Raw genomic sequence first — 72,089 nt, 5'->3', positions numbered from 1 at the left:
TGCAGTCGTTTGCTACGGCAGAGGGAGAGCGTGATCTCAGCCTGATGTCCGCCCTCACCAGCATCTGTGATGAAGAGCACGGCTGGGGATCCGCAAGTTTTGTGTTGCCTTGTGGGTTCAGTATTGGTCTTTGCTCCTCAGCTATGATAGTGCGGCACATTCTCGTCGCTTGAATTGTAGCCGTAAGAGCATCGAGTTTGTCACAAATTTTCCTCCCATATTCCTCCAATAGGTCCCTAATGCTGGAATATAGTTCATGAGTCTCCATGTCGGCCACAATACACCTTCCCCCAAAATGGCGCTTCAGTCTGCGACCGGGAGCTTCACTCCAGTTTTTCAGTTCTGCAGCATGCCCAGAACCACCGATGCTCCATCCACCCATCCCAGGGTTCCTCCAGCGTTATTGCCACTTAAGTGCTAGCAAAATAGGGTAAATTTACCAATTATTAATCACATTCTAAATAGTTGGAGTCAGGAGCTCCTGAGCAGTGCGTCTTGCAGCTTTTAGCGGTTAGCTCCGCCCCCCCTCTTTTTTATTTTTGATTATATTGTTTGTTATTTTTCGTAATTTAGTGTTTGTTTTTTTTGTAATTTAGTTATTTGTTTTTTTGTATTTAGATACTTTTTGTAAATTTTAGAGTAGTGTTAGGATTTTTAAACATGTAGTTTAGTTTTATTTAATTGGTAGTTAGTTTAATTTTAGTTTAATAATTATAATAGTTTAATTGTTAGTTTAAAATTAATTTTTTAAATTTGACAGGTGAGTTTTAATTTATTTTAAGATAGGGAAATTGTAATTTTAATATAAAGTTAGGGGGTCGTTAGGTTTAGGGGTTAATAGTTTATTTTAGTTTATTCTGATGTGGGGGCTTTCGGTTTAGGGGTTAAAAGATTATTTTAATTTATTTCATTGTGGGGGGCTTGTGGTTTAGGGGTTAATAGGTTTATTATAGTGGCGGTGTGGGTTGATGGCAGATTAGGGGTTAATAACATTTAAATAGTGTTTGCAATGTGGGAGGGCGGCAGTTTAGGGATTATTAGGTTTATTATAGTGGCGACGATGTCAGGGAGCGGTGGAATAGGGGTTTATACATTTTAATAGTGGCGGCTATGTCGGGAGCGGCAGATTAGGGGATAATGAGTTTATTATAGTGTTTGCAATGCGGAAAGGCCTCGGTTTAGGGGTTAATAGGTAGTTTATGGGTGTTAGTGTACTTTGTAACACTTTAGTTATGAGTTTTATGTTACAGCTTTGTAGCGTAAAACTCATAACTACTGACTTTAGATGGCGTTACGGATCTTATCGTTATAGGGTGTAACGCTCACTTTTTAGCCTCACCGCAAAACTTGTAATACCCGCTCTATGGGAGTCCCATGAAAAAATATAATTGTTACGTGTGCGGTACTGACGTTGCATTACAGGCTAAAAGGTGTGCGGTACACCTGTACCGACAAGACTTGTAATGGCTGCGGTGCTGTTTTAATGCTGAAAATGCCATCTTTTCAGCGTTACGAGCCGCAACGCAAAACTCGTAATCTAGGTGTTTGTCTTTGTATAGGTTGAACTTAATGGACTCCTGTCTTCTTTCAACTATCTACTATGTTACTATGTTACTATGTTTAACATATTCCTTTAAATCCCTTTTATAAATGTATTTCAGTAATAAACAAACATTTTACATTTACTATGTATGTGTGTGTGTATATATATATATATATATATATATATATATATATATATATATATGTATATATATATATTAGCACTGTTATGTGTTTGCTCAAGCGCAACACATAACTTTCAACTTGTAATATGAGTGATGTTTAACATGGCTGCGCTATTCACTTAAAGTATAGGGTGTGCTAAATAAAATCACAGCTCTTAAAGGGACACTGAACCCAATTTTTTTCTTTTGTGATTCAGATAGAGCATGCAATTTTAAGCAACTTTCTAATTTACTCCTTTTATCAAATGTTCTTCATTCTCTTGGTATATTTATTTGAAAAGCAAGAATGTCAGTTTAGATGCTGGCCCATTTTTGGTGAACAACCTGGGTTGTCCTTGCTGATTGGACAGCACCAATAATCAAGTGCTGTCTATGGTTCTGAACCAAAAAAAATGCTGGCTCCTTAGCTTAGATGCCTTCTTTTTCAAATAAAGATAGAAAGAGAATGAAGAAAACTTGATAATAGGAGTAAATTAGAAAGTTGCTTAAAATTGCATGTTTTATCTGAATTAGGAAAGAAAAATTTGGGTTCAGTGTCCCTTTAACATTCTCTGGTTATTCAGTTTTACCATGGACTTGTAATATTAGAGTTTTGGGGTCAATTTATTAAACCCCGGGCGGACATGATTTGCTATAGCAAATCATGTCCACCCTGCATTGCTAAATACCAACAGCATACGGCATTTAACATTGCACAAGCATTTCACAAGAAATTCTTATGCAATGCCTCCCCCTGTACATTCATGGCCAATCGGCCGCTAGCAGGGGGTGTTAATCATCCCGATCGTATCTGATCAGTATGATTACAGTCCGTCTAAAACTTTGGGCGGATTATGCATCATCCCTTGGTGCGGTCCTGCAATATTGATAGCGCACCCTGCACTATAAATAATGCTCCCCTTTTAATCTGGGCATAAATCTGTATTTATTTTGGAAATATGATACAATAATCTTTTGTGGCGTGACAATTTTATTGTTTATATAGCGTCAATACGTTTGTTATATCAACCTTAATAAAAACTTTCTAAAAAGAAGAGGATTAATTAACAGTCAGATTCTCTGTTAAGACCTTGATTGGTACGTCGATTGCTGTAATGAAACTTAAAGTTAAGTATATGGTGTTTTTTCATCATCCAACACTATTAGAAAATTGTTGAGAATGTTGCTTAATGTTCTGAAAACAAAAACCTGCCTAAAGGACTTTCCTCAGGATTTTACTACGAGACAAGAGACTCATATTTTGCATTATTTTCCTTTACTGCTCTCAACACAGCCTTTAAAAGTAATAAGATGTAGCAGAAAATTATAGAAAATTATAGGAAATATTTAAATCAGAGATTCACAAAGAGTGAAGAAAAACATAACCATCAAGTCGATTTCTTTCAGAAGTAGACAAAAGGGACCAATCACTGAAGAGATAATAACCACAAACTATAGTTCCCCATCTTTCTTTTTCCGCTCGCTTAAAGTTAAGTATAATGTTTGCCTGTTATTTTAAGTGATTTAGTGCCTCTGAGCTTTAGTGTATAATACTGCACATGTAAGTTTTATGGATATGCAATTTCTTTTTTCATTTACTGTTTTCTTTTTACATTTTGAAGCCTGGCGTTTTTTACTTTGTGCAGCCTATTTATTTATCTAACCTTTTTATGTTTATATGTTTTATGTTTTTATAAACTTCATAAATTTCATTTCAAATAATAAATCTTTGGAGTCTTGAGCTATAAACCTGTCACAGATTTCCTTTATTTCACATTCATGTCTTTCAGCTAAACAGCCCATCTTTATGTATTAACTTTACCTTTAACCCCAAGTGTTTCAGTTTATTCCCTTTTAGCTCTTTCTGTCTGACTGTTGCTGCTGCATTTCTCTGCCATTTAAAGGGTCATTAAACTGCTGTTTTTCTTCTTGTGTCTGCATCTCTCTTCCTTTTTTGTCTAATTTTAACCCTTTTCAAGTGCTGGTCGCATCATCTTCACACTGAGTGCCGCCATCTTGTAGTTGAAGTGGGACAGAAGCAGTGCACGTACACAGATCAGTATTATTGTTGCCTATATGACAAGTTCTTTCCAGCCTTGTGTTTAAGAGCCTTTCTGGGAAGCTCCCACCCTACCTGAGCAGAATGCTCTCCCCGTCTATTCCCACCTCCTATAACCTCCGATCCAGTACCAGCACATTATTTAGCGTGCCTCAATACAAAAAGAAAGCAGCTCGATCCTCCTTTTCCTACAGAGCACCACAGTTATGGAACAACCTCCCGCACAGCATGCAAAGCTTTACATTTTTTATTCTGTGATATGCTGAAATAAGTGACTGGCTTTAATGAGCATGGTGAGTTGTAACCGACCTATTGTAGTTGTTCTCTGCAATTTACTGTCCCTTTTAAATGATCCACCTACTCATTAATGCACATGAAGCGGCCATTTTATTTACCTCAGAGCATTTTCTACCCTCACTGTTCATCCTGCTTTCAGAGTAATATTTTTCCTTACTTATGGTTTAGTTTTTATACGGTTTGCTTACAAATATTTGATTTAAACTTTAGAGTTTGCTACCTGCATTTTTCTTCTATCAGGCAGCTTGTTTTATTAGACGACCATATTGCGTTACTTACATTTGAGGTGATTTTGATTGGCTGTCTGCCATTGTTCCTACTGCTGAACAGTTTCATTGTTTGCAATTTATTTTACATTTTTGTTAATCCGATTTCTGCTGTTTTATTCTATAATCTTATATCCATTTGCAGTCATTTGTTTAAAATTGGCACTGTTATATTAACTCCTTTATGCTAAGTAGGATTTAACAAAATGTATTTCAGATGCTATTATTACAATTCCTGTCACAACAATATGACAATCACATCTTGCAACCTTTTCTGGAGACATCTGTTAATCAGATGATTGAGTCCCCCATGGCTTATCTTATCAGCGCCAAGTATCAACAGACGGATGAATGAGGTGGTGAAGAAGCAGCGGTTGTAACTGGCGGAAAGCAGGCTCAGATGAGCAAACCTGCACAATAGCCGCTCCACAGCAGCTTCTGCTGATTAATAAATAGAGCCCTATAGATTAAAGGGATATGAAACCTAAAATGTTCTTTTGGGATTCAGACAAAGCATACAATCTTAAAGGGACACTGAACCCAAAATATTTTCTTTCATGATTCAGATAGAGCATGCAAATTTAAGCAACTTTCTAATTTACTCCTATTATTAATTTTTCTTCGTTCTCTTGCTTTCTTTATTTAAAAAAGAAGGCATCTAAGCTATTTTTGGTTCAGACCATGGAAAGCACTTGTTTATTGGTGGGTGAATTTATCCACCAATCAGCAAGAACAACACAGTGTGTTCACCAAAAATGGGCCGGCATCTAAACTTACATTCTTGCATTTCAAATAAAGATACCAAGAGAATGAAGAAACATTTATAATAGGAGTAAATTAGAAAGTTGCTTAAAATTGCATGCTCTATATGAATCACAAAAGAAAAAAATTGGGTTCAGTGTCCCTTTAACAAAGTTTCCAATTAGCTTCTATTATTAAATGTGCTTCTTTTCTGTAATATTCTGTGTTGAAGAGATACCTAGGTAGGCACCTGGAGCACTACATGACAGGAAATAATGCTGCCATCTAGTGCTCTTGCAAATAGTGCTGCCATCTAGTGCTCTTGCAAATGGATCTAGTGCTCTTGCAAATAGTGCTGCCATCTAGTGCTCTTGCAAATGGATCTAGTGCTCTTGCAAATAGTGCTGCCATCTAGTGCTCTTGCAAATGGATCTAGTGCTCTTGCAAATAGTGCTGCCATCTAGTGCTCTTGCAAATGGATCTAGTGCTCTTGCAAATGGATCTAGTGCTCTTGCAAATAGTGCTGCCATCTAGTGCTCTTGCAAATGGATCTTGTGCTCTTGTAAATAGTGCTGCCATCTAGTGCTCTTGCAAATGGATCTATTGCTCTTGCAAATAGTGCTGCCATCTAGTGCTCTTGCAAATGGATCTAGTGCTCTTGCAAATAGTGCTGCCATCTAGTGCTCTTCCAAATTGATCTAGTGCTCTTGCAAATAGTACTGCCATCTAGTGCTCTTGCAAATAGTGCTGCCATCTAGTGCTCTTGCAAATAGTGCTGCCATCTAGTGCTCTTCCAAATGGATCTAGTGCTCTTGCAAATAGTGCTGCCATCTAGTGCTCTTCCAAATGGATCTAGTGCTCTTGCAAATAGTGCTGCCATCTAGTGCTCTTCCAAATTGATCTAGTGCTCTTGCAAATAGTACTGCCATCTAGTGCTCTTGCAAATTGATCTAGTGCTCTTGCAAATAGTGCTGCCATCTAGTGCTCTTGCAAATGGATCTAGTGCTCTTGCAAATAGTGCTGCCATCTAGTGCTCTTGCAAATTGATCTAGTGCTCTTGCAAATAGTGCTGCCATCTAGTGCTCTTGCAAATGGATCTAGTGCTCTTGCAAATAGTGCTGCCATCTAGTGCTCTTGCAAATTGATCTAGTGCTCTTGCAAATAGTGCTGCCATCTAGTGCTCTTGCAAATGGATCTAGTGCTCTTGCAAATAGTGCTGCCATCTAGTGCTCTTGCAAATAGTGCTGCCATCTAGTGCTCTTGCAAATGGATCTAGTGCTCTTGCAAATAGTGCTGCCATCTAGTGCTCTTCCAAATTGATCTAGTGCTCTTGCAAATAGTGCTGCCATCTAGTGCTCTTCCAAATTGATCTAGTGCTCTTGCAAATAGTGCTGCCATCTAGTGCTCTTGCAAATGGATCTAGTGCTCTTGCAAATAGTGCTGCCATCTAGTGCTCTTGCAAATGGATCTAGTGCTCTTGCAAATAGTGCTGCCATCTAGTGCTCTTGCAAATGGATCTAGTGCTCTTGCAAATAGTGCTGCCATCTAGTGCTCTTGCAAATGGATCTAGTGCTCTTGCAAATAGTGCTGCCATCTAGTGCTCTTGCAAATGGATCTAGTGCTCTTGCAAATAGTGCTGCCATCTAGTGCTCTTGCAAATGGATCTAGTGCTCTTGCAAATAGTGCTGCCATCTAGTGCTCTTGCAAATGGATCTAGTGCTCTTGCAAATAGTGCTGCCATCTAGTGCTATTGCAAATGGATAATATTCTTGCACAACTGCTGCAATATAGTGCTTCAGAAAAGGGCTGGCTCCTAAGCATACATCCCTGCTTTTCAACAAAAGATACAAAGAGAATGAAGAAAAATGATAGTAGAAGTAAATTAGTTATTTAAAATAGTTGCTCTATCTGAATCATAAAATAAAAATGTTGGGTTTCATATCTCTTTAAGGAAATAAATATGTTTTATCCATTATTCAGAGCTATAGATTTTGGTGGTGTTTTACAAAAATATTATAACACTAATAACAATCAGACTCCTTCCTTAGGGAACTTCCAACTGTTAAACCTTAAAAATGTACCCAAGAACAAAACAAAAACATGTTGTATCTTCTAAGGGAACTGAACCTGTTCCTCTACACCACATATCCGCTGAGACTTAGGGGCCTATTTATCAAGCTCCGTATGGAGCTTGATGCCTCGTGTTTCCGGAGAGCCTTCAAGCTCGCCAGATACACAAGTTATGAAGCAGCGATCTAAAGACCGCTGCTCCATAACGTGTCCGCCTGCTCTGAGGCGGCGGACAGACATCGGTGAAAATCAGGCCCGGACTGGCCATCGGGCATACCGGGCATTTGCCCGGTAGGCCGCAATGTATTTTAGCCCCGCCCACAGCTCCGCCCACTGCGACCTCAGTCAGTCACGCCACAAAAAAAAAAATTGACAACTTTTTTTTTTTTTATATTTATTTAATAAATCTAATCTTTGAAATTGTAATTATGTTTGTTTGTTTCTCTGAATCTCTTCAGTTTCACTCACTAGTACTACTGACTAGTAGTCTACTACTGCCATGGCATGGCCCATGGAGCCTGGAGCTGAAGGTGGCGGTGCGCATGCGGCCGTCGTACAGTAGGCCCGGCCCCGGCCCACAACCAACTAGTCTCTCTCTGCTCTGCTGGGCCTGGCTGTGAAATTGCAAATTGTTATCATGATTGATGATCATCATCAGCCAGGCCCAGGCAGCCAGCCCATCCTGACTGTCAGTGTCAGGGCGGCCGCACCATCTACATTTCCGATTCCGCCTCGCCTCCCCCTTTTCTGATTGGCCGGCCCGGCCGCACGACAGTCATGCGCACTGCTTCCGGCGCCGGCCCCTTTGAGTGACGTCAGACTCTGAGTCCGACGTCAGTGCGTCACTCACAGGGGCCGGGCCGGAAGCAGTGCGCATGTGCGGCCGGGCAAATTAGAATGGGGAGGAGGGCGAGGGCGAGGCCCATGCCATGGAATCTGCCTGGAGACAGTGTCTGGAAGTTACAGGGGCCGGGCCGGAAGCAGTGCGCATGTGCGGCCGGGCGGGCCAATTAGAATGGGGAGGAGGGCGGGGGCCGAGGCCATTGGAATCTGCCTGAAGACTGAATATTTGGCATGCAAAGTGTGATAGACACACGCCCTGCACGCGGCTGCACACATGCCGCATTGCCAATGCCTCGTGCCGGGTCCACCACCACCACCACCACATGACTTGTCTTGTCTCATGTAGGGCGCCAAGGGCGGAGAAGACACTAGCTGCTGGAGGCCTCACCTCAGGCTTGGCTGGAGCAGGCAGCGAGGCCGGAAATATGTTGCCCTGGCTGGCTGGGCCCGGGCCGGGTCCTGAGTCTGACTCTCATGATGGAGGAGGAGGAGGTCAGGAGGAGGACGTCGTCGTCAGGGCTGAGGAGGCTGCCTGCGACTCAGCAGGTGGCTGGCAGCAGCAGCAGGGCAGCAGGTAAGGTGACCGCACTGACCGGCGGTTTTATATATAACATGACATGTCATATAATATAACAGTTAAACAGTATGTTGTAAACAGTTGACTAACTTGATTGATGATGACTACTAGTACTAGTAACCTAAACTATTTGACTGTAGACAGTTTACACAGCTTGCTTCTTAGCCTAGTAAGTTAATACTAGCTAGGCTAAGAAGCAAGCTTTGTAAACTGTCTACACTGCAGTCAATCATAGTTTAGGTTACTAGTACTAGTAAGTGATGATGAATGATCTATTGATTCTATTTCTAAATCTAGACTAATAGTAAGACAGACTAGTCAGCAGCAGACAGCAGTACAGTTACAGTACTAACTTAACTAGGCCTGGCTGGCTGGACCGGCAGTGTGAGACTGAGACTGAGTGAGTGTCACACTGTCACATCATGGAGAATCTTTAAAAATAATAATAATAATAATAATAAAAAAATTTTACTTAATTTTTTTTTTTTTGGGGGGGGGGGGGGGGGGGCTCTTTGGCCCTAATATGCCCGGGCCTCTTTTTGGTCCCAGTCCGGCCCTGGTGAAAATCAACCCAATACGATCAGGTTGATTGACACCCCCTGCTGCCGGCTGATTTGCCACGAATCTGCAGGGGATGGCGTTGCACCAGTAGCTCACAAGATCTGCTGGTGCAATGATAAATGCCGACAGCGCATGCTCGCACATTAATAAATAGGCCCCTTTGACCTCAATTTCTACAGAAACAAATTACCACAGCTCTAGGGTCGTCTATAGAAGTGTTTCTGGAGCAAATTTACAATGTACCTTAACAAGACAGAGGTTCAGATTCCAAACCTCAATCCAAATCACCTACTGATACCTTTCTGAACTTTTTTTTTTTCATCTTCACCAGAGCTCACACATTTCCTCTTATTATTAACATACATCCCAACTCTCCTTGAAGTTCAGGGAGTCTCCCTCATTGTAAAAGTGGCTGCCTGATGCCAGCAAATGAAATGCAATCTCCCTGAAACTACAAGTACCATGATCTAACGTGGCCCAAATCCGGAAACAGTGTTTCTTTAAGGAATGCCTTTAGTTGCAGGGACGTCATCGAGCAAGAAGGCGTTGTTACAGCTAGTCTGTCTTTACTTTCAGCGTATTGCGTGTCTGCCACCCTCCCTCCTGCTGTTTGGAGGCAGCGATAAGGCTCTTGGGGGAGGAGGAGAATCAGCAGCAGGCAACATTGGCTGCAGCATAGGCTGAGTGAGAACGTATAAAGAGGGCAAAGAGAGTGCACCCCTGTGAGGGAGGAGATAGACATCCCTGCTGTCAGGTCCTTATAAAAATTGACTCTACTGTGAGAACAAAACATAATTACAAATAGCCTCTGAAACTCAAAATCCCACATGCTCCCAGACACAAAATCCGAAAGTCGTACAAGGACAACTATACTGAGTACTTCCCAAGCTGGGACGATATGGAACCCTCAAAACATGCATCAGGAATCAAAAAGCCCCCACTGATTTTAATATAATAAAAAACAAACACTAACTTATTAACTGCACGTAACATATTCTAAAATATTTGAGCATTCAGTAAGCATACGATCACTGGAAAATAGGTTTGTTGTATGTGGTTGTGCAATAAAGCTACTTTTTTAATGTGAGTTTAGTGGGAAGCTACTTTAATGATGTCTCTATCTTATTTAGGGTTTCCAGGTGTCCAATATATAACCGGGGGTGGGGGGGGCAGCGCACAGCACGCAGCGTAGTAGCCGGTGAAGCCGGTTGGGATGTCTGTATTAACCATTCAAACATTCCCAGTAAGTAAGAAAGAGTCACCTAGATTATGAGTTTTGCGTTAACAGGGGTGCGGTGCTAACGAGCGGTTTATGCTCACCGCTCACTTGCAGACAGCGTTGGTATTACGGGTTTTTAGAAACCTGGCGTTAACCGCAAAAAAGTGAGTGAAGAGCAAAATTTAGCTCCACATCTCACCTCAATACCAACGCTGCTTATGGTAGCGGTGAGCAGGTAAAACGTGCTCGTGCACGATTTCCCCATAGGAATCAATGGGGGCGAGCTGGCTGAAAAAAAACCTAACACCTGCAAAAAAGCAGCGTTCAGCTCCTAACGCAGCCCCATTGATTCCTATGGGGAAATACTTTTTATGTCTACACCTAACACCCTAACATGAACCCAGAGTCTAAACACCCCTAATCTTACACTTATTAACCCCTAATCTGCCGCCCCCAACATCGCTGACACCAGCATTATATTATTAACCCCTAATCTGCCGCTCCGGACACCGCCGCCACCTACATTTTAGTTATGAACCCCTAATCTGCTGCCCCCAATATCGCCAAACTCTACATTATATTTATTAACCCCTAATCTGCCGCCCCCAATGTTGCCGCATCCTAACTACATTTATTAACCCCTAATTTGCCGCCCCCAACGTCGCCACCACTATAATAAAGTTATTAACCCTTAAATCTAAGTCTAACCCTAACCCCCCCTAACTTAAATTTAATTTAAATAAATCTAAATAAAATTAATATAATTCACTAAATTATTCCTATTTAAAACTAAATATTTACCTATAAAATAAACCCTAAGATAGCTACAATATAACTAATAGTTACATTGTAGCTATCTTACGGCTAGATTTAGAGTTCTGCGGCCAAAGGGGTGCATTAGCTACGCATGCTTTTTTTCCCCCGCACCTTTTAAATACCGCTGGTATTTAGAGTTCACAGAATGGCTGCGTTAGGCTCTAAAAAGGGAGCGTATAGCATATTTTACCGCCACTGCAACTCTCGATACCAGCGGTGCTTACGGACGCGGCCAGCTTCAAAAACGTGCTCGTGCACGATATCCCCATAGGAAACAATGGGGCAGTTTGAGCTGAAAAAAAACCTAACACCTGCAAAAAAGCAGCGTTCAGCTCCTAACGCAGCCCCATTGTTTCCTATGGGGAAACACTTCCTAAGTCTGCACCTAACACCCTAACATGAACCCCGAGTCTAAACACCCCTAGCCTTACACTTATTAACCCCTAATCTGCTGCCCCCGCTATCGCTGACACCTGCATATTTTTTTTAACCCCTAATCTGCCGCTCCGTACACCGCCGCAACCTACATTATACCTATGTACCCCTAATCTGCTGCCCCTAACACCGCCGACCTCTATATTATATGTATTAACCCCTAATATGCCACCCCCAACGTCGCCTCCACCTACCTACAATAATTAACCCCTAATCTGCCGACCGGACCTCACCGCTACTATAATAAATGTATTAACCCCTAAAGCTAACTCTAACCCGAACCCTAACACCCCCCTAAATTAAATATAATTTAAATCTAATGAAATAAATTAACTCTTATTAAATAAATTATTCCTTTATATTTAAGTATTTAAAGCTAAATACCTGTAAAATAAACCCTAATATAGCTACAATATAAATTATAATTATATTGTAGCTATTTTAGGATTAATATTTATTTTACAGGCAACTTTGTAATTATTTTAACCAGGTACAATAGCTATTAAATAGTTAATAACTATTTAATAGTTACCTAGTTAAAATAATTACAAAATTACCTGTAAAATAAATCCTAACCTAAGTTACAATTAAACCTAACACTACACTATCAATAAATTAATTAAATAAAATACCTACAATTACCTACAATTAAACCTAACACTACACTATCAATACATTAATTAAATACAATACCTACAAATAAATACAATGAAATAAACTAACTAAAGTACAAAAAAATAAAAAAGAACTGTTACAAAAAATAAAAAAATATTTACAAACATTAGAAAAATATTACAACAATTTTAAACTAATTACACCTACTCTAAGCCCCCTAATAAAATAACAAAGACCCCCAAAATAAAAAAATGCTCTACCCTATTCTAAAATTAAAATAGAAAAGCTCTTTTACCTTACCAGCCCTGAAAAGGGCCCTTTGCGGGGCATGTCCCAAAGAATTCAGCTCTTTTGCCTGTAGGATTCTATCAGCCAATCGGAATTAAGGTAGGAAAATTCTGATTGGCTGATGGAATCAGCCAATCAGATTCAAGTTCAATCCGATTGGCTGATTCGATCAGCCAATCAGATTGAGCTCGCATTCTATTGGCTGTTCCGATCAGCCAATAGAATGCGAGCTCAATCTGATTGGCTGATCGGATCAGCCAATCGGATTGAACTTGATTCTGATTGGCTGATTCCATCAGCCAATCAGAATTTTCCTACCTTAATTCCGATTGGCTGATAGAATCCTATCAACCAATCGGAATTCGAGGGACGCCATCTTGGATGACGTCCCTTAAAGGAACCTTTATTCGTCGTCTAGTCGTCGGAAGAAGAGGATGGATCCGCGCTGGAGGTCTTCAAGATGGAGCCGGTCATGATCGGATGGAAGAACATAGAAGATGTGGCTTGGATGAAGATGTTTGCCGGTCCGGATCGACTCTTCTGCCCGCTTGGATCAAGACTTCAGCCGGAGGATGGATGTCTTCAGCCCCCCGCTTGGGCTTGGATCAAGACATTGGAGCCTGGACGGATCGCTGATACCTGGTGTGGTGAAGATAAGGTAGGAAGATCTTCAGGGGCTTAGTGTTAGGTTTATTTAAGGGGGGTTTGGGTTAGATTAGGGGTATGTGGGTGGTGGGTTGTAATGTTGGGGGGGGGGGTATTGTATGTTTTTTTTCCAGGCAAAAGAGCTGAATTCTTTGGGGCATGCCCCGCAAATGGCCCTTTTAAGGGCTGGTAAGGTAAAAGAGTATTTCTATTTTAATTTTAGAATAGGGTAGGGCATTTTTTTATTTTGGGGGGCTTTGTTATTTTTTTTTTATTTAACATTTTTTATTGAAGTTTCACATAGAAATAAAATACAAACACAAGCATTGCCCATTTACAGAATTGACATCAGGATATTATATACAATATTGTTACTGATATATTATGTAGGGACCATCTATAACATCTACGGAAGCTCAGGTTATGTCAGCAGGTCTGTCAGATGGAGATTTGGGCTAGCTAAAATAGAACTTCATTTTATATATTAATGATTATAATGACCACAGATGGGTCACAGAAAGTGGAGAAGAGAAGGTGTTGCAGTGGGCAAGAGCCACTCGTGTTATGGGGAAAGAGGAAGGGGATAGGGTAAAAAATAGATGGAGGGCGGAGCTGATTATAAAAGGGCTATATCTTGATCTTACAGGTAGTGGTATGTGAGCCATAGATATAGGCATGACAGAGGTTGAACTAGGTAGTCAGTGAAAACGAATCCTCTCTGAGCCAGGTCTCTAATGAATGCATAATATGGGGGATTACAGAGGAACCCATGTCCCGTAGTGAAGATAGAGGGGGGCTACCTAGTGAGGGGAGGAAATATTAGAATGACTAGCAGCCCTAAAATTAGAGCTACGTTAAAAGGACCTGTCACCAAAGTCTTGTATCACATTGAGTAGAAACTAAATGGGCCTCTAAAATTAATTTAAGTATTATACAGCCTGAAACTAGCTAGTTAGGGCTCACTCAGCACGTAGAAATGTGACATGGATCAACCTATGTATATACCCATTTAATGTAGGTCTTAAAGTGACCTACTAGAGCTGCCACAATATACTCACTAGATATGGTTATATAAGTACACTCCCCTCGGAGCTACAATGTTGAGTGCTTAGTAATGAGATATGCAATAACCATAATAGGGGTCTAGTCTTGTAAGGGTAGGGTATATACCTTGAACCATGTCTGTAAATGTTGAGCAGCATAATATAGAGAATAAGCAGAAAGAACCAGCGTGCTTATGAACCTAAATGTGTAGTGTGAATAATGTAGATCTTATCAGGGTGACAAAGTGTGAACAGTACATTCCATATAATGTAACCAATATCAGTAGCTAAGCACAAGGGGGGATGGTGAGAGGAAGGTCATTATGAGCAAGATATTACTTTACAGGTTCTATATACAACAGAGTAGTTAAACTGCCTAATGTCCAGCTTACATATTTCAAACAATAATAAACTGTTATATTGTTAGATAAACTAGAGTGAAACATTAAGAAAACTGCAAAACCTAATAGATAAATTGAAGTGGTTGGGGGGCAATATAGGATTAAGCTGTCCTATATATAGGAATGAGGTGAAATATTCCGGTCTTTCACCCTATGCCAGAAACTATGGATTTAGAGTCATGTTCCAGCTCTGTCTCCACTCTGGCTTCTTTTGCGATAGCATGGTATGGAAGAGAGCCAGAGTCTGCAGACCAGAGAAGAGTGCAGCAGAAAATTAGAAAGTACCGTTCAGGCCACAACTTTGATGCACTTCGAAAAGGCCTGATGTTAGCGCTGGCAACTTGCATTTCCAAAGGGGAGGCATGGATGGCGTGAGGCTGGACCTGCTGTGAGCGATCTGGCTGTAGTGACGCGAATATCAACTGTCCAGCAGTCACAGGTATCTCCTTCTTTTCGGATGTGAGAGGTCGGATCATGGGCATACACTTCCTCCAACCCATGGTGCAATCAATCTCCTTCTCCTTGGCTCTCGGCTTCGCAGGGGTAAAGTTCTTACAGCTGATCAGCAAGGGGTCTTCCTGCTTCCGATACGGACTTCATCAGTATTATAGAGTGTTAACGGCTTAGCTGGTGGTGCCGGGGACAGCGAGTTGTATCCTGGTAACCATAACTGTCATCATGCGTATCAGTATCTGCCGTGTGAGCTTGGTAAAATGATCATCCATTTTGTCGCTCAGGACCCTTCAGAAGGGAAAAGGAAGGTGGCCTCCATGCTTCGCTTACAAGATCCTATAGTAATTAACTAAAGAGGGGGAGGTGGGTAGTGCTGTAGAGGGTTTATGTATACAGAAATTGCTTGTTTACAAAGATCAACTCCTTGTGGTCCCTTGCTGGTAGGCTGTGTAGGCCTGAGCATCAAAGTCCGTTTCTGAGATGATTACGTCCCCAACCTCACTGTCTCCCCTCTATATATTATCCATAGGCTTATGCAGTATTGGTTGAAAAATTTTAGGACATCCAGCTCCAATGTTTCTGTACCCTTTCTAAATATTTATGACGGAGCTCTAATAGTTTGCGGCCATACTTGTCTGCGGCTAGCTCCGCCCCCCGGCTTTGTTATTTTATTAGGGGGCTTAGAGTAGGTGTAATTAGTTTAAAATTGTTGTAATATTTTTCTAATGTTTGTAAATATTTTTTTTATTTTTGTAACTTAGTTCTTTTTTATTTTTTTGTACTTTAGGTTAGTTTATTTAATTGTATTTAATTGTAGGTATTTTATTTAATTAAATTTATTGATAGTGTAGTGTTAGGTTTAATTGTAGATAATTGTAGGTATTTTATTTAATTAATTTATTGCTAGTGTAGTGTTAGGTTTAATTGTAACTTAGATTAGGATTTATTTTACAGGAAATTTTGTAATTTATTATAACTAGGTAGCTATTAAATAGTTATTAAACTATTTAATAGCTATTGTACCTGGTTTAAAATGATTACAAAGTTGCCTGTAAAATAATATTTAATCCCTAAAATAGCTACAATATAATTATAATTTATATTGTAGCTATATTCGGGTTTATTTTACAGATAAGTATTTAGCTTTAAATAGGAATAATTTATTTAATAAGAGTTAATTTATTTCGTTAGATTTAAATTATATTTAACTTAGGGGGTTGTTAGTGTTAGGGTTAGACTAGCCTTTAGGGGGTTATACATATAATTTAGTAGCGGTGAGGTCTGCGGTCGGCAGATTAGGGGTTAATACTTGAAGTTAGGTGTTGCAGTGTTAGGGAGGCAGATCTAGGGGTTAATACTATTTGTTATAGGGTTATTGAGGCGGGAGATGGGAGGCGGATTAGGGGTTAATAACTTTATTCTAGTAGCGGCGAGGTTCCGGTCTGCAGATTAGGAGGTTAATAAATGTAGGTAGGTAGCGGCGACGTTTGAGGGGGTGTAAGGTTGTAAATGTAGCTGGACAAGGAAACCAGAATGTTATTCTGTAACAACTGGTAAAAAACTGTGCCAGCAAGTTAATAAGACATAATGGATAGCAGACAAGATATAGTTCAATATCACAATCTGTGCCTTTAGAAATCTCATGAACTAGTAACAGGAGTTGATAGGTTAACAGTCACAGGTAATGAAATTTTCACCCTTGGTCAATAAAGAGAGTCTCATAATTGATTACTGAGTCAGTGGATTAATATGCAGCTTAAGCAAACAGAGGTTTTATAACAGCTTGTTATGCCTGTAAAGGTGGAGGATATGGCAATAAATAGTTACTGATGTTTGTACCTTAGTTGCAGATGAAGAAAGGACTGGATCCAGTTTTCAGAGCAGTGAACAATGTTTTAGATAACAATCTACTTACAACTTGGTAGAAGAGGTTGCTGGGAGGAACAGATGAGAGCTTTGCAGACAGTGTGCAGCAGGTGAGCAAAAATGAGGAAGTGATCCTTGCAGCCGGGACTTGATGCAGTGTAGGAATCAAAAGGAAAAGATCCAGTATGCTGAGCTGCTTGAAGCAGGGAAGCAGGTTCCAAAGTAAGAATCCTTCACAGTTGAAAAAGTAGCAAGGAAACACAGCAGTAAATAACTATAGAGATTGCTTAAATAAAATAAGCACTTGCATTAGAGGGTCAGGACTTGAAAGTGGCTGCTGTGGACAAGTTGAACACAACAGGCCCTAAGCACAAAATAATCAAGCAATGATGTGAAGAAAGGGGACTGTGGTTTTATAGGCAGGAGGAATTGAGTGGAATGTCTTAAAGGGACATTACAGGGGGGCAGATTAGGGGCTAATAAATATAATATAGTTGTCGGCGGTGTTAGGGGCAGCAGATTAGGGGTACATAAGTATAACGTAGGTGGCGGCGGTGTCGCGGTCGGCAGATTAGGGTTAAAAAATTTAATCGTAGTGGCGGCGATGTGGGGGGGGCCTCGGTTTAGGGGTATATAGGTAGTTTATGGGTGTTAGCTGTACTTTAGAGCAAAGTAGTAAGAGCTTTTTGAACCGGCGTTAGCCCAAAAAGCTCTTAACTCCTGATTTTTTTCTGCGGCTGGAGTTTTGTCGTTAGATTTCTAACGCTCACTTCAGCCAAGACTCTAAATACCGGCGTTAGAAAGATCCCATTGAAAGATAGGATACTCAATTGGCGTAGGGGGATCTGCGGTATGGAAAAGTCACGGCTGCAAAAGTGAGCAATAGACCCTTTCCTGACTGACTCAAATACCAGCGGGCAGTAAAAACCAGCGTTAGGAGCCTCTAACGCTGGTTTTGACGGCTACCGCCAAACTCTAACTTTAGCCGTATGGGTTTATTTTATTATTACCAGGCAAACTTTGTATTTTTTTTTAACTAGGTACAATTGTTATTAAATAGTTATTAACCATTTAATAACTTCCTAGTTAAAATAAAGACAAATTTACCTGTAAAATAAAAGCTAACCTAAGTTACAATTACACCTAACACTACTACTATAATTAAATACATTCCCTAAACTAAATACAATTAATTACAATTAAAAAAAAATCTAAAGTACAAAAAAAATAAACACTAAATTACAGAAAATAATTTCACAGATTTTTAAACTAATTACACCTAATCTAATCCCCTAACAAAATAAAAAAGCCCCCAAAATAAAAAAAGCCCCACCCGACACTAAATTACAAATGACCTTAAAAGGGCCCTTTTGCGGGGCATTGCCCCAAAAGTAATCAGCTCTTTTTACTGTAAAAAATTTTTACAAATACCCCCCACATTAAAACCCCACCACCCACACAACCAAGCCTAATCTAAAACCCACCCAATCCCCCCCCCCCCCCACCCCCCCTTAAATAAACCTAACACTAACCACTTGAAGATCACCCTACGTGAGACATCTTCACCCAAAGGAGAAGTGGTCCTCCAGACGGGCAGAAGTCTTCATCCAAGCGGGCAGCAGAAGAGTCCTCCAGACGGGCAGAAGTCTTTATCCAGACGACATCTTTCTATCTTCATCCATCCCTGCGCAGAGCAGGTCCATCTTCAAGACATCCGACGCAGAGCATCCTCTTCTTTCTTCGTCCGAACGACTGAATGAATGTTCCTTTAAATGACGTCATCCAAGATGGTGTCCCTTCAATTCAATTGGCTGATAGAATTCTATCAGCCAATTGGAATTAAGGTAGAAAAAATCCTATTGGCTGATGCCAATCAGCCAGTAGGATTGAGCTTTGCATTCTATCCTATTGGCTGATTTTTTTTTAAATTGTAATTAATTGTATTTAGTTTAGGTAATGAACTTAATTATAGTGTAGTTTTAGGTGTAATTGTAACTTAGGTAAGGTTTTATTTTACAGGTAAATTTGTCTTTATTTTAACTAGGTAGTTATTAAATAGTTAATAACTATTTAATAACTATTGTACCTAGTTAAAATAAAATACAAACTTGCCTTGTAAAATAAAAATAAACCCTAAGATAGCTACAATGTAACTATTAGTTATATTGTAGCTAGCTTAGGGTTTATTTTATCGGTAAGTATTTAGTTATAATAGGGAATCATTTAGCTAATTATAGTAATTTTATCTAGATTTATTTAAATTATATTTAAGTTAGGGGGTGTTAGGGTTAGACTTAGATTTAGGGGTTAATATATTTAATATAGTGGCAGGCAACATTAGGGTCGGCAGATTAGGAGTTAATAAATGTAGGTAGGTGTCGGCGATGTTTAGGCAGGCAGATTAGGGGTTAATAATATTTAACTAGTGTTTGCGATGCGGGAGTGTGGCGGGTTTAGGGGTTAATATATTTATTATAGTGGCGGCGTTGTCTGGTTCGGCAGATTAGGGGTTAAAATTTTTATTTTAGTGTTTGCGATGTCGGGTGGGGGGCTCGGGTTTAGGGGTTAATAGGTAGCTTTATGGGTGTTAGTGTACTTTTTAGCACTTTAGTTAAGAGTTTTATGCTACGGCGTTGTAGTGTAAAACTCTTAACTACTGACTTTAAAATGCGGTACCAGTCTTGACAGGAGAGGGTCTACCGCTCACTTTTGGTTAGACTCGTAATACCGGCGTTATGCAAGTCCCCTTTGAAAATATAGGATACACAATTGACGTAAGTGGATTTGCGGTATTTCCGAGTCTGGCCAAAAAAAGTGAGCGGTGAGCCTGTACCTGCAAGACTCGTAATACCAGCGGGCGTTAAAAAGCAGCGTTTGGACCTCTCAACGCTGCTTTTTAACCCTAACGCACAACTCGTAATCTAGCCGAGTGTTTGGGGATTGTATTACTTTATATGGGAACTATAAGTTCAGTAATTAATTATTTTTCTATAGTTCCGAAAAAGTCACACTCTCATTGGCTGTTTTTTTCTTCACTCTTCCTCTCATAATTACATTTTTTTTAAACATTATTTTCACGTATTGCTTTTAAAGGCTGCATAGAGAGCAGTACGAAAAAAATAATGCAAAATATTTGCCTCTGTATCTTTGAAAAAAATCCAATTTTCTTTTGTCACAAAGATGGGATGGTCGCAATGATAATGATTTCAGATGTACCGAAGCTTGAAGCATTTGTTGTAGATTAACATTTTATAACTGGTTAAACTCTTTATTCTACTTTTTTATACTTTTATGAATTATTCCAGATTTTAGATTTAAAATGGAACTTATTACCTTAATAAAAAATTCTGCAGTCAGTCGATAGTGAAAGGTCCCGTTTCTTGTCAGAACATAATCTGAGCGACATTTATCACCTGTCGCACAGGTTTGATTAATATTTCTCACTGTAGACCTTACTTTTAGCGCCGTTATGTTACAAGTGTAGCGTGGAGCAGATGGCCGCTTGGTGAATATACCATAAACCCAAATGCCACATGCAATTACTGCTTTATTATCAATTTTCTGTTTTCCTGTGATGCGCAGGAAATATACTCCTAAATCACTTTACTGCACCTGGCATTTTATTACCACACTCTGTTCTCTGTACTTTGTGATGTATAAATGTGCCATGAAATATTTCTTGCTATGAAAAGATTAACAATTTCTTTCTCTCTTATCAGAAAAGAACAGGATCCAGAGAAACAGCGTATATCAGTGTTGTGTCAGGGAATAATACTATTTAATAGCCGATTACACATGTAAATTCTCTAATCCTCTATAGGTTAATCTCCTTTAAATGCCATCATTAAAACGTTGCATTATCGCCTGTCATCCGGCATATTCTCTAGAATAACACACAGGGGCCACTTAATAATCAGTAAACTATACAGCCAGTTAATATATCAATGCTGAACTTCAAACACATTAATAATTATATTCTATGTATTTATAGAGACTGCAATCCTTCTTAAAGGGACATACACAAGTTAAAGCGACATTAAAACACAAATAAACATCTGGGCACAGTTACAACAACTTGGCTAATACTATGCGGCATACTATTGTTTTTTTCCTCCTGGGGTTTCATCTGTCTTCAAAGCATTTCTCTTTTTTTTTAACCCTTACAGGTGCTGGCTGGGGAAGCTCCATATTGTTACGCTGGACACCGGCATCTTGGATCACATGTATTCTTGCACACTGTAACAGCAGCAGCACGCAATCAGACATATGACCTTACACGCTTTTTGACAGTTTTTACCTTTGATTTATGTTTAGCTCGTACCACAGAAGGGGGAAGATTTGCAGTTATGTTTTACACAGTTACAAAGTTATATAACAAATATAAAAAGCCTCTATTACAAAAAAAAAACAAAAAAAAAATATGAAAAAGAAATATTTTAACGTAATGCAATCAGATCAGAAACATACAGCCCCTGCTCTGTATTGTCAGAAAAAGACAACAATGTCACTGATCAGTCAATGGGTGGGAGAATACCTAAAATTGCGGCACCCAAGTACCCAATATGAGCATGTGCAAATTCAAACTACTTCACATTGCACACATACACATCTTCACAACAGCACACCTGGACCTCGTTTACTTTGCAAACCGGTACATCATTAAGCATTTTTATAGGGTATATAAGCACACTCTGAACATGGCTTCCTTGACTGAATTGCTTTTTCGAGACAGGTCAAGGCGGTGGAGGTTAGAAATAGTGAGAGAGAGATAGTGAGAGAGAGATAGAGAGAGAGAGAGAGATAGTGAGAGAGAGATAGTGAGAGAGGGATAGTGAGAGAGAGACAGTGAGAGAGAGATAGTGAGAGAGAGATAGTGAGAGAGAGATAGTGAGAGAGAGATAGTGAGATAGAGATAGTGAGAGAGAGATAGTTAGAGAGATATAGTGAGAGAGAGATAGTGAGAGAGAGAGAGATAGTGAGAGAGATATAGTGAGAGAGATATAGTGAGAGAGAGAGATAGTGAGAGAGATAGTGAGAGAGAGATAGTGAGAGAGATATAGTGAGAGAGAGATAGTGAGAGAGATAGTGAGAGAGAGATAGTGAGAGAGAGTTAGGGCTCGATCCGATAAAAATCATCGCCCGCAAAAGCTGGCGACGCCAATATTTGCGCTGGTTTGGTATCACATATACGGCGTAACATAGAAGTTACGCGCATATATTTCTGCCGTCGCCCGTATTTTTTTGGGCCATAGGCAGGTATACCAAACCAGCGCAGTTTGGTATCCAATATACAGCGTAAGTACTTACGTGGCGAAAATGGAGAAATCTTACTCCATTTTCACCTCGCCACAAAAAGCAGCCGTAAGAAGCCTTACGCTGACTATTGGAGCCCCGTAACTCTCTAAACTAGCTGCTAAATAAACCTAACACCTAACACATGCGCAATGTCTATCTACCTGTCAACCGCGATCTGCTAAATAAAACCTAACACCTAACGCATGCGCAATGTCTATCTACCTGTCAACCGCAATCCCTAATAAAGTATTTAACCCCTAAACCACCGCCATATACATAAACTAACCCCCTACTGTGAGTCCCTAAAACCGCCACCATCTAACTGATCTATCCCCTAATGTGAACCCCTAAAACCGCCGCCATCTACCTGATCTATCCCCTAATGTGAACCCCTTACACCGCCGCCATCTACCTTATCTATCCCCTAATCTGACCCCTTACACCGCCGCCACCTATATAAAAATTATTAACCCCTAATCTAATCCCCCTATACCGCCGCCAGCTATATTAATATTATTAACCCCTAATCTAATCCCCCTAAAATAATTATCTCTATTACCAGTCCTTAAAAGGGCCTTTTGCGGGGCTTTGCCCCAAAGTAAACAGCTCTTTTGCCCTATAACCTGCCCTCCCTACACCGCTGCCACCTATATTAATAGTATTAACCCCTAATGTAAGCCCCTTACACCGCCGCCATCTATATTAAAATTATTATTATCAGATTGAGCTCACATTCTATTGGCTGATCGGAACAGCCAATAGAATGTGAGCTCAATCTGATTGGCTGATTGGTTCAGCCAATCAGATTGAACTTGAATCTGATTGGCTGATTCAATCAGCCAATCAGATTTTTCTACCTTAATTCCGATTGGCTGATAGAATCCTATCAGCCAATCGGAATTCGACGGACGCCATCTTGGATGACGTCATTTAAAGGTTCCTCATTCGTCGTTCAGTCGTCGGCCGGGATGGATGCTCCGTGTCGGAGGAGCGAAGAATGAAGATTGAAGATGCCGCTTGATGGAAGATGCTGCCGGGTGGAAGAAGACTTTGCTGCCGCTTGGGTAAAGACATCGCCGGGATGAAGACTTCTTCTTTGCTGCTTGGATAAAGACATCACCCGGATCGGATAAAGGAGTTCGGCCCGGTGTGGTGAAGACAAGGTAGGGAGATCTTCAGGGGGGTAGTGTTAGGTTTATTTAAGGGGGGTTTGGGTTAGATTAGGGGTATGTGGGTGGTGGGTTGTAATGTTGGGGGGTGGTATTGTGTTTTTTTTCAGGCAAAAGAGCAGTTTTCTTTGGGGCATGCCCCACAAAATGCCCTTTTAAGGGCTGGTAAGGTAAAAGAGCTTTGATTTTTTTTTAATTTAGAATAGGGTAGGGAATTTTTTTTATTTTGGGGGGCTTTATTATTTTATTAGGGGGCTTAGAATAGGTGTAATTAGCTTAAAAATCTTGTAATCTTTTTTTTATTTTTTGTAATTTAGTGTTTTTTTTTGTAATTTAGTTTAGTTTATTTAATTGTATTTTTAGATAGATATTTGTAGTTTATTTAATTTATTGATAGTGTAGGTGTATTTGTAACTTAGGTTAGGATTTATTTTACAGGTAATTGGGTAATTATTTTAACTAGGTAGCTATTAAATAGTTAATAACTATTTAATATCTATTATACCTAGTTAAAATAATTAACAATTTACCTGAAAAATAAATATAAACCCTAACATAGCTACAATGTAATTATTAATTATATTGTAGCTATCTTAGGGTTTATTTTATAGGTAAGTATTTAGATTTAAATAGGAATATTTTAATTAATAATATTAATATTAGATTTATTTTAATAAGAGTTTAGTTAGGGATGTTAGAGTTAGGGTTATTATACTTAATATATATATATATTGTAATAACGATATTAACTATATTAATATAATAATGGTTAATATAGTTAATATATATAATATAATAATTATATTAGCTATATTAACCCTAATATAATTAGGGTTAATATAGTTAATATAGCTGGCGGCGGTGTAGGGGGATTAGATTAGGGGTTAATACATTTATTATAGGTGGCAGCGGTGTAGGGGGATTTAGATTGTAGGCAAAAGAGCTGATTACTTTGTGACAAAGCCCCGCCAAAAGACCTTTTAAGGGCTGGCAAAAGAGCAGTTTACTTTGGGGTAATGCCACGCAAAAAATGTGTCGGTCTATGTTAGGGAGGCATGTTAGACAGTGCGGGTGATTTCATACTTTAGTCAGGTTTTATAGGCGCCGGCAGTTTCTAACGTGGCGTAAGTCACTGGCGACGCCAGAAATTTGTACTTGCGCAGATTTCTGGACATCGCTGGTTTATCCGACTTACGGCACGTTAGCAACTGACGGCGCCGTATATTGGATAGCTCGAGATGCGAGCTGAAACTGCGGGCGACGCGGGTTCCCTCGCTTGCGCCGCAAACTACGCCGTATATCGGATTGTGCCCTTAGTGAGAGAGAGATAGTGAGAGAGAGATAGTGAGAGAGGTATAGTGAGAGAGGGATAGTGAGGGATAGTGAGAGATAGTTAGAGAGAGATAGTTAGAGAGAGATAGTGAGAGAGGGATAGTGAGAGAGAGATAGTGAGAGAGAGATAGTGAGAGAGAGATAGTGAGAGAGAGATAGTGAGAGAGATAGTGAGAGAGAGATAGTGAGAGAGAGATAGTGAGAGAGATAGAGATAGTGAGAGAGAGATAGTGAGAGAGAGATAGTGAGAGAGAGATAGTGAAAGAGAGTTTGTGTACAAATCTGTCTGGGTGAGTGTGCAAGTGCTGCTTTGTTTGTCATTCCTTACACATAGTTAAACATATTTACTTTAATTTACATGCAAACACATTTAATACATACACATAGCAGTAACACTTCATACACACACACATACACTCCATACCCCATTCCCTTTAAACCTATAACCATCCCATAGTTATATTTTGTTCTTTTTAGACCAACTTATTGTTTACACACCCTCATTTAGTCCTTTTTTATACGTTTGTCTGTTTCTTACTACCCCTTACCCTATTTTCTAAAACCCATTCACACTTTGAGCCCTTTTTACTTTTATTTCATTATTTTGACCCCCTTTCATGTGTGCACTTTCACCTTCTGAAAAGGTATGGCGGGAAGGAGGAGTAGGGAAGAAATTAGGGACGAGATTAGGGACGACATAAAGCATCAGATTAGGGATGTGATGAGGCAGGAGATTGAGGAGATTAGGGAGGAGAGTGAGAGAGGAAGGGGGAGAAGAGGAGAGGAATTAGAGAGGAAAGGGAAGAGGAAGGGGGAGAGGTCAGGATGGATGGGCCAAGCCACATTGTTGAAGACAAACAAGTGGCTGGGCCCAGTTGGACAAGGCAGAAGTGCATAGAGGGTGCAATACAGTCCGGAGAACAGAGGCTCACATCACAGGGGAAGCCCAGGCAGAGGGAGGAGAGGTATACCAGGGAGGAGAAGGAGACCCTTATAATGGCCTATATGGAGAGGCTCGGAGGCTGCAGGCACCGAAGGCCACCCCTGCAAAGAAGAAACAATTGTGGGAGTAGATCAGGATGGATGGGCAAGTTGGGGCACACACAGGTGGGGAATGTGGGGCCTGAGCAGGCGGGGAAGGTGTGGCCTGCTCAGTTGGGGCATGCACAGGTGGGGAATGTGGGGCCTGTGCAGGTGGGGCATGACGGAAAAGATGGGGAGGCCACGGGGGGCAGGGGGGACATTTAGAAGGGGCAGGATAGGAATGATGGGAAGAATGGGGAGGGGGGGGCAGGGGGGGAGGTTCAGAAGATATGGCAGGGTGATGCCAATAAGTGGATGGTCCATCTGACATATATTGTTTCAATACAAATATTATATAAAAATATATTTTTTACATTTAAAATTAATATTCATCATCATTTGAAATATTTAATTATTTATTTTGCTCACAAATTAGACAAAGTCACAATAATGAATATGTTTAAAGGTCTTAATTGATTTGAAAAAAGTCTAATTTCGAATCTTTTAAAATTGATCCTTGAAACTCTGTTTGCTCACTGGTGCTTATTCTTGAACGTTTGATCCATACATTAAAAAGCATATGCTGCAAAGTCCCCATTATGTGTTAATCTTTATGATTTAACAATATTACATTTCTCTTTTTAATAATATATATCAGTACACATGTATGCATTTGATATTGAAAAGCCATAGAGGTCCGTCTCTTATGTGATGTACTTGTCATTGGATCACATGTAGAGTGCATTATTAAATGTGAACAACATAGAGTACTTTAGACAGATGCCCGTGGATTTATTTATGAGAGTCCACTAATTGGATAATATGGAAGTGTTTCATATGAGCAAATATTAATGGCCACTCCACATAGGCTTCGAAACAAGGTAATCACTGATGACAAAATATATTAAGATGATTGTCTTGGTAATTTTTTTTTTTAACCTTGATGGTTCAATCAATTACTATTCTAAACATTTACACAGTAGACAGTACCTTCCCTATTAACTATTAAGAATCTGACATTACATTTTCATAGTATGTTTTAAGAATATATCTTTTACATTAGGATTATATTTATGTCATCCCAATATTAATAGACACATTCAGAATCAGATTAGAACATTTTAGGTTAGAGAAATATTAATGTTTGTCTTAGTGAAATGGACAAAGAAATTTATACTGCTGCAGACACCTGATGCTTGTAAAAGGAAATGGTCTAAGCCAGGTAGAGGTAGCTTGGAGCAGGCTTAGCAAAGGCGGAGGACGGACCGCACATCTGTTAACAAGAAAAAATAAATCCGCTATTGAGCAACAGTATAAAGAAGAAAAACCTTTATTCCAAATGTAAAAATCGACACATTTATCAAAAACGAGAGAGGGTGGAGCTCTCTCGTTTTTGATAAGTGTTTTGATTATTACATTTGGAATAAAGTTTTTTCTTCTTTATACTGGAATAAAGGTTTTTCTTCAGTATATACTGTTTATACTGTTGCTCTGTAGCGGCTTTATTTTTTCTTGTTAGTGAAATGGACACTCTACACATAAATCATGTTAAAATCAAAGCTTAGATGAATATGCAAACATATTCGTGCACCCTTTACCGATCATGCATCATGTAATTAAATCAAGGAATTTCAACATGAATATGTTTTATGTATACTTAGAAATGGCTGAGAAGCTTAGAACACTGATGACATAACAAGCTGGTCTGCACCTAGGCACTCAGATGAATAGCAATGACAGTCTATACAATTGTAAGATGATTATTGTGGGATTGGATGTAATATGCATGTGACATCATGATGGCATTCATGTCAATTTATACCTAACTAAAATACAAATTCTTAATTTCTATGTTCCTGGTGCATGATATAGAAAGGGGGACGGTAGTGTATTTGAAACTTAATGTGATATTAATTTTTAACAGGACCATGGTGTAGACTTTATTTTTATCCACATATATAATTTCTACAAAATACACATTATATACATGTTGTTATATATATTTTACGTACCATCAGACACCAAGGGAACAACATTTTCCTCCATCACACATATAACATCTATATCTGTAAAACATAATATGTTGTGTACACGTTAAAATCTATTATTTCAAACGTGTTACTGGTGATCAAGTACACACATCAATGTTGCATTAAAGAGATACTGAACAAAATTAATGTTTTTCATTATTTAGATGGAGCATGCAATTTTAAGTAAATATATAATTTTCTAGGTTTATTATTTAAATGTACTTATCTGTATTTTGTGAATCAGGAACAAAAGCATAGTACATGGAACATTTCATGCTTTTCATGTGTGTATCGCTTGATGATTGTTGTCTAAATTTATACAAAAATCAACATGTGCAATCCATGTTCTGAAGCACAAAAGTGTAGACTAAGAAGAGATTTTAATATTAAACTACTAAAATAACTATATATAATTAGAGGAGTGCATTATAATGTTTATTCAAATTAAATGCTCTATCATAATCATGATCATAAAATCTGTGTGTAATATACCTTTAATGATGTATGAATGAGTAAATGGACTTACCATCATCCTGCTCATGCAGGGCTGAAATGGTGCCGGATCCCTCAGGGATTGTCAAAGTAACTTCAACTATTAAAGGGATAGTAAACACCCAAAATGGTATTGTTTAAAAAGATAGCTAATCCCTGTATTTACCATTCCCCAGTTTTGCATAACCAACACTGTTATAGAAATATACTTTTACCTCTGTAACTACCTTGTATCTAAGCTTCTGCTGACTGCCTCCTTATCTCAGATCTTTTGACAGACTTGTATTTCAGGCAATTAGTGCTGACTCTTAAATAACTTCACGTGCATGAGCAAAATGTGATCTATATGAAACACATGAACTAACACCCTCTAGCTGTGAAAAACTGTCAAATGCAGAGACAGCCTTCAAGGGCTTAGAAATTAGCATAAGAGCCTACCTAGGTTTTGCTTTCAACTAAGAATACCAAGAGAACAAAGCAAATTTAATGATAAAAGTAAATGAGAAAGTTGTTTAAAATGACATGCCCTATCTGAATCATGAAAGTTTAAATTGGACTTTAATATCCCTTTAATGATATAAATATAAATTATGTAACACAATTTGTACATATGCTTTAAAAATACATATTTTGCATGAATAAAAACTTATTATAAAAAAGTCAAAATAATATATATCAAAATGTGAAGACTAGACCACTAATATGAAAATTAAATGTATTACTTCATTAAGGTGAGTGAAAAGAAAATGATGTCTTTAACAGATGTACTATTTGTTCAAATATTAGACATCCAATTCTTACCATATTCATCTATTGAACATTTAAAATATAGATTTGTCCGGTTTCAAAATCAATCCAGACAGAGAATTAACACTTTGAATAACATCTGGTGACAACTTTAGTATAATACATGTGGGACATATAAATAACTTTGTGCAATGTACATTAATGTTGTTGATGACACAACACATATTGATCACAATGCAAGACATAAGATATATTGAAAACAATGTCATCATGGTGCTGTTAGAATATGCTTATATATAAAGGTAATCCTATAGGGAAAGATGATATTTAAATCACAGTATTGTTTCAGCAAAACAGTGTAATGGGTAATACAGATATTTTGTATCTTTATATAAATACAATATCAATATTTGAGACTGTCCCTCTAAAGGAATATTCTATTCCAAATGTTCATGTAATGAATCGGATAGAGCATGCAATTTAAATCTAAGAGATAATTTGCTCATATCATAATGAATATATAATTTTCTTGCTATCTTAAGAATAAAGAATCTAAGCATATAAGATGTGTATTTTTAGATTCAGCACCTGTAAACCAATTTCTGTTTTTTGTCTAACACTACCCAGGTGCTGAATCCAAAATGGCCCAGCCCCTAAAATTACATTAAACTAAAGATAGCAAGATTATGAAGAATATCTTAGAATACTAATAAATTCTGATGTTGCTTAGAATGGAATTCTATATCAGAATCATGATTTTTCATTTTAAATACACTTTACATTTAATTAGAGGATCCATGCTCATATAGATCAATGTGAATGTATTAGGCAATGTTATATACAAATTTGTAAGCCAAGAGTGAAGTATAATGAGACATACCAGACTGGAACAAACCCTAGGTTGAGGATCCAGCACCAACATCCATATCTGTAAAATATTAAATCAAGATTGGATATCATTAGTAAAAATCATAACTTTGACACAAACAATCAGACATATTTTCTTTTTTTGACAAGGTAAAACATATTCTTAAATATGCTTGTGAGTTCATTGTTTTGTAAAATGTATGTATAAATGAGCAGAGATGATTTCATAGCTTGTATTTGCCATTAATTGATAACTTAATCACAACTATTAGGAAAATGGTATATATGTTAATGAATGATTGATATTTACAATTTCATTCAATGTTTTAAATCTCTGTTTGATCCATTTATCAAGGCTGTATCAAACTAGAAGGCTGAATCAATGACCCCATGTGTTAAAGTGACAGTGAATCAAATAATACAATATTTTTATTCAAATCCTTAGTTTGATTTCTATATTTTACTTCAAATAGAATTAGATTAAATACATTTTTGTATTTATGTTGCTATCCTGATTTTTTCATAATCCTAGCTAGTCTCCCATGTTATTTTATTATAATTTGAAGTGTGCCTCTTATGTTAACGGGACAGTTTATTCAGAATCAAACCTTTATTAATTATATATGAATGCAATGCAATTGTGACATAATGTTAAGTTCACTTGTAACATCAAAGTGTGTTTGATCTCTTGCTATTCTTTGTTGAAAGCTAAAACCAATTCTAATCATATGCTATTATCACTATCCTTTAAATGGAAATATTATTTCAATGCATTTTGAACTTTTCAACAGCTAGAGGGCATAAGTTAAGGTGTGCCATTCAGATAACATTGTGACCACGCCCATGGATTCACAAGGGAGAGGGTACTGATTGGCTAAATGCAAGCCTGTACAAAAGAAATAATTAAAGGGCCATAATACCCAAATGTTTAAACACTTGAAAGTGATGCAGTATAGCTGTAAAATGCTGTTTTGAAAATATCACCTGAACATCTCTATGTAAAAAAGAAAGATATTTTACCTCAAAAGTTCCTCAGTAGCCACCTCCCATTGTAAAGGATTTCTAAGCAGCATATTAGTAGTATGTCTGTCCTGGGACATCTTAGGGGATGAGCCTCGTGCACTCTCATATTATTTCACCAATCAGGTAAAGGAAGCTTACTATGAAATCTCATGACAGTTAAGTCAAATCTCATGAGATCACAGTAAGAGTTCATGACCTCAGCACTGCTGATACTGATTGGCTGCAGTTCATTTCTTCATTTTTTTTTATTTATTTTTTTACCTGCAGCTGGGAGCAGGTGAAGTATGACTTTTTACACAGAACTTACTCTGCTGAGCTGAGGAGATTGTGAGGTAAAATATCTTCCTTTTTTACATAGAGATGCTCAGGTGATATTTTCCTGTCAGCTTTTTACAGTTATACTGCATCAGTTTCAAGTGATTTAGCATATGAGTATTATGTCCCTTTAAGGGGTCAGTCTGCAATGGCTTAGATACAAGCTAATCGCAGAGTTAAAATGTATTTTACAATAAATGTTATTTTATAAATAAAACTGTATTTAGAAATAAATGGATCATGTATGTTTTCAAGAAATAATATATGTTGTTGACTGTCCCTTTAAGTCATTTAATGTATTCTTGCATTGGTATCAATTGTCAGACATTTACCTGTCATTATTTAATTTTAGATTCATGGTATAGATCATTTTATTTTTAATCTTAAACTCATGATACTATATTTTTAACAGTTATACAAATTAATGTTTACATTTGACCAACATGTCTAAGGTAATGCCACTGTAACAGCAAACTCATGTTTACTTTTCTGCACAATAATTTTATCGATGAGCATTGGGCAATAATTAAAAGTGTAATTGCACATCCGTGATTATGAATTTATTTGGATCTAGTAGTGTGACTGATGAGTATATTTTCACACTTTTTTTAATATATTAACAATTGTGTGTATTATGATATTCGAATATAATGTTTGTAAATATTTAAAGGTACATGAAACCCAAAATTTTTCTTTCATGATTCAGATAGAGATTACAATTTTAAACAATTTTCCAATATACTTCTATTTTTTAATTTGCTTTCTTCTCTTGTTATCATTTGCTGAAAGTTTTATCTAGGCAAGTTCATGAGCAGCAGAGAACCTAGGTTCTAGCTGTTGATTGGTGGCTGCATATATATATAGAATGTGATTGGCTCACCCATGTGTTCAGTTAGAAACTAGTAGTGCATTGCTTCTCCTTCAACAAATAATACCAAGAGAATGAAACAGATTAGATAATAGAAGTAAATTAGAAAGTTGTTTAAAATTGTATTCTCTATCTGCATCACAAACTAAAAATTTTGGGTTTCATGTACCTTTCATGATGCTAAATAATATTTGCAAGTTATGTAGTTATCGATATTCTATGGATAAAATGGCGGAGGAGAGGGAGTTCACTGATGCGCACTTCCATTTTATCTCTGTGAAGAATAATCGTGATTGCGGAATATATATCATTATTCCTATATGATGTTTGACAAATCTAAATTCATAACTAGAAAAACTAATTGTAAGGAGGATTACAACGTAGTTTGTAGCAAAGACCCCACAAAAATTCAATAATTCTAAACTCCAAAGAAAAATTAGGTTAAATTCTATAATTCTCCTATTTTAAAAGTTCCATTACATTCATACATTATCAACTTTATTCGTTAAACTAGGAACACACATTCATACTGTGGCAAGGCAAAAAGATTAAAAACACTTAAACCCGGTTTAAAGGTAAATATTAGTTGCTGCAATTATTCATATTGATAATTTTTAGGAGCCCACAATTGTTATGTTATACTAAAGCAAGCTAAGCCCTTACAATCCGAGGGCTATATTACTTTTAACTGTTAGTAACTAATAAAGTGGGCACCATAGGATCATATATCAAAATTTTTAGGCATATATATATTTTTTAACACCAGATAAGCAAGTTAAAAACAGCAATTAGGAGAGACACAGCTACTCCTGTTGGACCCTTGACGAGCGTTTCACAGAACGCTTCCTCAGAGGGGGTGCAGGCCATTGCTACACAGCATTATTTATTATGCTCATTAGCCCACATAACGGACATGATTGGTGGCCATTTTGTTAATTTAAGTCTCTGATTGGTTCTTGTGTCCGTCAATCATTCCAATTTGCTCTGACGTATAGAGCTTTCGAACTTAACTATGGATGTGCATTTAGGAGCGCTTCCTTACAAATCTCTCAGCCAATCTCATCGTTCTTAGATCATGACAAGAAAGGGTGTGAAAATTTGGCTCCAATGATTGGACGATCAACAAGAGTATAAACAAACCTAACAGTGCTTTCTATAGCAGTTTTAGAATCATCACTATTTAATGTGACAAAATACAGTCCTGTAAGAATATTGAGAATTCCCCTCTAAGTCTCTTTTTTGTGCCTATACTTTATCATAGCGTTTGTTCACTTAGTCTGTACTTTGATGCTGATTGAATCATTTACCTGCTAAGTATAGTGGACCTAAAGGGTTTATCATGGGGGTAGTTGTGTTTATTACATGTAACATAACTACAAACAGATCGAATGATCCAAGGATAGTGTATCAAGAATCGTTACATATCATATGATTAAGACATGGTTAGTGTTTTAAAGCAGTCATAAGGGTACAATTCCATCTTGGTTATTATCATTAATATTGTCATTTGTATTGCTGTGCCGTTACATAAAAACGATAGTCCAATCCTTTGAGCCACAAATTTACACACCTCCTTTAGTCCTTAATTAGAATTAATGGGATTGGATGAGACAATTGAAAGGATACGCCTTTGAACATACACTTCAAGTTATGTATGAGAGCTTTATACGTTCAAGCAAGTTGTAATGATAGATGGTCGCATGAACCAATCAGAGAATTGTGTTCATAAAACAGCCACCAATTACGTGTATTTTGGGGATATACACTTTAATATGAGTGTTTGTTCATGCTAAAGCAGTATTAAATCTATATTTCACAATATCATTTGCTTGTCAAACACAGCAGATTTTGAGGGTACATTGAGTGAATCCAGAGTTATATTGATTAAATCGAACATCACAGTACATCGATCTAAGGATCGTAATAATTGGGAGCTATGATTTTTTGCATATCACATAAATGGAACATTATTAGAGTTCCTATGCAATGATAAGGATACAGTATAATTCTAAAACTGCTATAGAAAGCGTTGTTAGGTTTGTTTATACTCTTGTTGATCGTCCAATCATTGGAGACAAATTTCCACACCCTTTCTTGTCATAATCCAAGAACAATCAGATTGGCTGAGAGATTCATAAGGAAGCGCTCCTAAATACACACCCATAGTTACGTTAGAAAACTCTATATGTCAGAGCAAATTGGAATTATTGACGGACACAAGAACCAATCAGAGACTTATATTAACAAAATGGCCACCAATCATGTCCGTTAGGTGGGCTAATGAGCCTTATAAATAATGCTGTGTAGCAGCGGCCCGCACCCCCTCTGTGAAACGCGCGTCAGGGGTCCAACAGGAGTAGCTGTGTCTCTCCTAGTTGCTGTTTTTAACTTGCTTATCCGGTGTTAAAAAATATATATATGCCTAAAAATTTTGATATATGATCCTATGGTGCCCACTTTATTAGTTACTAACAGTTAAAAGTAATATAGCCCTCAGATTGTAAGGGCTTAGCTTGCTTTAGTATAACATAACAATTGTGGGCTCCTAAAAATTATCAATATGAATAATTGCAGCAACTAATATTTACCTTTAAACCGGGTTTAAGTGTTTTTAATCTTTTTGCCTTGCCACAGTATGAATGTGTGTTCCTAGTTTAGCGAATAAAGTTGATAATGTATGAATGTAATGGAACTTTTAAAATAGGAGAATTATAGAATTTAACCTAATTTTTCTTTGGAGTTTAGAATTATTGAATTTTTGTGGGGTCTTTGCTACAAACTACTTTGTAATCCTTCTTACAAATAGTTTATCTAGTTGTGTTGTTCTGTCTAACCTAGAAACCACAACAGATGTTGGTCCAATAATTGATAATAATCAGTATATCATTCCTAATTTTTAGGTATATTTATTTTTGATAAAAATATAGGAGCAGCATCTGTCACTATTTAACTCCAACAACCCCTAACCTCACATGTTCTTAAAATTAAATTCATATGTATACCATCCTAGTTAAAAGGACATTAAACACTAAATACATGCTAGATAGAATGATGCATTCAAAGAAAAGATTAGTCCATGACTAACATGTAGATGTATTTTTTAAAGTTTCATTAGTTGTTTAAAAAGTGACAAAATAAGTGTAAAGTTTTAGTGTCTATAAAACACTGGGAGCTGCCATGTTGTAACTTGTGTTACCTTCTCTGCTGTGGCCAATTAGGGTCAGTTATAAATAGGTCACTAGAGTGTGCAGCCAATGGTTGTGCTGGATTTAACAGTGTTCTGCTCTTCCATTTCTAACAGGAACTGAAAAGCTCACAATTTCAGAATGGAATTACAGGCAAAGAGGACAAAATATATAATGAAAGCATATTGCAGAGTTGTTTTATATATACAATTTATCATTTTATATTACCATCTCAAAGTGTTTAATGTCCCTTTAATGTCTGTTGTGAATTCAAGATATGTTGAAAATATGACTGTATACACATTGCTTAAATATATATTAAAATATTAAAATATTATATGAAGTCTGATCTTTACCTTGTTCAGCCTCTGTCCCACTTTCTCCCAGGTCACCAATTGGAGGTGCATTAGCCTCCGGGTCGGGAGTTTCATGGGCATTAGCTGGGGGCTGGGAGGGGGTAGAGGACTTTGAGGCTGCAAATGTGCGGAGGAATCAGAGTCTGAGGAGCGTGCATAAAGTCTCCTCATGATCTCTGAGGACAAGTTTCTGTGGGGGTGGGCCCGGATCCTCACCTCTCTGACGGGCACAAGTCTACTCCTTCATGTGGCGGACTTTATTCTGCAGACGCAATCTCATATCCCAGAATCTCCTGCACATTTGCAATGGTGTCCTCTGGATGTCTGCCACCCCATTAACAGAGATGGCGACAGATGCCCAGATGGCTTTTTTTACTGGCCCAGTCATTAACCTCCTTTGAGCCCCATAAGCTGCGGATAAAACTCCTCGACCGCGTACACCAGTGCAGCACTTTTCTCTCTGGTGAACCTGGGAGTAGATATCTTGCCAAACAGGCTTTAGAGAACTGACAAAAATGGCTATATGTAATGGACTTTTATATGGGGAAGTAAACATGAGATACACCATGGGACATGGTATCTGTACATCTGATTGGATAACATAATGTAATTTTGTTAGCATGTCTGTGAGGCCATACAGACTCAAGTCATGTTTGTGTGATGAACTCTGATTGGCCGTTAATGTTTTATGGATTCATATCTTTGTAACTTACATACACATACCTCCTAGGGGTGCTATCAGTACATTTGGCATGTAGACTTTTCTTTAGAATTTATAAGAATGGAATGTGTATGTGACGCATATATAATATACTGCATTCATTAAATATTAAGCAATTTTGTTTACATTTGACAGTTGAAATAATATTTTATTTAATATTCAGAAAGTAAATATTATCCAGTCACATTAGGAAATGTTTATTGAAACATTTCAAAGTTTAATATTGATAAATAGATGTGTAACATTGTTCATTGTATTTTTAACTCTGTTTATAATTTCTTAGAATCCAGAATGTTATTATTGTGTGTATTTCTTTGTTCTTAAATAAATATTGTGACTCATTGTCAAGTATTGACAGTGCTCCTTTTTTAAATTTATTTACAATCCCAACATCGATTGTGTGCTAAGTGACAGTGTGTGAAATTAAATTTGACTTTTCATAAATACGAATCTTGTGTTGAAATATACATTTACCACACTATATTTCACTAATGGTGAAATGCACTATTTGTATTTAAAATAAACATTACTTTGATAAATTAAAGGGACATAATTTGTTTTTAAAAACATTTTATTGTCATTATTTACCAAAAATCAAATAGAGCACGTATTTCTATTAAATATTTACATATAATTAATTTTTAAATTTCATTCTCATGGTGTATTTATTTTTAAGGAGCAGATATGCAATACTGTGAAGTATCTGAAGACATCTGGCTAACCATTGCAACTATGCCTTGTTGGCAGCCCACAAATAAGCAGATAGCTCCCAGTAATGCTACACTGCTCATGAGCCTATATAGATCGGTTTTTCAACTTAGGATACCAAGAGAATGAACCAAATGTGATTATCGAAGGTAAATGTTTGATTTCTTAAAATCTGCTCTGTCGGAATCATGGAAGATTAAAGGGACAGTAAACCTTAGAAATAATGTTATATAATTCTGCACGGAGTGCAGAATTATATAACATTATATTAGCCAAACTTTGTAAATCATAATATTCCCTTTTTATTTTGTAAAAATACCGCTGTTTTACAGACCCGCTCTCTGTACTCTGCTGAGCGGGTCTGTTGTTTTTACTGAGCGCATCGGGCCAGCTCTATAGTCACAGCCCGGCCCGACCGCGCCATTAGACACAGGGCAGCTCGCTCCCGCTCTGTCTGACAGCAGGAGCGAGCTGCACTGTGTCTAATGGCGCGGTCGGGCCGGGCTGTGACTATACAGCTGGCCCGATGCGCTCAGTAAAAACAACAGACCCGCTCAGCAGAGTACAGAGAGCGGGTCTGTAAAACAGCAGTATTTTTACAAAATAAAAAGGGAATATTATGATTTACAAAGTTTGGCTAATATAATGTTATATAATTCTGCACTATGTGCAGAATTATATAACATTATTTTTAAGGTTTACTGACCCTTTAACTTTGGGTTGCATGTCCCTTTCACTACAAATGAAATAGCCATCACAAGTTATTAACAAGATCTAAATAGTTAACATATTTACTTTTAGAATATTGTTCTTATCATTGATGAATGCATATAATTTACACATTATTCTAATAGTAGATATGCATAGGTAATGTTTTAAGAAAATAAGATTTCGATGCAGTCATGTCTAAATATAAGAATACATTTATATATTTAAATATATTAGTCTAGACACCATCAAAGGTTATATACATTTAAAGGGTCAGTTTCCACCAAATAGATATTTATTTTATTAGCCATTGCACATTTTGGCATACTCAACCCTGTTATATGAATATACATTTGACCTGTGTCAGGACCTTGTATGTAAGCCTATGTAAACTGGCCACGTATCTCCCTCCTTTGACAGAGTTAATAAATTGTTAATAAATCAGTACAGACTCTTAAAGGTACAGTATACTATAATATTTTTGTCCCTTAATGTGTTTCCAATTACTCTTTTTTTTATCAGCAGCAGAGTATAAAATGTATGAGATTTGCTTTTTAAGCTTTATTTGTGTATATGAATTAGCTGATTTTGTGTTATGAAGCCACAATCAAATAAAATGTTTTGAGCTTGTAGATATAATCTGATCTCATTACTTTATCACATTGTGTACATATGCATGCTTCTTATCTGTAAACCAATCACCAATACTTGAAAATTAACATTTTATTACCTTATCTCTTCTATACCCCACTGGGCATGTAATTTCTTTTGATGGCTGTGTTTACACAGCTTGGCCTTAAGGCCAAAGATTTTCTGAATAGGTGGAGATACCACAGGCTAAATCAACTATTTAAAATGCAAAAATAAGGGTAATGGAAATACCTGTAAACAATTTAATACACTCCAGCAGGTAAAGTGGATAATTGTGAACACATCGAATTTGAGAAAAATATAAGTTAACTGTCCCTTTAAATGACTCAACTAGAGTGAACACTCTCATCAATATGGAAAGAGAAGAACAGAAGCGCCACATGGCCCAATATTGTAGGGAAATAAGAATCAGATAAAAGTGATGGTTTCACTCACATGTGGTAATACAACCCTAATGGTGTGGAAGGAAGTGGAAGGGCTGAGCTGTTCCTACTGGCAGCTTTAATTCACTGTTTTACGGCTCTGTATTTGAGCTCATCAGCGAGCTGCTGGCAGAAGGTGTTTGCCAGATTTGGGTTCTGCATTCTGCCGCTCATCTGCTGCAGTACTTACTATTGGCATCATTGTGGACTTTTTTTTTGCTGGTACTGAAATGTGCAAGAATTAAAGAGAGTTCCTGATTTGCTGGAGTTTTAAGTCTACTGGGTGACCATATTGATCCCAGCGTGCCTCTACAGCACCACGGGAGGTGATCTACCAAATGTGAATGAATATAATACATATATATTATATATTTTGTTCCAATGGTACTATGCCATATAGGCACCCTTTTGTGCTTTATACTACCCTCTACAGGTCACTACACCTTGATCAGAGGCCAGTCTTCTGGGTGGCTGTCAATTGATCCCAGACTGCTCCTTCCACACCATTAGGGGTGTATTACAATTTTGTTCTTCTCTTTCTACTACAGATTACTGATATTGGATCGTGGCCTTGATGTTCCACAGATAGCTGCCTTTCCGGAAAACCATCTTACATCTGTATTGATATCATTCCAAGTCATTTATACATTTTTATGTAGTTTTATAATCATTGTTTGCTAGAAACATTTATCAATTACTTTGTTTATTTTATAATATACTATTGCACATTCACTTAAGATATTTTTTAGCATTATTGGTTGTCTATTTCCACTTGCTCTTTTTATTTTTCACTTTGTATATACCTTATCACTTGAGTTTAATTTATAAACTCATTGTATCACAATTGTAATTATAATTTGTATATACTTCAATCTTTCAAGGGCGCCCCCTATCTGTTCTTTGCACTCTCATCAATATGGCATACAAAAACTAGCTCTGTCTAAATGTGAAAATAAACTTAGCTATAATGTTTTCTTTAAATATCATTTAATCTACCTATGTTATCTTGCAACTAACGATAACATAATAACTAAGCTATATTTATTTTTTTAAATATCTTACAATTTTGTACAAACCTAAATGATAGATATTAGAATGATAATAGAAAATTAAGCTAGACTGTCACTTTAATCTAGCAAGTTCAACCTACACATTTCTTAAAAGTGACATAACAAAAGTTGTTATGTAGACAACATATAATACTATGTACAGATATTAGTATAACTTCTAAATTATACTGCATAGCCTCACATAAACCCTTAATTAACATTTTCTGAATTGTACATCTCTAAATCACACAACCAAAATTCATTATATGGCTGTATGTAACTCCATCTTCACTTTTGTAAAAAACAAGACTTTAACACTCATTATCGGCTGGAGCTGTGTTGATATTTTAAAGTAAATAATATATAATAGCAGGCATGTGCTTGTAAAATTGATCATTTAACAACTATTCTTTTCTTTCCATGTCCTTCTAATATTAGAAGGATGTGTTTGTTAGTGTCTTACTTGGACGGATAGATTATATATATATATATTTTTTTATATATATATATTTTTATATATATATATATATATATATATATATATATATATATATATATATATATATATATATAATCTGATTTTAAAAGATGTATAAAAATTATATAGTATGTAAAGATATTTATTTTAAAAATAAAATACATTAACAATAACTACAAATTCTTTTTTGAATTCAGCAAACTTGAAAATATGTAAGAAAAACGAATACAAATAATTAGAATATGAAAGCAAGTATGTTATTTCATAACACATTAATACATTTTTATCTATAAGTATAATAATTCCAAAGTCATCTTCTGTCTATGCTATAAACTTTAGTGTTTGTTCTAATATTAAAGCCAGGTTCAGACTGGAAATCTATATATACATAATATGAAAGAAATCCCTTTAAATTGGCTAATCAAAAGTTGACTTACACATTAACATTTAAAATTAAACAAATGGCTGTCTAATATCCTATTTTGGGCAAATATTCATTAATTATTCAATTGTATGAGGGACATAATTTAATGTAATATTTCATGCTCCTTCAAAAACTAAAATACATAAATGTCACCTATGAAATTATTTCAGATGAAATGTATCCCTATATCTGTATGATCGGTCACAATCTGAGTCCTCTATAGCACAAAGTAGGGGGAATGTATATGAAATAAATATTAATAAAATAGGACATTGTGAAAACTAATTGTTAGACATATTCAATTTATTTATCAATAATTCCACCATTATTCATCCTATGATTCTTCTCAATAGCATGCATTGTGCAAACTAACCTGATGTATGATCTTTAAAGGTCGATTCTAGTCCAAATTTCAGTTTATCTGCATTATGTGTCACATTCATAACTTTCAAAATAGAGGACTTTCAGTCTGTAGAGGAAGTAAATCTCCCTAATTGAAATTAAAGTGTAAATCAAATATCTAATAAAATGGTACATAGTCCTGCATCCCTCCCCCTAACACTAACTATTTCCTAAATGTTTCATAGCAATAGCTTAATAAGCATATGTAGCCTCTTTTGTGTTATGTTATCACAATCAAGTGTGAAGCTGTGTCACATACATTGTGCATACCTCTGATGTATGACTTTGTCAATTCGATGTGCTTCAGAGTATTCCTTTATCTGCTATCTGTGTCATTCATCCTTTTCAGACTATCTAAAATATAATAATGTCTAAAATGAATACTACATGTAAACTGATTATGTGCTATATGATGGATCAGTGGCCCAAATCCCCCCCCCCAGTCTTGGTCCATACATTGGAGCCTATCTATCAAGCTCCGTACAGAGCTTGAGGGCTCGTGTTTCTGGTGAGCCTGCAGGATCACCAGAAACACCAGTTATGAAGCAGCGGTCTAAAGACCGCTGCTCGATAACACTGTCCGCCTGCTCTGATGAGGCGGACAGGAATCGCCGGAATTCAACCCGATCGAGTACGATCGGGTTGATTGACTGCGAGTCTGCAGGGGGCGGCGTTGCACCAGCAGCTCACAAGAGCTGCTGGTGAAATGCTGAATACGGAGAGCGTATTGCTCTCCGCATTCAGTGATGTCTGTCGGACCTTATCCACACTGTCGGATCAGACAGACATGTGATAAATAGGCCTCCTTGTGTATACTTACCATCTAAAAATCAGGTGGCGAAGTCATCACAGAAGCCAATGCCAGAAACATATGATGTATAATTTACCTATGATTATAAAATATATATTAGATTTTAATATAGTAATTTCTTGAACAATCCTAACATGTTCACACAATTCTACTTCCATTTTACTAAAAGTGTCACATTTTTTGCAATGCTCCTATATAATTTATAGAATTTAACTTCTGAAGGGGTTGTTAATGATGTTGTCTCTGACATTGCCCCCGTCATCCCGGAATGGCCCCTCTATGACTTTGTTGTCCTCCTCGTCTCTTTGGAGGGTTAGGGGCACCTGGACGTCCTGCAGCATCCCTCCCTGCCTCTTGAGCTATGTTATGAAGCACGCTGCAGGCTATAATGGTCTAAGCCCACCTTTCCTAGGGCTGTATTGGAGGGCTCCTCCAGACCTATCCAGACATCGAAAGCGCATTTTGAGGAGCCCAAACATCCGTTCAACTACAGCCCTAATTTGCTTGTGCGCCTGATTGTAGCACTCCTGTACCTCGACGGTGGGGTTATGTAGAGGTGTAATGAGCCAATTCTGGCTCATGTAACCCAAATCACCTATAAATAATTAACATTACAAATGTCAATATTATAAATATATGATAAATAATAAGATGAAAAAATAAATTTAAAGAAAGAAAAAGAAAATTATACAATGCATTTGTGTATACAAAAATCGCATAAACTCCATCAAATTAAAATGAGGGTTAAATGTTTACATAACCTAGATAAAATGTCTATATGCAATAAACTTTAATTGCGCTGCTAGTGACTTTGAAAGACTCTGTATAATCAGCAAACTGCTAAACTGTCGTCTACGTCAGTTATGTTTAAAGAGCTACACCGTCACTTTAAAAGTATTGTCAAGGCTATGACCTACTACATATCTGTTTATATGAACCTAGACATTTGCTGAAAGAGACAAGTAAATGATTAAACAACATTCTATATCTGCACATTTTAGCTATGACCTGCTACATATCTGTTTATATAAACCTAGACATTTGCTGAAAAAACAAGTAAATGGTTAATCCTCATTCTATATCTGCACATTTTAGCTATGACCTGCTACATATCTGTTTATATAAACCTAGACATTTGCTGAAAAAACAAGTAAATGGTTAATCCTCATTCTATATCTGCACATTTTAGCTATGACCTGCTACATATCTGTTTATATAAACCTAGACATTTGCTGAAAGACAATTAAATGGTTAAACATCATTCTATGGGGTAGATTTATCATTGTGCAAGCGGACATGATACAATATAGCGTTTCATGTCCACTGCACATCGATAAATGCTGACAGCATACGCTGTCAGCATTTATCATTGCACCAGCAGTTCTTGTGAACTGCTGATGCAATGCCGCCCCCTGCAGATTCGCGGCCGCTAGCAGGGGGTGTCAATCAACCTGATCGTATTCGATCGGGTTGATTTCTGTCCGCCGCCTCAGAGCAGGAGGACAAGTTATGGAGCAGCGGTTTTTAGACAGCTGCTTCATAACTTCTGTTTCCGGCGAGCCTGAAGGCTCGCGCAGCAACAGGGGCATCAAGCTCCATATGGAGCTTGTTAAATCGGTCCCTATATCTGCACATTTTGCACATTACACAAACACAGCTGTTTGCGAACATTACAGTGGAAATGTTCTAATTTCTTAACCATGCTGTGCGCAAGTACTCACCAACGAGCCACCCGTGGGGAAACTGTCTGTCCTCAAACTGTTGCCAGAGTGAGGACTGCCTGAGGATACGAATGTCGTGACTGGCACCCCCGAAATTTGCAAACAGGTTCATAACTTGCATCCGTGCGTCGCAAATGAACTGCACGTTCAGACTATGAAAGTGTTTGCGATTTTGGAAAGGAGCCTCTTCTGCTGGAGCCCGCAGAGCAATATGGGTGCAATTTATTGCTCCCAAAACATTCAGCATTTCAGCTATTCCATAGCCTCCAATCATCCTCTTTTTGAGGGAATACTACGAAAAGCCTACAAATTCTTTTCATCGTGTTTCAGAATCTTTCAAAAACCCCAGAGAAAGTGCCTTGAGACATACCGGACAAGTAACCCTCTGCGGATTGAAAGCTTCCAGATGTCAGGAGGACATGTTTGCAGCAAAGCATCTTGGACATGCCAGGAATAGCAATGCGCATACGTCTGCATGGATCCAAATAAGGTCTTAGTACATCGTACAGGTTCAATAGCTGCTGCCTATTGAGCTGATACTTGTCAAAAACCTCTGCATCGCTCACGTTATCCAAGGTGAGTCTCACCCTGTGAACAGTAGGAGCCCTAATCCTCAGGCGTTCCACATGCTCCTCTTTGAGGTACCGTGCATGCCTGAGTCTGATGTCTATTACTTGTCCAACAGCACCAACACAATCTAACTGGGGGTTGTCCATATTTGCAGAGCCAAGCAGCAGAAGCAAAATAGCAGAGCAAACACAAAATGAGTAACAAGGTGTTCAAACACACAAAAGCGATCTGATACAATGTCGGTCATAAGGGACGTATTGGCCATGGTGTTTGGGTGATTTATAGTGCAAAATGTCCAATGGTAGCGTGTTCGTAATGATTGCTGATTGTATACCCTTGATTGTATCTGAGCGGCGTGAAAGTTGTTTGTGTTTGTTGAAATTTTGATTTTTCCCTTTAACCCCTTAACGCCCGAGGACGTGCAGGGTACGTCCTCTAAAGGATGTCAGTTAACGACCAAGGACGTACCCTGCACGTCCTCGGTGTGGAAAGCAGCTGGAAGCGATCCTGCTCGCTTCCAGCTGCTTTCCGGTTATTGCAGCGATGCCTCGATATCGAGGCATCCTGCAATAACACTGTCTGGCCATCCGATGCAGAGAGAGCCACTCTGTGGCCCTCTCTGCACCGGACATCGATGGCCGGTATCGTTGGTGGGTGGGAGCCGACTTGGGAGGCGGGTGGGCGGCCATCGGTGAGTTGCGTAAGGTGGAGGGGGGCGGGATCGGAAGCGGAGCCGACGGGGGCGCGCACGGGCGCGCGCGCGTGCACGGGGGGTGGCGGGCGGGCGCGTGCACGGGGCGGGAGCGGGTGGGAACCGCTACACTACAGAAAAAAAGTTAAAGAAAAGTAAAAAAAAAATAAAATAAACGTTTTTTTTTTTTAACCATCTAAGGGATCTGGAAGGGGTGGGGGGTTGGTCTTGGGGGGGGGGAAAGCTACACTACAGAAAAGGGACATTTTTTATTTAAAAAAAGCATTTTTTTCACTAAACTGGGTACTGGCAGACAGCTGCCAGTACCCAAGATGGCGCACATTAAGTCAGAGGGGGAGGGTTAGAGAGCTGTTTAGTGGGGGATCAGTGAGGTTGGGGGCTAAGGGGGATCCCTACACAGAAGCATATGCAAATATGCTAACAAAAAATGCACAAAAAAGCCCAAATATACCTTTTATTTTAGTACTGGCAGAGTTTCTGCCAGTACTTAAGATGGCGGGGACATTTGTGGGGTAGGGGAGGGAAGAGAGATGTTTGGGAGGGATCAGGGGGTCTGATGTTTCAGGTGGGAGGCTGATCTTTACACTAAAGCTAAAATTAACCCTGCAAGCTCCCTACAAGCTACCTAATTAACCCCTTCACTGCTAGCCATAATACACGTGTGATGCGCAGCGCCATTTAGCAGCATTCTAATTAGCAAAAAGCAACTCCAAAGTCATATATGTCTGCTATTTCTGAACAAAGGGGATCCCAGAGAAGCATTTACATCCATTTGTGCCATAATTGCACAAGCTGTTTGTAAATTATTTCAGTGAGAAACCTAAAATTGTGAAAAATTTTACGTTTTTTTTAATTTGATCGCATTTGGCGGTGAAATGGTGGCAGGAAATATACCAAAATGGGCCTAGATCAATACTTGGGGTTGTCTACTACACTACACTAAAGCTAAAATTACCCCAAAAAGCTCCTTACATGCTCCCTAATTAACCCCTTCACTGCTGGGCATAATACACGTGTGGTGCGCAGTGGCATTTAGCGGCCTTCTAATTACCAAAAAGCAATGCCAAAGCCATATATGTCTGCTATTTCTGAACAAAGGGGATCCCAGAGAAGAATTTACAACCATTTATGCCATAATTGCACAAGCAGTTTGTAAATAATTTCAGTGAGAAACTGAAAGTTTGTGAAAAAATTTGTGAAAAAGTGAACAATTTTTTGTATTTGATCGCATTTGGCGGTGAAATGGTGGCATGAAATATACCAAAATGGGCCTAGATCAATAATTTGGGATGTCTTCTAAAAAAAAATATATACATGTCAATGGATATTCAGGGATTCCTGAAAGATATTAGTGTTCTAATGTAACTAGCGTTAATTTTGAAAATAAATGGTTTGAAAATAGCAAAGTGCTACTTGTATTTATGGCCCTATAAGTTACAAAAAAAGCAAAGAAGATGTAAACATTGGGTATTTCTAAACTCAGGACAAAATTTAGAAACAATTTAGCATGGGTGTTTTTTGGTGGTTGTAGATATGTAACAGATTTTGGGGTTCAAAGTTAGAAAAAGTGTGTTTTTTTCCATTTTTCCTCATATTTTATAATTTTTTTTATAGTAAATGATAAGATATGATGAAAATAATGGTATTTTTAGAAAGTTCATTTAATGGCGAGAAAAACGGTATATAATATGTGTGGGTACAGTAAATGAGTAAGAGGAAAATTTCAGCTAAACACAAACACCGCAGAAATGTAAAAATAGCCTTGGTCCCAAACGGACAGAAAATGGAAAAGTGCTCTGGTCACTAAGGGGTTAAATCGTAATGTGAAAGTGTTAAAGTGTAAAATATAACATATACAGTGTATCTTCGTAATGTTTGTTCATATGCGTAACAAATACTTAGTAAACGCGATGTTATATTAAAAACCACAAGTCCATGCTAACGATACAAAGTGCATGCTTGTCTATAATGTATGCAGAGACATGGCATAGAATCTGATTGAGCAATGTTGCTGCAATATTGTTGCAAAACGATAAAGTTATGGGTGACATATATAATATTATATATATATATAAGTGATTGTCGAGATTTTAATATTTTACGTGTACCATTGAAATCGCAATAATAATGAAGATCTTCCAAACCTCTCATCTATGTATATGTAATATTGAGTGAAAAAATGAATAAAGAGGCAGTAAAGTCCTAATGCTATACTCTGTATGGTTGAAGCTTAGAATGATGTCATCATATTAGCTACATGCCTGTCTACTTTCCAAATCTTCGTTCTCTTGTTTTACTTTGCAACATTATTATTGTGTGATGATTAAAAAGATAAATGTGTTTTGTTGTTGTGTGATGTGTGTTACGTATATATATATATATATATATATATATATATATATATATATATATATATATATATATATATATGTATTGTGATTCTCTCCCACATATGTTCATTTATATAAAGCAGTATAGCATTGTTGTTCCTTCCAAAAAAGCGACAAATAGAATATTTTCTAATGATTTGAATTAGACGAAATTCCGAATGGTATATTATGTTTAAATCCTGATCTTAAAGGGACATTAAAGCCATCTTTCATGATTCAGACAGAGAATACAATTTTAAACAACATTCCTATGTACTTCTATGATCTAATTAGCTTCATTGTTTATATATCATTTGTTGAAGAAAAAGCAATACACATGGGTGAGCCAATCACCCAAGGCATCTATGTGCAGCCTCCAATCATCATCTACTGAGCCTATCTAGATATGCTGTTCATCAAAGGCTATGAAGAGAATATATCAAATGATATAATATAAGTAAATGGGAAAACTGTTTAAAATTGCATACTATTTCTGAATCATGAACTATAAAAATTGTGTTTTATATCCCTTTAAATAAGTGTTTATTCTTGAGAATGATTTCCTATTTGTGATGATACAATTGAGCGTGATTTATACTTTATGTAATGTAATTTACTAAATGATTTTGACCTTGTTCTGATGTTCACACATGTAAAACACATAACTACAGTGCCAAATAGTATATTTTGTGATCTTTTTGTCAGTGCGGGACCTACGCAAGAATTAATGAATTAGTGCAAATGGAAGACCGCCAGTATTACGAGTTTAAAAAGAGAAAATTATCGTGTGCGTTACGAAAAGAGCACATATTCCCCATAGAAGTCAATGGAGGAGAGACGTAGAAAATAAAAATATTCCAATACGTCTGTTGAGCGCTAATATCATGATAATTTCATATTTAAAAAATGTTTTGTGTACGTAATCTGCTGTATATTGTTTGTTTGTAGATAATTATGTATGTATGTGATGATATTTGTACGGAGATGTAGCTAAATGAGTGTATGTTCATGTATGTCTATGTGAGTCAATGTAAAATGACTTTGTGTGCATTTTTTTTATAATACCAGAGATCTCGTATATATTTTTTTTTAAATATTTTATTAAAAATGAATTTATTGTACAGCGTTTGTATGAGTGTAAGTGTACTTTGTATAATATTTTTGAAGTGATTAGTGAAGGTTTTTGGTTGTGATATAGCAATAACTACTGGTCTTAGAAATCGTTATGGATTTGTGCATAAATGGGGATTTTTGTTGCATTATGGAGGTTTTTTCAAACTGGTAATGGCTGCGTTATGGAAATTGATGTGTTATGGGCCATAACGCTACAATTTGAGTCATAACGCATAACTTGTAATCTAGGTGAGAGGTATTAACTTGGCAGCTTTTTTAAATTTATATATATATATATATATATATATATATATATATATATATATATATATATATATATCGATACAAAGATAGGTAGTAGGCGCAGGAAAGGATTATTTCAAAGTCTAAAACTGAGGGATAATATATACGTATGAATGTATGTGTATATATCAAGAAGAATGAATATCAAATGAGTATATGGTACAAGTGAAATAAAGTTAAAAAATGTAAAAAATTACAAAATGTTTAAAAAAATAATAATTTAAAAGTATATGATTCAACCAACAAAGAATATACCAGACTATAATACACGTCTGTGAACACTTTATATAATATGCAATAATAATCACTAAAATGTAAAACACTTCTATATTATATTATATAAGAATGTCATAGAATAACATGCAATAAAATCAAGTGGGGATTCTAGTGAATAAATCCACTCTTATAAAGCTATAATTGATCGACAGTCCAAGTATATAAAGTGCAAATATAGTGCTGTCATAAATGTCAGTTCAAGGAGGAAAATAAATGCAGAATATGATATAAAATTCCCCTCAGATAATTGAATAAGAGACAAAGTAATCAATCCCAAGGTTCCCAGGTGCAGGAAAGAAACTTTGTTCCAATATCAAGACCAGTTGGAGTGCTCAAAACCAGTGATAATAGGTAAAATTCCTACTTACAAAAAGAAACCTCAATCAAATGAGGTAAGTGTTGCATGAATAGTTAAACTGTGAGCTCCCTAGCTGGATAGTGATCCGCTATCTGAACGCTCCCTGGCGCAGATCCACTCTCCTCTCTGTCCCCACATCACTCAGCTCCAACGGATAGGTATGGGGAAAAGACAAAACACACACAAATATATGTGAGGGTTCAGTGATAGCCCAGGTGGTGTATAAAACCTCATCGGATTACTCCTAACGCGTTTTGAAGGCGTTTTACAGCTTATCTTAGCCTTCTTCATCAGAGAATTAGTGTATATGTATATATATATATATATATATATATATACCTCTGCGCAATCCCCAAAAATTTGAGTTGAGATCACAAGTGGTGCAAGGGTTAAAAAAAACTTGCATCAAACATAACATAAATACATTAAAACAAACTATTACACTCATATATACACTTTCTGATTAAAATATATATATATATATATATATATATATATATATATATATATATAAATATACTGTTTATTAATCCATTTTTTTATGTGTTAAAAGATATATGTATATGGAAAGGGCTACAATGTTGCACTGCAGGAGCTGCTACACAAGCCTGGTAACAACATATACTCAGACTGTGGTGCTGCTGATCCCTATTGGGCTTCATATACATTGGGTGTTTTCATTTGTCTAAACTGCTCTGGCATACATCGGAATATACCTGAGATCAGCTGATTAAAATCTGTCCGGTTAGATCAATGGGATGATGTGCAGATTGAGCTCTGAGAGGAGAGGAGACTAACAGAGGATAAAACTCTTGTATCTACATACTCCAAGAGGACTAACCGCCATAGATCCCTCTCTTCATACAAAGCACTCATACTTTGGAATTCTACTACCCCTTGCAGTTGCGGCAACTTACCTCATCAGATTGAGGTAACTTCTGGTAAGGGGACCATCATTACAATAAGGGGCCTATCTATCAAGCTCTGAATGGAGCTTGAGGGTCCGTGTTTCTGGCGAGCCTGCAGGCTCGCCAGAAACAGCAGTTATGAAGCAGCGGTCACAAAGACCACTGCTCCATAACCCGGTCCGCCTGCTCTGAACTGCTCTGATTGGCCGCAAGTCTGCAGGGGGCGGCGTTGCACCAGCAGCTCTTGTGAGATGCTGGTGCAATGCTGAATACCGAGAGCGTATTGCTCTCCACATTCAGCGAGGTCTGTCGGACCTGATCCGCACTGTCGGATCAGGTCCGACAGACATTTGGTAAATAGACCCCTAAGTTATTTATTGGACTTATCACCACATATTTCTATTTGCATTTTTTTCTATACATGTTTTTTTTGTCTGTATGTTTTTATTTGTTTTTATATATCTTAGTATAGAATTGTTATGCACTGTTTTCCCCTTTGTCCACATTTTTAACATATATATAGATGAGAGTTTTTCTCACATTTATTCTATGTGTATTTTAACAGCTGCTTACTCTTCTCTTTTACTGGCGCATACATACTAGTGCTGCTTGTTTTCAGATCAGAGTTCTGATCTGTGACATTCTACTTGTTTGCACATATATATATATATATATATATATATATATAAACCATTTATATATAACTATGTGTATATATTTGTATATACATGTGTATATATGTGTTTATATGTGTATATATGTTTTGATTTTATTACAGCACTCAGTCTTTGTGGGTATGAGTCTATCAGCATGGCACATTTTGACTTGGCAAGATTTGCCCACTCTTCTTTGTAAAAACACTCCAAGTCTGTCAGATTGCGAGGGCATCTCCTGTGCACAACCCTCTTCAGATCACCCCACAGATTTTCAATAGGATTCAGGTCTGGGCTCTGGCTGGGCCATTCCAAAACTTTAATCTTCTTCTGGTGAAGCTATTCCTTTGTTGATTTGGATGTATGCTTTGGGTCTTTGTCATGCTGAAAGATGAAGTTCCTCTTCATGTTCAGCATTCTAGCAGAAGCATGAAGGTTTTGTGCCAATATTGACTGGTATTTGGAACTGTTCATAATTCCCTCTAGCTTAACTAAGGCCCCAGTTCCAGGTGAAGAAAAACAGCCCCAAAGCATGATGCTGCCACCACCATGCTTCACTGTGGGTATGGGGTTCTTTTGGTGATGTGCAGTTTTGTTTTTGCGCCAAACATATCTTTTGGAATTATGACCAAAAAGTTCAACCTTGGTTTCATCAGACCATAATACCTTTTCCCACATGCTTTTGGGAGACTTCAGATGTGTTTTTGCAAAATGTAGCCTGGCTTGGATGTTTTTCTTCGTAAGAAAAGGCTTTCGTCTTGCCACTCTACCCCATAGCCCAGACATATAAAGAATACAGGAGATTGTTGTCACATGCACCACACAGCCAGTACTTGCCAGATATTCCTGCAGCTCATTTAATGTTGCTGTAGGCCTCTTGGTAGCCTCCCAGACCATTTTTCTTCTCGTCTTTTCATCAATTTTGGAGGGACGTCCAGTTCTTGGTAATGTCACTGTTGCACCATATTTTCTTCACTTGATGATGACTGTCTTCACTGTGTTCCATGGTTTATCTAATGCCTTGGAAATTCTTTTGTACCCTTCTCCTGACTGATACCTTTTAACAATGAGATCCCTCTGATGCTTTGGAAGCTCTCTGTGGACCATGGCTTTTGCTGTGGAATGCGACTAAGAAAATTTCAGGAAAGACCAACAAGAGCAGCTGAACTTTATTTGGGGCTAATCAGAGGCACTTTAAATGATGACAGGTGTATGCTGACTCCTATTTAACATGATTTTGAATGTGATTGCTTAATTCTGAACACAGCTACATCCCCAGTTATAAGAAGGTGTTCACACTTATGCAACCATATTATTTTAGTTTTTTTTTTGTTTTCTTCCCTCCACCTAAAAGATTTCAGTTTGTTTTTCAATTGAGTTGTACAGTTTATAGGTCACATTAAAGGTGGAAAAAGTTCTGAAATTATTTATCTTTGTCTCATTTTTTTACATCACAGAAACCTGACATTTTAACAGGAGTGTGTAGACTTTTTATATCCACTGTATATATATATATATATATATATATATATATATATATATACACACACACACATATATATATATATATATATATATATATATATATATATATATATATATATATATATATATATATATATACTTTAGAATCCGTTCCACTTAAGTACATTTAAATATGAAAATAATTTTTAATCAAATTTTAAATTTTAAAAATGTTTTACTGTAAATAGTTTACATTCCAATGTTCTTCACTTAGAAGAAAATGTTCTTTTTATTTTTAAATATATATTTATATACAAATCTGTATATATTCATATAGATATATAGGTACATTAAAAAATAATAACAAAAATAATATATATATATATATATATTTTAAAATAAAAAGAAAATGTTCTTCCATGAGAATTTGGGTTTAGCGCAGTTGGTCTAATGTGTGTCAGGTTATTACATGAGCGATAAGGGTTAGGTTTTTTTTTTTAACAGCGAGCTCCATTGAAGTCTATGGGGAGCAGAAGAAGTCCTGAAGTTGGCGTGCATTGGGTTTCACTTTAGTGCTTTTTATTTTCAGCTTGTAATAGGCTCACTAACCCACTGCGTTAAAAATTTATTTTGAGTGCAGTTAGCGAGAGATGGAAAAAAGTCCCTTAGCGTGTCGCTTGTAATTTGGCTTTAGGTTTTTATTGCCATATTGTGGCCAAAGCATGTAAGTTCAATTGCTCAAGTCAAGGCAAACCTTTGATGGTGCAAAAAAGCCTAATTTTCCCCTTCCTTTAATTGACCTCATCAGGATATGGGGAGAATCACTGTTGTATCTCTGGAGCTGACAGATTGACTCAATGTATACACAATAACATTTGGAGGAAGGGTTTTAGAAACTATTTATGAGAGGTTCTGGCACATCAAAGAAAACACAAACAAACCCAGTACACAGCTATTTTTAAAAAACAAACAACTGTTTTTAGTTCACAAACTAAACAGAATTAACCCCTTAGCTAAATCCTGAGATATTCGTGACACTGTACAACATTGCAACTCCACATGCAAACCCCCCCAAAAAAATGTTTTATTTAGGGCAGTAATACTGAAAATTAAAAAACAAATAAACAAAACTCTGCCACACGTTTTAAACTATTGTACTTTATATGAAAGAAAATACAAATTTCTCTTGTTATGGCATTTTGAACCACTTGTGAATCGAACCAATAGTTTGTTGAGATTTTTATATTTTTTTTACGTTAGACAACTGATGTCTGGGACCACAATAGGACTAAGATACATTTCTGATCAAATGTTTACAAGATGTTTATAAGATACATACCCCCCAACTGTCCCAATTTTTGCGGGACAGTCCTGAATTTAGGGGTCTGCAGCTGGCTTTTCTCTACTAGGGTTAGAAACCTGTTATATTCCTTGTGGAAAAGTAATGGTGTGTGGGTTAAGCAGGAGTAAGAAGGTTGTATACCCTCTTACCTCAGGTAATGGTGACCTCTAACCTCTGTTAGTGATGATGTCTAACCCCTGGTGATAATATTAGCATGCTTTCAGTTTTATACAATGAGCAGTGCTAACACCAGGGTATCGAACAGGGGCAGCCTCAGACTGCCAGCTAATGTGCTTGCCAACCCCAGGACCCCATACAATGAGTTACAGATACCCATATATGATGTAGTGTGTGTGTCTATCTGTATCTATAAGTGTCTTTGTGTATCTGCATGTATGAATGTATGCTATGTAGTGTGTGTATCGGCATGTATAAGTGTATTCTATGTAGTGCGTGTGTGTATCTGCATGTATAAGTGTAAGCTATGTAGTGTGTGTGTGTATCTGCATGTATAAGTGTAAGCTATGTAGTGTGTATGTGTATCTGCATGTATACGTGTATGCTATGTAGTGTGTGTGTGTATCTGCATGTATAAGTGTATGCTATGTAGTGTGTGTGTATCTGCATGTATAAGTGTAAGCTATGTAGTGTGTATGTGTATCTGCATGTATAAGTGTATGCTATGTAGTGTGTGTGTGTATCTCCATGTATAAGTGTAAGCTATGTAGTGTGTGTGTGTATCTGCATGTATAAGTGTAAGCTATGTAGTGTGTATGTGTATCTGCATGTATACGTGTATGCTATGTAGTGTGTGTGTGTATCTGCATGTATAAGTGTATGCTATGTAGTGTGTGTGTATCTGCATGTATAAGTGTAAGCTATGCAGTGTGTATGTGTATCTGCATGTATAAGTGTATGCTATGTAGTGTGTGTGTGTATCTCCATGTATAAGTGTAAGCTATGTAGTGTGTGTCTGTATCTGTATGTATAAGTGTAAGCTATGTAGTGTGTGTGTGTATCTGTATGTATAAGTGTGTGTGTGTGTATCTGCATGTATAAGTGTATGCTATGTAGTGTGTGTGTGTGTCTGCATGTATAAATGTAAGCTATGTAGTATGTGTATCTGCATGTATAAGTGTATGCTATGTAATGTGTGTGTGTATCTGCATGTAAAGTGTATGCTGTGTAGTGTGTGTGTATCTGCCTGTACAAGTGTATGCTATGTAGTGTGTGTGTATGTATCTGCATGTATAAGTGTATGCTATTTAGTATGTGTGTGTATCTGCATGTATAAGTGTATGCTATGTAGTGTGTGTGTGTGTCTGCATGTATAAATGTAAGCTATGTAGTGTGTGTGTGTATATGCATGTATAAGTGTATGCTATGTAGTGTGTGTGTGTATCTGCATGTATAGTGTATGCTGTGTAGTGTGTGTGTATCTGCCTGTACAAGTGTATGCTATGTAGTCTGTTTGTATGTATCTGCATGTATAAGTGTATGCTATTTAGTATGTGTGTGTATCTGCATGTGTAAGTGTATGATATGTAGTGTGTGTTAGGGATGGGCGAATGTTTCGCAACATTCGAAAAATGAAACGAATTTTAACACGTTCGTTCGAATTGATTTTCGAATGTTCGGTTTCTAATTTTACGATTACATTCAAAAATATTAATTTAGAAAAATTTGTATTTATATTTGTAATAGTATTTCTAATGCTTTTTTTTAAATGTAATATTTGAATTATGCAATATTCGAATTCGAAAAATATTCAAAATGATATATTTGTATCTATTATGTATCAATTTACTAGATTCCCTCCCTACCACATGAACTATTGAACTTCTGAATAGTATTTGTTAAATAGAATGTAAAATTCGAAATTTCGAATGTGGACATTCGATCTAATTATAAACTTTCTAATTTGAAAGTGACATTCGAAAAATGTAAATAGCATTCGATTATAGACTTTTAAAGAATATTCGTTCTTATCAACATTCGGATTTATAATTCGAATTTCGGTAATTACATTTGTTCTAACATTCTAATTCAGAAAATTACACATTCGCCCATCCCTAGTGTGTGTATCTGCATGTATAAGTGTATGCTATGTAGTGTGTGTATCTGTATCTACATGTATAAGTGTATGCTATGTAGTGTGTGTGTATCTGCATGTATAAGTGTATGCTATGTAGTGTGTGTGTGTATCTGCATGTATAAGTGTATGCTGTGTAGTGTGTGTGTGTATCTGCATGTATAAGTGTATGCTATGTAGTGTGTGTGTATCTGCATGTATAAGTGTAAGCTATGTAGTGTGTATGTGTATCTGCATGTATAAGTGTATGCTATGTAGTGTGTGTGTGTATCTCCATGTATAAGTGTAAGCTATGTAGTGTGTGTGTGTATCTGCATGTATAAGTGTAAGCTATGTAGTGTGTATGTGTATCTGCATGTATACGTGTATGCTATGTAGTGTGTGTGTGTATCTGCATGTATAAGTGTATGCTATGTAGTTTGTGTGTATCTGCATGTATAAGTGTAAGCTATGTAGTGTAGTGTGTATGTGTATCTGCATGTATAAGTGTATGCTATGTAGTGTGTGTGTGTATCTCCATGTATAAGTGTAAGCTATGTAGTGTGTGTGTGTATCTGTATGTATAAGTGTGTGTGTGTGTATCTGCATGTATAAGTGTATGCTATGTAGTGTGTGTGTGTGTCTGCATGTATAAATGTAAGCTATGTAGTATGTGTATCTGCATGTATAAGTGTATGCTATGTAATGTGTGTGTGTATCTGCATGTATAGTGTATGCTGTGTAGTGTGTGTGTATCTGCCTGTACAAGTGTATGCTATGTAGTGTGTGTGTATGTATCTGCATGTATAAGTGTATGCTATTTAGTATGTGTGTGTATCTGCATGTATAAGTGTATGCTATGTAGTGTGTGTGTGTGTCTGCATGTATAAATGTAAGCTATGTAGTGTGTGTGTGTGTATATGCATGTATAAGTGTATGCTATGTAGTGTGTGTGTGTATCTGCATGTATAGTGTATGCTGTGTAGTGTGTGTGTATCTGCCTGTACAAGTGTATGCTATGTAGTCTGTTTGTATGTATCTGCATGTATAAGTGTATGCTATTTAGTATGTGTGTGTATCTGCATGTGTAAGTGTATGATATGTAGTGTGTGTTAGGGATGGGCGAATGTTTCGCAACATTCGAAAAATTAAACGAATTTTAACACGTTCGTTCGAATTGATTTTCGAATGTTCGGTTTCTAATTTTACGATTACATTCGAAAATATTAATTTAGAAAAATTTGTATTTATATTTGTAATAGTATTTCTAATGCTTTTTTTAAATGTAATATTTGAATTATGCAATATTCGAATTCGAAAAATATTCAAAATGATATATTTGTATCTATTATGTATCAATTTACTAGATTCCCTCCCTACCACATGAACTATTGAACTTCTGAATAGTATTTGTTAAATAGAATGTAAAATTCGAAATTTCGAATGTGGACATTCGATCTAATTATAAACTTTCTAATTTGAAAGTGACATTCGAAAAATGTAAATAGCATTCGATTATAGACTTTTTAAGAATATTCGTTCTTATCAACATTCGGATTTATAATTCGAATTTCGGTAATTACATTTGTTCTAACATTCTAATTCAGAAAATTACACATTCGCCCATCCCTAGTGTGTGTGTGTGTATCTGCATGTATAAGTGTATGCTATGTAGTGTGTGTATCTGTATCTACATGTATAAGTGTATGCTATGTAGTGTGTGTGTATCTGCATGTATAAGTGTATGCTATGTAGTGTGTGTGTATCTGCATGTATAAGTGTATGCTGTGTAGTGTGTGTGTATCTGCCTGTATAAGTGTATGGTATGTAGTGTGTGTATCTGCATGTGTAAGTGTATGCTATGTGGTGTGTGTGTATCTGCATGTGTAAGTGTATACTATGCAGTGGGTGTGTATCTGCATGTGTAAGTGTATGCTATGTAGTGTGTGTGTGTATCTGCATGTATAAGTGTATGCTATGTAGTGTGTGTGTATTTGACTGTATAAGTGTATGATATGTAGTGTGTGTCTGCATGTGTACGTGTATGCAATGTAGTGTGTGTGTATCTGCATGTGTAAGTGTATACTATGTAGTGTGTGTGTATCTGCATGTATAAGTGTATTCTATGTAGTGTGTGTATCTGCATGTGTAAGTGTATACTATGTAGTGTGTGTGTATCTGCATGTATAAGTGTAAGCTATGTAGTGTGTATGTGTATCTGCATGTATAAGTGTATGCTATGTAGTGTGTGTGTGTATCTCCATGTATAAGTGTAAGCTATGTAGTGTGTGTGTATCTGCATGTATAAGTGTAAGCTATGTAGTGTGTATGTGTATCTGCATGTATACGTGTATGCTATGTAGTGTGTGTGTGTATCTGCATGTATAAGTTTATGCTATGTAGTGTGTGTGTGTCTGCATGTATAAGTGTAAGCTATGTAGTGTGTATGTGTATCTGCATGTATAAGTGTATGCTATGTAGTGTGTGTGTGTATCTCCATGTATAAGTGTAAGCTATGTAGTGTGTGTCTGTATCTGTATGTATAAGTGTAAGCTATGTAGTGTGTGTGTGTATCTGTATGTATAAGTGTGTGTGTGTGTATCTGCATGTATAAGTGTATGCTATGTAGTGTGTGTGTGTGTCTGCATGTATAAATGTAAGCTATGTAGTATGTGTATCTGCATGTATAAGTGTATGCTATGTAATGTGTGTGTGTATCTGCATGTATAGTGTATGCTGTGTAGTGTGTGTGTATCTGCCTGTACAAGTGTATGCTATGTAGTGTGTGTGTATGTATCTGCATGTATAAGTGTATGCTATTTAGTATGTGTGTGTATCTGCATGTATAAGTGTATGCTATGTAGTGTGTGTGTGTATCTGCATGTATAAGTGTATGCTATGTAGTGTGCGTGTGTATCTGCATGTATAAGTGTATGCTATGTAGTGTGTGTGTGTATCTGTATGTATAAGTTTATGCTATGTAGTGTGTGTGTGTCTGCATGTATAAATGTAAGCTATGTAGTGTGTGTGTGTGTATATGCATGTATAAGTGTATGCTATGTAGTGTGTGTGTGTATCTGCATGTATAGTGTATGCTGTGTAGTGTGTGTGTATCTGCCTGTACAAGTGTATGCTATGTAGTCTGTTTGTATGTATCTGCATGTATAAGTGTATGCTATTTAGTATGTGTGTGTATCTGCATGTGTAAGTGTATGATATGTAGTGTGTGTTAGGGATGGGCGAATGTTTCGCAACATTCGAAAAATGAAACGAATTTTAACACGTTCGTTCGAATTGATTTTCGAATGTTCGGTTTCTAATTTTACGATTACATTCGAAAATATTAATTTAGAAAAATTTGTATTTATATTTGTAATAGTATTTCTAATGCTTTTTTTTAAATGTAATATTTGAATTATGCAATATTCGAATTCGAAAAATATTCAAAATGATATATTTGTATCTATTATGTATCAATTTACTAGATTCCCTCCCTACCACATGAACTATTGAACTTCTGAATAGTATTTGTTAAATAGAATGTAAAATTCGAAATTTCGAATGTGGACATTCGATCTAATTATAAACTTTCTAATTTGAAAGTGACATTCGAAAAATGTAAATAGCATTCGATTATAGACTTTTAAAGAATATTCGTTCTTATCAACATTCGGATTTATAATTCGAATTTCGGTAATTACATTTGTTCTAACATTCTAATTCAGAAAATTACACATTCGCCCATCCCTAGTGTGTGTATCTGCATGTATAAGTGTATGCTATGTAGTGTGTGTATCTGTATCTACATGTATAAGTGTATGCTATGTAGTGTGTGTGTATCTGCATGTATAAGTGTATGCTATGTAGTGTGTGTGTGTATCTGCATGTATAAGTGTATGCTGTGTAGTGTGTGTGTGTATCTGCATGTATAAGTGTATGCTATGTAGTGTGTGTGTATCTGCATGTATAAGTGTAAGCTATGTAGTGTGTATGTGTATCTGCATGTATAAGTGTATGCTATGTAGTGTGTGTGTGTATCTCCATGTATAAGTGTAAGCTATGTAGTGTGTGTGTGTATCTGCATGTATAAGTGTAAGCTATGTAGTGTGTATGTGTATCTGCATGTATACGTGTATGCTATGTAGTGTGTGTGTGTATCTGCATGTATAAGTGTATGCTATGTAGTGTGTGTGTATCTGCATGTATAAGTGTAAGCTATGTAGTGTGTATGTGTATCTGCATGTATAAGTGTATGCTATGTAGTGTGTGTGTGTATCTCCATGTATAAGTGTAAGCTATGTAGTGTGTGTCTGTATCTGTATGTATAAGTGTAAGCTATGTAGTGTGTGTGTGTATCTGTATGTATAAGTGTGTGTGTGTGTATCTGCATGTATAAGTGTATGCTATGTAGTGTGTGTGTGTGTCTGCATGTATAAATGTAAGCTATGTAGTATGTGTATCTGCATGTATAAGTGTATGCTATGTAATGTGTGTGTGTATCTGCATGTATAGTGTATGCTGTGTAGTGTGTGTGTATCTGCCTGTACAAGTGTATGCTATGTAGTGTGTGTGTATGTATCTGCATGTATAAGTGTATGCTATGTAGTATGTGTGTGTATCTGCATGTATAAGTGTATGCTATGTAGTGTGTGTGTGTGTCTGCATGTATAAATGTAAGCTATGTAGTGTGTGTGTGTGTATATGCATGTATAAGTGTATGCTATGTAGTGTGTGTTTGTATCTGCATGTATAGTGTATGCTGTGTAGTGTGTGTGTATCTGCCTGTACAAGTGTATGCTATGTAGTCTGTTTGTATGTATCTGCATGTATAAGTGTATGCTATTTAGTATGTGTGTGTATCTGCATGTGTAAGTGTATGATATGTAGTGTGTGTTAGGGATGGGCGAATGTTTCGCAACATTCGAAAAATTAAACGAATTTTAACACGTTCGTTCGAATTGATTTTCGAATGTTCGGTTTCTAATTTTACGATTACATTCGAAAATATTAATTTAGAAAAATTTGTATTTATATTTGTAATAGTATTTCTAATGCTTTTTTCAAATGTAATATTTGAATTATGCAATATTCGAATTCGAAAAATATTCAAAATGATATATTTGTATCTATTATGTATCAATTTACTAGATTCCCTCCCTACCACATGAACTATTGAACTTCTGAATAGTATTTGTTAAATAGAATGTAAAATTCGAAATTTCGAATGTGGACATTCGATCTAATTATAAACTTTCTAATTTGAAAGTGACATTCGAAAAATGTAAATAGCATTCGATTATAGACTTTTTAAGAATATTCGTTCTTATCAACATTCGGATTTATAATTCGAATTTCGGTAATTACATTTGTTCTAACATTCTAATTCAGAAAATTACACATTCGCCCATCCCTAGTGTGTGTGTGTGTATCTGCATGTATAAGTGTATGCTATGTAGTGTGTGTATCTGTATCTACATGTATAAGTGTATGCTATGTAGTGTGTGTGTGTATCTGCATGTATAAGTGTATGCTATGTAGTGTGTGTGTGTATCGGCATGTATAAGTGTATGCTGTGTAGTGTGTGTGTATCTGCCTGTATAAGTGTATGGTATGTAGTGTGTGTATCTGCATGTGTAAGTGTATGCTATGTGGTGTGTGTGTATCTGCATGTGTAAGTGTATACTATGCAGTGGGTGTGTATCTGCATGTGTAAGTGTATGCTATGTAGTGTGTGTGTGTATCTGCATGTATAAGTGTATGCTATGTAGTGTGTGTGTATTTGACTGTATAAGTGTATGATATGTAGTGTGTGTCTGCATGTGTACGTGTATGCAATGTAGTGTGTGTGTATCTGCATGTGTAAGTGTATACTATGTAGTGTGTGTGTATCTGCATGTATAAGTGTATTCTATGTAGTGTGTGTATCTGCATGTGTAAGTGTATACTATGTAGTGTGTGTGTATCTGCATGTATAAGTGTAAGCTATGTAGTGTGTATGTGTATCTGCATGTATAAGTGTATGCTATGTAGTGTGTGTGTGTATCTCCATGTATAAGTGTAAGCTATGTAGTGTGTGTGTGTATCTGCATGTATAAGTGTAAGCTATGTAGTGTGTATGTGTATCTGCATGTATACGTGTATGCTATGTAGTGTGTGTGTGTATCTGCATGTATAAGTGTATGCTATGTAGTGTGTGTGTATCTGCATGTATAAGTGTAAGCTATGTAGTGTGTATGTGTATCTGCATGTATAAGTGTATGCTATGTAGTGTGTGTGTGTATCTCCATGTATAAGTGTAAGCTATGTAGTGTGTGTCTGTATCTGTATGTATAAGTGTAAGCTATGTAGTGTGTGTGTGTATCTGTATGTATAAGTGTATGCTATGTAGTGTGTGTGTGTGTCTGCATGTATAAATGTAAGCTATGTAGTATGTGTATCTGCATGTATAAGTGTATGCTATGTAATGTGTGTGTGTATCTGCATGTATAGTGTATGCTGTGTAGTGTGTGTGTATCTGCCTGTACAAGTGTATGCTATGTAGTGTGTGTGTATGTATCTGCATGTATAAGTGTATGCTATTTAGTATGTGTGTGTATCTGCATGTATAAGTGTATGCTATGTAGTGTGTGTGTGTATCTGCATGTATAAGTGTATGCTATGTAGTGTGCGTGTGTATCTGCATGTATAAGTGTATGCTATGTAGTGTGTGTGTGTATCTGTATGTATAAGTTTATGCTATGTAGTGTGTGTGTGTGTGCATGTATAAATGTAAGCTATGTAGTGTGTGTGTGTGTATATGCATGTATAAGTGTATGCTATGTAGTGTGTGTGTGTATCTGCATGTATAGTGTATGCTGTGTAGTGTGTGTGTATCTGCCTGTACAAGTGTATGCTATGTAGTCTGTTTGTATGTATCTGCATGTATAAGTGTATGCTATTTAGTATGTGTGTGTATCTGCATGTGTAAGTGTATGATATGTAGTGTGTGTTAGGGATGGGCGAATGTTTCGCAACATTCGAAAAATGAAACGAATTTTAACACGTTCGTTCGAATTGATTTTCGAATGTTCGGTTTCTAATTTTACGATTACATTCGAAAATATTAATTTAGAAAAATTTGTATTTATATTTGTAATAGTATTTCTAATGCTTTTTTTTAAATGTAATATTTGAATTATGCAATATTCGAATTCGAAAAATATTCAAAATGATATATTTGTATCTATTATGTATCAATTTACTAGATTCCCTCCCTACCACAACTATTGAACTTCTGAATAGTATTTGTTAAATAGAATGTAAAATTCGAAATTTCGAATGTGGACATTCGATCTAATTATAAACTTTCTAATTTGAAAGTGACATTCGAAAAATGTAAATAGCATTCGATTATAGACTTTTAAAGAATATTCGTTCTTATCAACATTCGGATTTATAATTCGAATTTCGGTAATTACATTTGTTCTAACATTCTAATTCAGAAAATTACACATTCGCCCATCCCTAGTGTGTGTATCTGCATGTATAAGTGTATGCTATGTAGTGTGTGTATCTGTATCTACATGTATAAGTGTATGCTATGTAGTGTGTGTGTATCTGCATGTATAAGTGTATGCTATGTAGTGTGTGTGTGTATCTGCATGTATAAGTGTATGCTGTGTAGTGTGTGTGTGTATCTGCATGTATAAGTGTATGCTATGTAGTGTGTGTGTATCTGCATGTATAAGTGTAAGCTATGTAGTGTGTATGTGTATCTGCATGTATAAGTGTATGCTATGTAGTGTGTGTGTGTATCTCCATGTATAAGTGTAAGCTATGTAGTGTGTGTGTGTATCTGCATGTATAAGTGTAAGCTATGTAGTGTGTATGTGTATCTGCATGTATACGTGTATGCTATGTAGTGTGTGTGTGTATCTGCATGTATAAGTGTATGCTATGTAGTGTGTGTGTATCTGCATGTATAAGTGTAAGCTATGTAGTGTGTGTGTGTATCTGCATGTATAAGTGTATGCTATGTAGTGTGTGTGTGTATCTCCATGTATAAGTGTAAGCTATGTAGTGTGTGTCTGTATCTGTATGTATAAGTGTAAGCTATGTAGTGTGTGTGTGTATCTGTATGTATAAGTGTGTGTGTGTGTATCTGCATGTATAAGTGTATGCTATGTAGTGTGTGTGTGTGTCTGCATGTATAAATGTAAGCTATGTAGTATGTGTATCTGCATGTATAAGTGTATGCTATGTAATGTGTGTGTGTATCTGCATGTATAGTGTATGCTGTGTAGTGTGTGTGTATCTGCCTGTACAAGTGTATGCTATGTAGTGTGTGTGTATGTATCTGCATGTATAAGTGTATGCTATTTAGTATGTGTGTGTATCTGCATGTATAAGTGTATGCTATGTAGTGTGTGTGTGTGTCTGCATGTATAAATGTAAGCTATGTAGTGTGTGTGTGTGTATATGCATGTATAAGTGTATGCTATGTAGTGTGTGTGTGTATCTGCATGTATAGTGTATGCTGTGTAGTGTGTGTGTATCTGCCTGTACAAGTGTATGCTATGTAGTCTGTTTGTATGTATCTGCATGTATAAGTGTATGCTATTTAGTATGTGTGTGTATCTGCATGTGTAAGTGTATGATATGTAGTGTGTGTTAGGGATGGGCGAATGTTTCGCAACATTCGAAAAATTAAACAAATTTTAACACGTTCGTTCGAATTGATTTTCGAATGTTCTGTTTCTAATTTTACGATTACATTCGAAAATATTAATTTAGAAAAATTTGTATTTATATTTGTAATAGTATTTCTAATGCTTTTTTTAAATGTAATATTTGAATTATGCAATATTCGAATTCGAAAAATATTCAAAATGATATATTTGTATCTATTATGTATCAATTTACTAGATTCCCTCCCTACCACATGAACTATTGAACTTCTGAATAGTATTTGTTAAATAGAATGTAAAATTCGAAATTTCGAATGTGGACATTCGATCTAATTATAAACTTTCTAATTTGAAAGTGACATTCGAAAAATGTAAATAGCATTCGATTATAGACTTTTTAAGAATATTCGTTCTTATCAACATTCGGATTTATAATTCGAATTTCGGTAATTACATTTGTTCTAACATTCTAATTCAGAAAATTACACATTCGCCCATCCCTAGTGTGTGTGTGTGTATCTGCATGTATAAGTGTATGCTATGTAGTGTGTGTATCTGTATCTACATGTATAAGTGTATGCTATGTAGTGTGTGTGTATCTGCATGTATAAGTGTATGCTATGTAGTGTGTGTGTGTATCTGCATGTATAAGTGTATGCTGTGTAGTGTGTGTGTATCTGCCTGTATAAGTGTATGGTATGTAGTGTGTGTATCTGCATGTGTAAGTGTATGCTATGTGGTGTGTGTGTATCTGCATGTGTAAGTGTATACTATGCAGTGGGTGTGTATCTGCATGTGTAAGTGTATGCTATGTAGTGTGTGTGTGTATCTGCATGTATAAGTGTATGCTATGTAGTGTGTGTGTATTTGACTGTATAAGTGTATGATATGTAGTGTGTGTCTGCATGTGTACGTGTATGCAATGTAGTGTGTGTGTATCTGCATGTGTAAGTGTATACTATGTAGTGTGTGTGTATCTGCATGTATAAGTGTATTCTATGTAGTGTGTGTATCTGCATGTGTAAGTGTATACTATGTAGTGTGTGTGTATCTGCATGTATAAGTGTATGCTATGTAGTGTGTGTGTTTGCATGTATAAGTGTATTCTATGTAGTGTGTGTGTATCTGTATGTATAAGTGTATGCTATGTAGTGTGTGTGTGTATCTGCATGTATAAGTGTATGCTATGTAGTGTGTGTGTTTGCATGTATAAGTGTATTCTATGTAGTGTGTGTGTATCTGTATGTATAAGTGTATGCTATGTAGTGTGTGTGTGTATTTGCCTGTATAAGTGTATGATATGTAGTGTGTGTCTGCATGTGTACGTGTATGCAATGTAGTGTGTGTGTATCTGCATGTGTAAGTGTATGCTATATAGTGTTTTACTGTGCATTTTTGCTGACTTTAAAGGCCATAATCTAGAATATTAATGGGGACTGCAGAAAACAGTTTTAAAGAATCTATTAATTATTGTCCAATTAAGATAAAAATATTTAGCACTGTCTCTCCAAAGGCTAATTCAATACAGAGCTCACATAGCTATACCATAGCTGCCCCTAACACCGCCAACCCCTATATTATATTTATTAACCAATAATCTGCCCCCCTCAACGTCGCCTCCACCTGCCTACACTTATTAACCCCTAATCTGCCGAGCGGATCTCACCGCTACTATAATAAAGTTATTAACCCCTAATCCGCCTCACTAACCCTATAATAAATAGTATTAACCCCTAATCTGCCCTCCCTAACATCGCAGACACCTAACTTCAATTAATAACCCGTAATCTGCCGACCGAATCTCGCCGCTATTCTAATAAATGGATTAACCCCTAAAGCTAAGTCTAACCCTAACACTAACACCCCCCTAAGTTAAATATAATTTAAATCTAACTAAATAAATTAACTCTTATTAAATAAATTATTCCTATTTAAAGCTAAATACTTACCTGTAAAATAAACCCTAATATAGCTACAATATAAATTATATTTATATTATAGCTATTTTAGGATTTATATTTATTTTACAGGTAACTTTGTATTTATTTTAACCAGGTACAATAGCTATTAAATAGTTAAGAACTATTTAATAGCTAAAATAGTTAAAATAATTGCAAAATTACCTGTAAAATAAATCCTAACCTAAGTTACAATTAAACCTAAAACTACACTATCAATAAATTAATTAAATAAAATACCTACAATTACCTGGAATCAGCCAATCAGAATATTCATACCTTAATTCCGATTGGCTGATAGAATCCTATCAGCCAATCGGAATTCGAGGGACGCCATCTTGGATGACGTCATTTAAAGGAACCGTCATTCGTCGTCTAGTCGTCGGTTGAAGAGGATGTTCCGTGTCAGCTTGGAAGAAGATGGTTCCACTCCGCTCCAGAAGAAAGAAGATTGAAGATGCGGCTTGATAGAAGACTTCATCCCGATGATGGACTTCCGACTTCAGCCCGATGATGGATTTCTTCAGTCGCCGCTTGGATCCAGACTTCAGCCCAAGGATGGACGTCACTCTTCAGCCCCCCGCTTGGGATTGGATCAACACTTCTGAGGCTTGGATCAAGAATTCCGAGGACGGATCGGTGAACCTGGCAGGGTGAAGATAAGGTAGGAAGATCTTCAGGGGCTTAGTCTTAGGTTTATTTAAGGGGGGTTTGGGTTAGATTAGGGGTATGTGGGTGGTGGGTTGTAATGTTGGGGGGGGTATTGTATGTTTTTTTTTACAGGCAAAAGAGCTGAATTCTTTGTGGCATGCCCTGCAAAGGGCCCTGTTCAGGGCTGGTAAGGTAAAAGAGCTTTGAACTTTTTTAATTTAGAATAGGGTAGGGCATTTTTTTATTTTGGGGGTCTTTGTTATTTTATTAGGGGGCTTAGAGTAGGTGTAATTAGTTTAAAATTGTTGTAATATTTTTCTGATGTTTGTAAATATTTTTTTATTTTTTGTAACTTAGTTCTTTTTTATTTTTTGTACTTTAGTTAGTTTATTTCATTGTATTTATTTGTAGATATTGTATTTAATTAATTTATTGATAGTTTAGTGTTAGGTTTAATTGTAGGTAATTGTAGGTATTTTATTTAATTAATTTATTGATAGTGTAGTGTTAGGTTTAATTGTAACTTAGGTTAGGATTTATTTTACAGGTAATTTTGTAATTATTTTAACTATTTTAGCTATTAAATAGTTCTTAACTATTTAATAGCTATTGTACCTGGTTAAAATAAATACAAAGTTGCCTGTAAAATAAATATAAATCCTAAAATAGCTATAATATAATTATAATTTATATTGTAGCTATATTAGGATTTATTTTACAGGTAAGTATTTAGCTTTAAATAGGAATAATTTATTTAATAAGAGTTAATTAATTTCGTTAGATTTAAATTATATTTAACTTAGGGGGGTGTTAGTGTTAAATTATATTTAACTTAGGGGGGTGTTAGGGTTAGACTTAGCTTTAGGGGTTAATACATTTATTAGAATAGCGGTGAGCTCCAGTCGGCAGATTAGGGGTTAATGTTTGAAGTTAGGTGTCGGCGATGTTAGGGAGGGCAGATTAGGGGTTAATACTATTTATTATAGGGTTAGTGAGGCGGATTAGGGGTTAATAACTTTATTATAGTAGCGGTGAGATCCGCTCGGCAGATTAGGGGTTAATAAGTGTAGGCAGGTGGAGGCGACGTTGAGGGGGGCAGATTAGGGGTTAATAAATATAATATAGGGGTCGGCGGTGTTAGGGACAGCAGATTAGGGGTACATAGGGATAATGTAAGTAGCGGCGGTTTACGGAGCGGCAGATTAGGGGTTAATAATAATATGCAGGGGTCAGCAATAGCGGGGGCGGCAGAATAGGGGTTAATAAGTGTAAGGTTAGGGGTGTTTAGACTCGGGGTACATGTTAGAGTGTTAGGTGCAGACGTAGGAAGTGTTTCCCCATAGCAAACAATGGGGCTGCGTTAGGAGCTGAACGCGGCTTTTTTGCAGGTGTTAGGTTTTTTTTCAGCTCAAACAGCCCCATTGTTTCCTATGGGGGAATCGTGCACGAGCACGTTTTTTAAGCTGGCCGCGTCCGTAAGAAACTCTGGTATCGAGAGTTGAAGTTGCGTTAAATATGCTCTACGCTCCTTTTTTGGAGCCTAACGCAGCTATTCTGTGGACTCTCAATACCAGAGTTATTTAAAAGGTGCGGCCAGAAAAAAGCCAGCGTTAGCTACGCGGGTCGTTACCGACAAAACTCTAAATCTAGCCGTAAGAGTATTAAAATATATTACTTTATTTTGAATTTTATTTATTACTTTGGTCTGCTCCCTGCTCCTGCCCACCACATTTAATTTTTGTTGCCGCGGGGGTGGGTGGGGGATGGACTGTCCCTCTTTTGAATTTTAAAATGTTGGGAGGTATGAAGATATAATTAATCTATTAAATGAAAAGCAGAAGCAAAGTTTATCTTTAGAAATATACAGAAGGTGGATTCTTTCAAGTTTAATTTTGAATTTGCATAACCTAAAACATTGGGTGCATATATATTGCATAGGGTAAACAATTGATTTTGAATTTTAATTTTCAGCATTACAAATCTTCCTTCTGGAATGTATAATTTCAGATTCTATTATTTTACCAACTAGGATAGCTACCCCTCTTTTCCTCCTTACACTAGGTGAGGCAATTACTTCTCTAATCCAAGAGCCCTTCATTTTCATTATTTCTTCCATATTTAAGTGTGTTTCTTGTAAAAATATTAGGTCTGCTTGCATTTTCCTCACATGGGAGATAATAGCTTTCCTTTTAATGGGGGTCGAAATGCCCCCGATGTTCCATGAAACTACCTTAAATTTATCTGGTAACTTTATCATCTATCTATAGTCAATAACCAAGATAAAGACAGAGAAAGAGAAAAGAAGGGAGAGAGGGGGAAAAAAAAAAAGGAAAAGAGGACCCCACGGGTAACAACCATTAACAAAATTAAACAATATTTCAATTCGAAAACCAGAGGAGGGATCACCTCCTCATCTCCCTTGACCCAAGAATAATCATCTTCCAGAGTCTGAATTATTTTATTGAAAACCATTTTTTGCCTATAGAAGGCCTTAAAAAAGAAAGAAGAATTAAGTTCTGCTATATTCATAATTCAATTCCACCCATCAACAACCTGTTTATGCTAAAGAGTCTATTTCATTAAGGAATTTTTCAGCTTCTTGTAAATTTTCATATAGATACACCTTGTCTCTGACAGTTACCCTAAGTTTTGATGGGTATAACAATGTTGCCCTGTACCCTTTTTGTATCAGTTTAGTGCAGATTGGCGCTAGCTCTCTTCTTTTTATGGAAGTCTCCATTGAAAAATCTTGAAATAGGAGGAATTTAGCTCCCTAATGCTAATTGGTTGTTTTTTCTTAAATTGTTGAAGTATCTTGACTTTATCCAAGTAATTTAAAAACCGTGCGATTACCCGTCTGGGTCTGTTATGAGTTTTATTGTTTATCGGAGGTGGACCTATTCTGTGGACTCTCTCAATTGTTATTTGAGTACTAGGCATCTGAAGGAACTGAGCTAGAGTTTCTGTAATGAATGAAGTTAAATTTTCATATTTTTTACCCTCGGGTATGCCACTGATTCTAATATTGTTTCTACGAGACCGGTTCTCAAGGTCTTCTAATCTTACCTGCATTTTTTGGAACTTTATGTTTGTTTCCTCTATGCTAGAGCTGTGGGAGTTAGTAAGGTCCTCGAGATCTGAGATTGTTTGTTCAACCTCCTGTATTCTATTCGAAAATTGTATAACTTCTTGAGTTAATACAGCGATATCTTGTTTTAGTTCAGATTTTAAGATGTCAAATTTAGGGGTTAAAATGCCTCTAAAATATGAGTAACCAAATTCTGAATATTAAAGGCCTTTAAATATTAAAGGATTTAAATTTGATGTTGTAGGGTGCAGTTCTGCTACATTTTCTAAGGTTCCTTTTGGTTTTTTATCTTTGTGTCTGCCTGCCATGTTAGGAGAGGTAGTCTTAAGGGAGGTGTTTAAGAATCTGTCCATATGACAGATATTAGGTGCAAAAAGAAAAAAGAGTGAGAAAGCGAATGGGGGAAGGAGGTGAATTTATAAGGATTCAAGTGAGTTAAGAATTTGAGTGAGTTAAACTTAAACCACAGGGGGGTCTGTGAACTAAAAAGTTACTTAGGTGTATGTGATAAAGTGAGTTTTATTCAGACTATTTGATCTAACAAGAGTAAGATTATAGCGACATATCTACAATTTCCACTGTTATATTTAGAGTTCCCTTAGCAACCATTTAGAATGGGTTTTAAATCTTTTAATGCTGAATGTGTCCTTCTATATTTTTAAATATGAAAAAGTACTTATGTCAGCAATACTATTAGCTAAAACAAAGATGTACTATCTAGAGTTTTTGTCTTCTTAAATCTGAGATTCCATGTCACTTAGCATATAAGAAATTAGCACATATAAGAAAGAAAGATAATTGATAGTTAATTACCAATAAGGAAAGCAGCCATGTATTAATTTTTCAATATGAGCTAAAGTAATGTCCATCTGATTTCTTAAAGTCTTTAGCACACCTAGAGGAAAAAAAACGTAGCAGGCAGCTATCTCAAGGAAGATTGATGGCTCATGCAGGTGCTAGAAAACATGATATTTTCCTCTAATCCACCTGTTTTACATAGAATATGTAGAGAGTTTTAGTGTACAAATTCTCAGCAGCCATGTGTTAGTTAAGCTTTGTAAGCAAAAACAACGTCCATGTGATTAAGCAGTAGAGAAAACACAACAGCAGCTAGTACTGAAAAGAGGCAGCCCTGTGTTAGTTTGATCAGTGTAGACAGAAACAAAAGTCTTTTCAGTTTCTTAGAGTCTTTTGCACAGGAAAGATAGAAAGAGACAAAGCAAGCAGTTACTTCTGGATCAATAGCACATGCATTTAGAAGCCAAAGTATGGTACTCTGTTCCGTTTATCATCCACAGAATGTATAGGGAGTTTAATGTTTGAATCTCATCTTATAGAGTAACCTTCGATTAAAGCAGATTACATAGGGTCAGGGTTTCCTCTTTTATCTCTCTTCCCCTATTTTTACACTTTGTTCCAGTTAAATTGCAACATTTTAACACTTTCTGTTGCCAACTAAGGCTTATTCTTTCTTCTCCTCCCCTCCCTCCTTCCTTCCACAAGGCAGCCGCCGTGAATTAAATTTATAACTTTGTTTAGGTAAAGGTATAACCTGAGTTAGAACACCCGGTCAGGCTGCCCTATGATCCAATTCTCTCCCCTTCTCAGTTACTTTTGTGTCTTTTTGGAGCTTCCCCTTTTACGACCATATTAGCTGAAAAAAACAGGCGTCCAGAGGCACCTATCTATATCACTCACCCCCTTGGATATAGCATTTTCCCAGCACTCTGTAGACCTGTAGCGCAGTCCTCAATGAGCCCGCTTCCTCCCTCGCAGCACCGGTGGGGGAGGAGGGCTACAGCTGTTAACTATCCTTCCGGGGCTCTCCAACAGCAACGCCAGGGCCCATCAGCCCGTCCAGACCCGGAGTCGATTCCTCGCTGAGCTCA

Source organism: Bombina bombina, chromosome 8, assembly GCF_027579735.1.
Source record: "Bombina bombina isolate aBomBom1 chromosome 8, aBomBom1.pri, whole genome shotgun sequence".
Lineage (NCBI taxonomy): Eukaryota > Metazoa > Chordata > Amphibia > Anura > Bombinatoridae > Bombina > Bombina bombina.
This window is presented reverse-complemented; position numbering follows the sequence as displayed.